This window comes from Amphiura filiformis, chromosome 20 (genome assembly GCF_039555335.1).
Source record: "Amphiura filiformis chromosome 20, Afil_fr2py, whole genome shotgun sequence".
Lineage (NCBI taxonomy): Eukaryota > Metazoa > Echinodermata > Ophiuroidea > Amphilepidida > Amphiuridae > Amphiura > Amphiura filiformis.
Genome location: NC_092647.1, coordinates 60,422,018 through 60,480,355, shown reverse-complemented (window position 1 = coordinate 60,480,355; position 58,338 = coordinate 60,422,018). Strand labels below are relative to the sequence as shown.

At 36.8% G+C, this 58,338-nt stretch overlaps 1 protein-coding gene across 1 annotated transcript; it reads right to left on the bottom strand.

Moving 5' to 3' along the window:
• Positions 1 to 7,380: 7,380 nt before the first annotated feature.
• Positions 7,381 to 56,036, bottom strand: LOC140142494 (protein TANC1-like). Its single transcript, XM_072164481.1, has 18 exons — positions 54,819 to 56,036; positions 50,912 to 51,073; positions 41,063 to 41,230; positions 35,663 to 36,910; positions 34,696 to 35,040; positions 32,550 to 32,666; positions 31,100 to 31,369; positions 26,636 to 27,755; positions 23,338 to 23,572; positions 21,866 to 22,102; positions 20,248 to 20,427; positions 19,406 to 19,517; positions 17,026 to 17,283; positions 14,338 to 14,513; positions 13,005 to 13,229; positions 11,720 to 11,866; positions 10,221 to 10,321; positions 7,381 to 9,295 (listed from the first exon to the last, which is right to left on the bottom strand). The coding sequence occupies exons 1-18, from the start codon at positions 54,865 to 54,867 to the stop codon at positions 7,996 to 7,998; spliced, it is 6,450 nt and encodes a 2,149-aa protein (XP_072020582.1). The 5' UTR covers positions 54,868 to 56,036; the 3' UTR covers positions 7,381 to 7,995.
• Positions 56,037 to 58,338: the final 2,302 nt, after the last annotated feature.

Genomic DNA, 58,338 nt, shown 5'->3' with positions numbered 1-58,338 from the left:
ATATTTGCTATTGAAAGTTTTACAAATTAATCTCAATATTAACAGAAAATGTTGAAGTAACATTCTTAGTCAGTGGGAGTGGTCTAGTTTGTAGACACATTTTTGATTGGACAATCGCAAGATTTCGGGTGCCGCTTATCAGGCCGTAGACGCACCCCACGCCATCATGCGCCTTGATAATGCCTTACACGCTTGTAGAGGTGCGCGTATGTATTGGCGCTGTAATGCGAGACTAGTGCGGAATACGCGACGCCGCTAGTAGTACGCGCAACAGAATACGTGAAGTTGTAAACAAGTTTCGCTCATTTTATAATGAGGGGAGTTTTATGACGGTAACTTAGTTTTTGCTTTAAAAAATTGTTTACAGTTATTAAAATAATATTTAACTGATTAAGAATGAGAATAACGATAGAATTTTTTGTTTTGCCTATCCTTCTATGATAGGCGACAGGCAGGTCCAATATTTTTATCGTAGTGGATACCGCCGCGCCGCATCCACTACTCAAAATATTGGACCTGCCTGTCGCCATCATACGGTAGAGGATAGGCAAAATAAAAATTCCTATCGCTTATTCTCTAATTCCCAGGATATAAAAAATTTAAGAAAAAAATGGGAAAAAAGAAAAGAGAAAAGAGGAATGACAGTAAAAGAAAGATTGAAAGTGAAAGTAGGAAAGAGTGAAAGAGTGAAAGAAAGAAAGTGTCAAAGAAAGAAAGGCTGAAAAAAAAGAAAGAAAGAAAGAAAGAAAGAAAGAAAGAAAAAAGAAAGAAAGAAAGAAAGAGTGAAAGAAAGAAAGAAAGAAAGAAAAAAAGAAAGAAAGAAAGAAAGAAAGAAAGAAAGAAAGAAAGAAAGAAAAAAAGAAAGAAAGAAAGAAAGAAAGAAAGAAAGAAAGAAGAAAAGAAAGAAAGAAAGAAAAGAACAAAATTATTTTTAATATTTCATTTGGGAACTTTATGTTAAGTTTTGGAATGATGAGCTTATTTACCTAAAACAAGAGAAATAATGTATAAATTTGAATCAATGGATTTGCTGATTGTTGTCACAAACATTTTCCTATACTATGATCTCCTCGTAATAGGCAATAATCACTTGGTTTTTGTTTGCATGCACCAATAAAGTCTTAACTTACACCCATATAAATTCATAATAGCGTGCATCAGTCAAGCTGTTTATAAGGTGCGGAGCCCAAAGTATGTACTCCATATTATCAATATGAGTCCCGTTATGAGCTATTACGAGCTGATTATAGTATTAGTATATATGTTGTTTTAAACTTGGTAGTCTACAAGATCATTCATGCTGAAATGCAAGATATTCCTGAAAACAATTTTAAGTATAGAAGATATCTGGCCCTTCCCAGAATCCTTTGCAACACCTTGTTTCATCAAATGACACACACTCTTATTACTTTGTACAGGGTCCCTTTGTATTCATTTTGAGAATAGACAGGCTAAACATGGATTGATAGTCAAGAAATAAACACATTTTGCAAGATCAGGATGTGTTCTGTTCATTGAGGTACATTTTGTCACTATCGACCCATGATGCACCACATAGCAGATCAGTACAGGAAATTAAAATGGGAGAAATGCATTATGGGAAGTGTGCAGATATCTTCTCTGTATTCTAAGTGAGAGTAAAACAAAGTAACAAAAGAACTGATGAGAAATTCACCAAGATTGAACAATTTTGATCTGAGGTAAGTTCTGAAAGCCCACCACACACAACTTGGAATTTGACACAAATGTAGTTATGAAGATGACTGTCACATGAATGAAGGATTGATTACTACTCCAACATGAATGTAATGACAATCATGTCTAATGTACGACAAATGTGGTTTGACTGGGCCTTTCTTCAATGGACAAACAAAGAAGCAAATTCAACATGACGAAGCACCCATTCCCTCTCATAAATTGTGCCATTTTGAATGGAAGTTGATAACTCTAACTTGGCCCTCCTAATAGAGTATATTTAGCCATTTACTTCCCCTTGCCATGGTTGCCTTTCTATTTCACTCAAGTGGACAAAGATGCAACATACTATAGTTTGTTCGAAATTATTCGGCTTTCGTTATTGTGCGGCATCAATAAAGTCCCAACTCACGCTCACGTGAATTAACATAAGCGTGCGCCTTCAGTCACGCATTACGCTTAATGCACAACTAGCATAAGCATTGCGCCCAACTGCGTGCATGCCATTCTATATCAATACACAGTGTTATGAGTCTTATTTTTTCAGCCTTATATAAACCGAACAAACTTTTCACTGCCTTTAGCGATAGGTTGGGTAACTGTATGACACATATTTTACCAAAAGAAAGTAGCTTCCTCTTATTGTCTCTACAAGTTGCATTCTTTTACCATTTGACCAAATGGCAAAGAGAAGTAACAGGATAAATAGTAAATATAAGAAGGATCCTTTTACCCCATTTAAAGCGATGAGAAAAAACAAACCATGTTCTACGAGAGGACAGACCTTTTAACTAGGGTCGGACAGTCAGACGCTTTTTTTGTTTTCCTGGAGGCTAAAATTACCCTAAAATTTCAACAAAATCTGAAGATTTATTACAAAAATTTTTTTCTAAAAATGTTCAGCCCAAATCAAGAAATGTTGGCCTCAAAGGGCTGATTTGTTCCAAAACCCAAAATCTGGGTCAGTCAGACCCAAAGAACAGGTTTTGCTTCTTTGCTTTAGGCCCAAACTCTTAGGCTTATAAAGTGATTACTGACAAATTTGCGTATATGGGTGGAAGAACATTTAGGGCATATACATGTACTGAACACACATTTTTGACATGGTATGAACCAAAATAAAAATTGGTTAACAACAAACAAACATTAAGATGCTGAAATAAACTGGGCACAGAAAGTATCACTAGGTCTACATATTTTTCAAAATGTTTTGAAAGAAATCCACATTTAATAATAAGATTATTTAAAAAGTTCTCTGATGGATAAATTAATTCTGCACATGTTGATGCCTGACTTAATATGACCAAATTCATAACCATTTGAAGTGATATTTTAAATTGTGAAAATATTTCCAGTGAATTTTCCTTTGAATATATTGATAATGATCACAGAGCAATGATCCTTACACAGTCACTCTGCAATGAGTCAGTTTCAAAGGGATCAGAGCAAAGTAGGTAAATCTGTATTTAGTCAGGATTATTCAATTCATTCAGTATTAAATACTGGTCTCCTTAGAAACAAAATAGGGCATTTGGATAGGGCAATAGTCACTTCTGAAATATTACATTTATCCATGAAAAGTATCAAAATTGTGTTCATATCAATTCAATTCATATCGAATTAAGAGAAATAGTAAATGCACAGTGTTGTTGGGCAGGAAATCCCTCCTATGTGTCATTGGCCCCTGAACATGTTTAAAGCAAAATCTCCTATGTAAACCTCTTGGTAGTTCTGCTTTAAAACATGTTTTTTGACTGTTTTTCTTGAATAAACTGTTTCTTTTTGAAATGTAACAATACTTTTTGTGTATAGTTTAGGTCAATTACATCTAATCTGAAATGTTGCCTCATTTTGCCTTGTACAAAGATTCCACATCACATGCAGAGGTTATCACTGGGCTCTTACAGTTCAAATCCATACACTCCCTATGGAAGACATGACCTTGGATCTCCCTAACAGGAGGTGTAGATTTTAAATGGAGATATCCAAGTAACCCCATTTGAAATCTACAGCTCCTGTGTGGGAGATTAGGGTCATGTCTTCCATATGGGCTGCCCAGAAAGTTTTGCACAGCTGAGAATCAAACCCAGGACCTCGCGCACCAGAAGCGAGAATTCTTATCACCAAGCCACGCCCTCCTATATAGGCCTATCTACTAATGGAATTGTTTCATTTTCATACATGTCAAGTTTACACACTTTCTGTATATTACATAATGCCATACCAATAAACCATCTGTTAAATAAAAAATACCCAGAATTCAGTTGCAAGCAAGGCAAGTAATAAATCTGCTTGTATTCGCTGTCGTAGTGCACGTTAGAATATGACTGATGCTAGGTCAACTGGATCACACTTTCTTTGTTACAAACCACTGATCGAAATGATCACAACACAAAGCCTATGGCATATCAAAATTTGGAACAGGTGTATGAGCCCAGGCTTGAACCAGTAACCAATGGTTACTAACGTGCACTACGACAGCGAATAGCTCCCAAGAATCAAATAATACTGAATTATCTCATAATATAGCTATTTATACCCATTCCATAATCACTACACAGACAATATTGTTATACTCACAACACTTCATGATTCATAGAGTTCTATAATACTCAAACAATTACACTGGGTTTTCTTACGGATCAAGCTAAGGTTTCGCTCCTGTTTTGAAAGTTTTGCTTCCATCAGAATGTCACAATTTTTGTGAAAAGTGGTACAGGTTTTTCACTTCTGTGCTGGAGATTGATAACAAATCTTCACATTTCAGTTAAGAACAGTAAACCTACACCAATTCTTGAAAAAGATTACACTTTGTGGTATTATGATATTTTTATAAACCAGTTTTTAAATTGGGCAATTTTGTCCTGAATTTCACACATCCCATGCACAACGAGCCTGTTTACCTCACCAGCATATGCCAGTACCATTTGCACACCTAAAGGGTCAATAATAATAACAAAAGTACAAGCCTCGGCACACTTTACAGGAATTTGCTGACCACTGTGGCCCAAGAAACAAATAGAGGTAAAAGACCTAATACCCATCATGCTAGGATTCGAACCAGCCACTTTGTATCAGGACTTAGCCCCTGCACCTGTGCCCCCTTCAGGTAAGAACTACACAAGGGATAAAAATACCACTTTTGACAAAAAATAACAATGATAATTCAATAAAAATGCACAAAACATTCAAAAGAAGAGCATTGCCTTAGCATCATCCCCAAACAACCCTCATATATGAAAGTACTGGTACATAGGTCACCATATAAACTGACATATCCATATTATCAATTTACAAGCAAAATTTCCAAATGTACAATTATACAAAATTCTCTTTTTCTTCTATACTATTTACAAAAACATTACAATTGCATAAAAGACAAGCAGCTTTGTAAAATAATAGCATGGAATAAAACTGCCACACCAAAATTTGTCAATAAATAATTCACCTGTAATACTATTTTGGGGGGAATAAAATCAAGGTTTACTACAAGGTGTGATTGTTTTAAAGGCTAAATGATGAATAGTAGTAGTGATATATATTTACTTTGCTATTATATTTTAAGGTTTTTGTTATCCCGGTGAGCGAGTTAAAGGTGAAATGACCAGTTACAGGTGAAACTGAAATGTCTAAAATTTATTGAAACAAAGAGTCTCATGAAAGAAACCAAATAGCTGGAATTTCTTAAGCGGAAAAAAAGAAGAAAAAAAAGAAGAAGAGAGCCTGAAATGCTGCAATTGCATTACAACTCACATTCTTGATAATAATGATAATGCCCAGTGCATTTCAGAATTTACCTTTTTATATTAAAGAAAGATTATGGCCCAGCCCTCCAAGTCCATATTCAAAGGCGTCATACTAACATATGATTGCAAACAAACATGCATACACATACTCAATGTTGACTTGGTGGGCTGGGAGTGTGCAGGAAGAAAGGACTTGAGCTCTGAGAAAATAAGTCTACACTTTGCATAATTTTAGTATAGTTAATGACCAAGCATACTACATGTATGCCTTGGAATACTAGGCCAATATAACATGGAGGCATTGAGATTCAAAGACTGCATGGGAGCCTCCCTGAGGATGTTTAACAGAGCTGTTAACGGAGTGATTATTAATGATTTACTAGATCAGAATACTTAATGAAAATTCAGCAACACATATTTTGCGTCAGTGTTTGGTCTCTTATTATACCAAATCTTACAGATAAGGCAACATTACATTTAAATTCAAACTTTTACATTTCAAATTTGTACCAAATTGTTTCCAGTTGTGTATCAGTATAATCTTGTTACAAGAACTTTTCACCTTTTCATTTCCGTTTGAACAACCAAGGAAAAAGGTCATGCAACATAGCCAGACATTTGGTAATGATGACTAATATCAGCCACGAATAATGAATATTCATGAACTGAATAAATTAAAGTAAAATGGGTGATGAAAATGTTGGTATATAGGGAAAGAATTTAGGGTACAAAATTGCAACACATATTTTGCGTCAGTGTTTGGTCTCTTATCATACATACCAAATCTTACAGATAAGGCAACATTGCATTTAAATTCAAACTTTTACATTTTAAGTTGATTTGTATTCTTATTTTCTTTTTATACTTAGTTATATTCTGTATTTGAATTATTTATTTATATATTTCTGTTCTACCCACTTGAATCCTCTGCAAAAGCATCGGTTATTTCTTCGTATTATGCACACCTCCTTAAAAAACATTTATCATCCAGTTTTGGCCTTTGTTAAAAAATGATGAAGGTACCAGGATTTGAATTTCTGCAAGAATTCAATAATTGATCCTCAAAAAGATTTATATGCATCCAACTTAAATGCAAGAATCCAGATTAATTCTCACACCATATGTGACACAATCCGATCCAATCAATCAGACCAAAGTTGGCAATATTTAATGATATTGAGATATAGGCAAAAAACATGAGCATAAAACAATAAAAACATACTAAATGGACATTAATTAAAAATTCATAACTTTGCAATTAACAATCCCAGTGGTGATTTTAACATTAGGCCAAAAAAAAAAGGTTTGTCTCAATGACAATGTGGTTTGAAAATAAATGCGAAATGCAATTTTTTTTTATTGGTATTTTTATGGTATTTTGAGAAAAAAAGTCTGATTTTCACTGAATTTTTCTGGGAAAAACTAACAAATTTTTTTTTTTTGAAATAAAAAAAATTTCTGCATTTCTTTTTTTCAAATTGCACGATTTTACAAATGCGCGCGCAAGCTTTGAGATAAACCATTTTTCTTTAGCCTTAGTAAGCATAGATATTGAACAGGTTTGATAGAAATGGTATAAACTCAATCTTCAAAATTGCTGCTGAATGCAGTCTGATTGGATCAGATCATGTCACTTAGGGAACAACCCAAAAGTTCGACGAAGCCCTATAAAAGAAAGTCCTTTCGTTAGAAGGCTAACCCCCTCCCCTCTAATATAAGTGTTAAATATAGAAAATTCCAACCTGTATTCATTGGGCACAGGGCCGTCGCTATGGTCTTTTTGACCCCCCTCCCGCCCTAACGAAAGGACTTTCATTTATAGGGCTTCATCGAACTTTTTGGTTGTTCCCTTACGACAAAATTCTAACCATAAGTGAATTTACAATAGCATTACACATGATGTTATAATTATCAAGTCCCTGTCCTGTCAGGAATAAGTACATATATTTTCATATAGATTATTGACAAACCTGCACTATACAAGTTATTTTAATATATCAATGATATCTTTCCTTTGTGACTCTATCAAACAAAATGAAGACTATGTCCCAATTAGAAAGAATGAACAGTTTACCAACCAAAGTGGAATTCTGAGTTGGTACTCTCCTTGGGTCTTATCTCTTTGGTTTCATAAGAAAAAAATTCAGGACGCTTAGTTCCCAGAAATTTCCCAACTTTGTCCTCATTTTGCCTGATCCAGTCAAGTTTTTTTTTGTTATTTCAAATTTACAATGAATTACATGATTTTTTCTATTTGATTTTATATCAAGAATTCTTGGTGTGTTATTATTTGATATATATTTTGTGCAATATAAATCCTGTATATGTGATTGTGCAAAATACCATTCCATATACCCTAATACACGTATAATATTCTTCTATCTTTGATAATATAAATAATTATCAAATGGAATGAAAGTTAAAAAGAAAATTAAAAAAAAAAGATAAATATCATTCACAGTAACTGTTGGCAAGAACTATAATAATAGCAATGATAAAAAATAGCTAGGAAATATTTGTTCCAGCCTCTTGCAAAAGAAAAAAAAAATTATCATCATAAAGCAGTTGGTCCGATGAAAACCGTCTGTGGTGCATTTGCGTTTCTTGGGAATTCCTGCTGTATATGATTGTTAGCCGGCTGACTTGGTGAATTCAGTCGCGGCATCGGGGTTGGTCTACCACCCAATTGCTGGTGTAGCTCCAATGCACGATTAGCCATGGCTGCATGTAGGTGCGCTTCTTGCGTCGGTGGCGTCACCGCTTTGTGCGCTGCAGGCTGCTGTACTGGGGAAGACAACACAACTGCACTTGGGATGTCTTCTTCCGATATTTCAACTTCTGGCAAAGGTGGTGGTTCTGTTGTAACTTTTGCCGGTGCAGGTACGGGTTGGGAAGATATTGGTAGTACTGATATTGGGGGCGCTGCTGCACCACTGTTTTTATCCTCAATGTTATCTTCTGCGATCTTCGTCGGGAAAACCTCATTTTCCTCAATGCTCCCATCAACGTTTTCATAACGTGTAGGTGAGCCACCATGGAGATTTTCGTAATGCGTAGGGGAACCGTTCACATTTTTATCAAGTTTTATTGGTGAGCCACCCTGAGGTTTTATTGGCGAGCCACCCTGAGGTTTACTTACTGGATGAGGAACAGTTGGACTGCGAATTGCAACTTCTTCAGACTTGGCTACTTGTGCAATAGGCCTAGTCATGACAGTCTGTTGCGGCGAAGGTGCACGATTTAGTGGTGATGCAGCGCGATTTAGAGGGGAAGAGGATCGATGCAATGGTGATCCCATACGCTGTAATCCATGAGGACTAGCTGCTCTAAATGCAGCAATTTCCGGTTTTTTAATCGGTGGTGGATCAATGGGATGTGACACTGCAATCTGCAAAGAGGCTGGACGTGGAATGTCGCCATTGCTTACTACATCAGCTGTTCTCTCTTCTGATCTTGTAGGTCTTTGGTTGTTTAGATTACTATTGTTATTAACTTGTTCTTCACCAGAGTTGAGAGATCTATTAGAATCATTCAAATCATTTTGTGATCCACCAGGTTTAGGACCAACAACAGGTGCACCAACTTTTGGTGCATCTGGAGGTGATGTTTCAGATAGTTCTGATTGTGAACTTCCTGGTTGAGATAACGGGACACCTGAATCTGCTCCCTGATCTTTTTCTTCTGTGCCTTCTTTGGTCCCTTCTTTGCCTAACGTCTGCTGCTGGATCTCCTTCTGTTTCCTGGTTTCCTCTTTACATTCTTCTTTCACTCTCACTAGAAGACGTCGTACCTCACGGTTGTTGGGGGCTAGTTTGATGGCCTCAAGAAGATCTTGTAGTGCTGGACCAAATTGTCTGTAAAGATAAATGAAACAGAATAAATTTATCACTGGTATAGATTTGAAATGAAGTCGATCATTCAGGTAATTCAGTGCTAGGACAGGGTGTTAAAAATAGGCCCAAAATTGTTAAGTGTAATAAATGAAATAAAAAGTAATCTCATTTGAAGCAGCCCAACATACACTTTGTTTTGTAGGTTAAGGCAACATTTCTTTGATTTTGTCAATGTGCATGCAAAAATAACTTCCAATTTAAGCTAATAAATTCACTAAAGCCCATGCTATTCCTACATAACCCAAAGCGCAGTTTACATTTGTACTGTGCATGACTATAACATGTATGTATCGACCCAATTCAAACATGCCAAGTAAACATACAACTTCCTATTCCTTGTAATACTAGGTCACTACACAGTCTACTCCGCAATATTTATCATAGTTTATGAGAAAGGAGGAGGTAATTAATTAGAGATTAACAACAGAGCATCAGTTGTTTCGAGGGTAACAAACCTAAACATTTTGCTTTTGAACCAAGGAATATCCTGAAGGGCACAGCAAAATGTCCAAATAAAATGTATCATATTTTTTCACAATATGTGAAAAAAATTTTGCTACAAAGTCAATAACCTCATTCATACCATAAAATATTTCTGATTTTTCCTCAAAATTGAATAGTCACTTGGTAGCAATCAATAAACTAGCACTGAATCATGTGATGTCCAAATATGGTAGTTGTGTGCGCGTCAATTGTTTATTCATGTAGGAATATGCATATTCTACACATACATAGAAGCCATTATAATGCATAGCTCCACACTAAGTTACACAGGGATGTCCGTTGTTAAACATTAGTAACTACGCATCACATTTGTGATTTGGCAAATAAATATGTTTGCTTGGGTCTCATGCATATTCATGAAGTTAAGAAGAAGAATACTTACTTAACAGCTCTCTTGGCTCTGGCTCGTGCATAGTATGCTTCAAAACACTTGGGTTTGATTTCAAGTGCCTTACTGGAAAATTCTATAGCCCCAGGAATGTCCTGAAAAACAAAAACAAACTAACTTTTAATTTTTGTAAATAAATTGGATGACAGCTGTTGCATATTTACAAGCGAAGTGGTCAAGTAACTCCTTTTGGAGTGATAGTACATATGGTAGACTTTGTGCAATGATCACTTTGATCATGGTTCAAGACTCAATAGCGTGACGTAATGATAGCCAGATTACATGTAACACTTTGAGGGCAAATAGCATATGGTAATAGCCTCAGAAAACATCTATTAATTGTCACTCACTATACACTATGTGTGGAGAAGGGTATGTTATCATCACAGGCTGAATGTGGATCAAAAAATCACACATTGGTAAAACTAGAAATCAGCAATATGCCCATGAAATCATTGATATCCCACATGCAATCTGGCAATTTACATAACATGTCTTCAATTAAAATCTGGTCTTAAACAATTTTAAGTAGCCACAAAGCAAAAGGTGGCAAATTTGAAATTGAGATAAAGGCAAAAATATGGAGTAAAAAAAGCAATAAAATACATAACAAAATACACATCACAAAGCTTCAGAACTTTAGAACCAAGTATGCTAGACCTTTGGTGTTTCAGTATATGATAGCGTATTGTTTGTATAAGGTAATAATTATTGTTTCCCGTCTTCGTTTGTTTTATTTTATGTTATATATTTCACGGGAGTGCATCTTTAGAGATCCAGTTAAAGTATGTGTGTTTCGCCAACTTTCTGTCTACAAAAAGGTAATAATTATAGTAACTCAATTGTCAAAAATGCCTCCTTTGGCCCCATGGAGCAGATCGTACCACAAATACTAAAACGATCATAGAAGAACATCATTTTTCTCTGTGCCTTATAATAATGTGATATAAAATAAAAGGCTGTGTAGAAGATTACAGTCATATCTTCAATAGGGAAGATACAGTCATATCATCAGTCTGTCAAACAGTTTTTATCTGATCATGGATCCATTTGATATTTAGAGTTTGAGCTGGTCTCACATAACTGCTTTTTGCATCCTTTGTGCACTGTTGTCTCTGTTCTTGTTTTTATATGGCATTTTGTTCTGATGTTTTTTCTTGCTTGAAAAGGACCCCAATGGAAATAAGCTTTTCCCAAGGCTTTTTGGGATATCCTAGGTACTGTTGGTTTGTAATTCCATTATACTTCATGTTCTGCAATCTTGATGTGCAATTTATTTTATTTTGTAAAAATAGTACTGTAACTGTATTTTAGTTTGTATTTGTATATGATTCTTAAAGTACCAAATCAAATCAAATCAAATCAAATCAAATCAACTGTATGGATTTCAATTGGAACAGCCCAATTTGGCGACACAAGTTAGAAAAGTTATTTTGAGATATGCCTGGATATGATAGAATTCAAAGCCTGAGGATAGTATACCAGGTTCTTACCTCCAGCTTGCGTTTACATCTGGACACATTGAGTAGAAGGTTGACTTTGAGCTCCTTGAAGGTACGGATGTCTTCACCAAATCCTTCACTGGGATATTTCTTGATTGCACACTGGTATTTATGACAGGCCTCACGCCACTTCTCTTTCTGCAAATCAAAAGGGAAATACTATAATTTAGAAGGTTGTGAGAGCCCAAGTAGATATCATTTGATGCAACATCTGTGTGTTGTATTCAGGGTCAAGTTTGACGAAAATAGCATGCAAATTGCATAGGGGGAGGGAGGAAACAGCAACAAATTATGACAAAATTGCAGAAATGGACAAAAATGGAAGAAAGAAAAACAGTTCTACCTAACATATAGGTAACAGCCTCAGAAAACATGTATTATATTGTCACTCACTATACACTATGTGTGGAGAAGGGTATGTTATCATCATGGGCTGAATTAAAAGAAAAGAGCTTTTTTGTGTGTGGAGATTCCATGGAGCTTCAAGCACATCAAAACCAAGACACTTAATCAGTTCCTGTGCAGAAACATATCCAGTATGGCTTACTTAAAAACTATTTGGGGCAACTGGCTCATGGTGCAAATACAAAAAGTACTATACAATATTGTCCTAGAGGCTTATTTGAAACAAGAATTCAAATTCGCTGGGATCAGTGATAACATGCTTTTTTGTACTTTATTTGGCTTTTTTCAAATCATGTAAAAAAAAATGTAGTTTGCTGAAAATGTGAACTGACCCAAAAGAAACATCAGGGGAACAAATTATGCAGCATAGTAGTAATATTGCTTCTCAACAGTAACCTCAATATAGACATGCAACATATTAAGAGCACCGTATTCATTCCATTAACCGCCCATGCTCCTATAGCGCCCACCCCAGTGACTAAATTTACAACAAGTAAACTGTGATATTAGTTTATTACCTGCCCATGCAAATCTAAATCATGGTTGAAACATATGACACATGATGATGGATGATTGTGTTGTCGGCTTAATGTAAAAAATAAGCGCCCATCCAAAAACGCGCCTTGGGGAGTTAATGGAACGAAATCGGTAATTGATTACAAGAGATGTAATAAGTTAATTTAAGCCCTAGGCTTAACTATAATGAAACAGAGAAAAAAAGAATAGTTCGCATCTGAAATTCTGACAACTAGACAGAAAATGCCGTACTGCACAGGTCGGCAACCAATCACGGCACGCCTTTGCCCTGACGTCAGATGCAAACTGGTCTTTTTATCTCTGTATTTCATTATATCAACTACCATTATCTTACCTTGTACAGAGCATTGCCATCATCCATTAGCTTCTTCAGTAGTAGAATGAGTATATCTGGTTTGGATGTAGCCATTGCCCATGCTGCTGGTCCTAGCTTGGCTCCCTTCTTGAGTAATACAGACACCACTGATGTATTACGACAACCAATAGCTCTGTCTAGTGGTCTCATACCACTGTTATCTACATGCTCTATGGTAGCTCCTTTCTCAATCAGTAGTTGCACCTAAATAGAAGAAGGTTCATGAAGTTAACCAACTGCATTGATGTACCTCACTGATATTACCAATCATCATACCATCAAGTAGTTTCCAGTGTTTTGATTGGATAAACAATTTACTAACTTGATACATCCCGTATCATACCCACTGATCGCAGCACTCAGGGACTGCCATTTAAAAATGAGAAAAGAGCTGTAGAATGCTCTTCTGGTCTCTTTAAGAAGAGCTTTAGAAGAGCTGTTTGCACCTGTGGCCATTAAAGCATAAAGAATTTAACGAGTCATCTAGAGGAGCTATAAATCGCTCTTGCAAATACATCATAAGAAGAGCTGTAGAGGAGTGATTGCTCTAGCTCCTCTCAAACGGCAGTCCCTGAGTACTGTGTATATCTTAGCAACTGGCCTAGCAACAATGGTTTAATCATGATCATGGCATTTCAATACCAGGCTAGTATCGCAGCAATGTCAATTGGAAGTGCACTGGCTTGCACAGACAGCATTGCACACACCACTGTCAACTGCAAACAGGTTAAGTTGCTATTCAATCTACAACAACATCAAGTAATATTTGTTTGCTTTAATTTGTTGTGGTTGGGTAATGTTTGTATGATATGATAAAATCCTTATTAGGTTTGGTGATATGGATTGCATCTAGTCTGAAAGTAAGTATCACCCCCAAACCTAACCAAATAAATATGTGATCATCCATCATGATAATACATACAATGTATGTATACATGAGCATGTAACAAGTGTCTATATAGTGGCTTACCAAGAATTTGAACAAGGCACTGATCAGTGAACCAAACTTTATTATTCAGTATTACTTTTTTAATTAAATTCTATGAATATTATGATGTAGTGATGAAAATATCAACATGAGATTTATTATATTTCTAAAACCCCATTACCACTAACGTTTCACCTTAAGTTTGGTAGTGACATCATTGATTTTGCGTAGTTGTGCCTCAAGTTTGCCAAAAAACTGCCCTTGTGTGCACAGGTATGCGGTATTACGTTCGTGTGCGATTTGATATTGCAACCAGTGAAAAATGCACCGATGTCACTACAAAACTTGTGGTGAAACAAATTATAGTCATCTCATTTATCTTACCACTTGTGGGTCACCATAGAAAGCTGCCAAATCCAGCGGTGTCCTGCCATTCTTGTCAGAGTGGTCAATATCTGATCCTCTTTCTAGTAGTGACCTGACAATGTGTATGTGTCCTTTAAGGCAAGCCCAGCAGAGCGCTGTTAATCCTTCCTTGTCACATGTCTTGACAGACGCACCTGAAAAATAATAACATGACAACTTAGTATCCATTTCAAGTATCTGGAATCAAGGAAAGTCTTGATAATAATGGATGCCACCCCATAAGATAAGCATTTGTGACGTGTCATGTCAAAAGTAGACACTTTTGGGCAGGATCGTAAATGGAGAAATAGCCAAAAATCTGCCCGGGTGATTTTTTCACAATTTGGGTTTGTTGCGAATTTGTGATGTTATTAATGTTAAAAATATTGTCTGATAGTTTCAGACCAAAATATAACTGGCATCTTGTATTTTTTGAGACATTTTTCAAGGTAATTCCTACTCTCAACATTGTCAATAATATTTTTAAAGGCCGATATCTCAATTTCCAATTTCATAATACCATAACTTACGAACTCATTATCTTCGCTTAGGAATGTCCGATTTCATTGGGGAAAATGGTGTTATGGAGCAAAATATCTCTATATTTAAGATATGTAAAAACCTCAAAATTTATAACCTGCCACGTCACACGTCACATTTGGTCTATGACTACCATATTGTTTCTAATGAGCGCCTATGACTTTTCATGAAGAGAGTGCGTTTATTAGGGACTAATGTATGTTTTTACCTTTATAAAAGCTGTTTCAAGCGACAATGGCACAGGGGAGGGGCATCGGTCCCCGACAGTACTGTCTTGGTGATAAACAATTACAATAGAATTGAATTTGTACGGGGTAGGGCACCAGTCGCCGGCAGTACTATCTTGGTGATATACACTAGCATTGAATTTGTATCCATATTGAAATCATTAATAGAGTATGACATGAACACACATTATCACTTTGCATATAAGAAATTTTTTGGAGTGGGCGTTTAATAGACTGGGTGCTTATTAGGAACAATACGGTATGATAGTAATGGGTGATATAATATTAGCAGCATAATTATAGGGTTGGAACAAGAAACTTTTATGCTGAGGTAAGGATTAGGATTGGGTATTCATCTATTGTTCTGACATTGTTCAATTCTAACAACATTAAACATTCTTGGAAAAAAAAACCCCAACAAAGAACTTAACTCCAACCCAGAAGCACTAGCCACATAAAATCCTAAGGGATGACTACAAAACACAATCACCTGTCCACTGCCAGCGCCCTGATAGAACCAGCAGTTTGGCCTCATGCTGCTTTCATACTTTCCTGCTGCTTTCCACTCAGAAGATGATTTTGCTTCACTGTGCAGTCACACCAGAAAATCTAGCGGTGACCAGCGGCAAGCTGATATATTGATCACTCCACCGCTTTGCCCAAGCGGCAGCACCACTGGGAGTTGAATTCAAGCCAACTCGGAACGGTGCCGCTCTGACGAATGAAAACATGATACGATTTTTGGGGATGCTGAGTGGCAACATTGGCTTTCATAGTCATGACGCTGCCGCTATGCTTGCAGAAAAGTAGCTCAGCGGCATAAAGTATGAAACCAGCATAAGGGCTTGTTGCTTTCAGCTGCTTCCATTTATTAAAGTACAACTCAAATTTATGAGTTTGTCACTACTGCGCATAAAAACAATGCTCATGTCCAATAAAAATATTGAAAATTCTCGCTATTCATGTCCACCAGCGGTTTGCGATGTAATCGTGATGTATCATGGGAAAAGGTCGACATCAAGTCCAGCATAATCGAATATTACCATGCTATTACATAGGAACACGTGACAATATTTTTTAGTTTGTCAATATAACGGTATTACACGCAAATCGATAGAGAAAAAATTAATTGTGCACATTTCAAATCACATTATTAAGTATTATTGAGTATCGATTCGCGGTAACACCTTTATTTTGACAAACTAAAAAAATATTGTCACGTGTTCCTATGTAATAGCATGGTAATATTCAGACATGCGGACTTGATGTCGACTTTTCCCATGATACATCATTTATTACATCGCAAAACCGCTGGTGGCGCTCTTTATTGTAATAGCTTAGAATTGATTTGAGTTTTGCAGTATACTAAGATTTCCTTCAAATCTTCGAAGAAAATTGACTACATGTATCATTATTAAAATCTTAGTTAACAAGATGTTTTGCTACCTACCTTTGCTAAGTAATACTTCCAGTACTGCCAAATGACCCTCACCAGCAGCCAGCATCAGAGGGGTCCTGCCATGACGATCACACTCTTAGTTAACAAGATGTTTTGCTACCTACCTTTGCTAAGTAATACTTCTAGTACTGCCAAGTGACCCTCACCAGCAGCCAGCATCAGAGGGGTCCTGCCATGACGATCACACTCTTAGTTAACAAGATGTTTTGCTACCTACCTTTGCTAAGTAATACTTCCAGTACTGCCAAGTGACCTCACCAGCAGCCAGCATCAGAGGGGTCCTGCCATGACGATCACACTCTTAGTTAACAAGATGTTTTGCTACCTACCTTTGCTAAGTAATACTTTAGTACTGCCAAGTGACCCTCACCAGCAGCCAGCATCAGAGGGGTCCTGCCATGACGATCACACTCTTAGTTAACAAGATGTTTTGCTACCTACCTTTGCTAAGTAATACTTCTAGTACTGCCAAATGACCCTCACCAGCAGCCAGCATCAGAGGGGTCCTGCCATGACGATCACACTCTTCCAACGAGGCATGATTGAACAAAAGGATATCCACAAGTTCCCAGTGTCCTCGTCTCACAGCACAGATCAGGGGCGTCATTTGAGCTTGGTTTGGTGTGTGTACAGAGACGCCACGCTTGAGTAGAAGCTTGACGATTTCTGCTTTGCCATGAGCACAAGCTGAGGTAAGAGCTGCATAAAACCATCAGGATAAACAAGAATGAGTTGACATATCTTTGCTATGTCTTTAAGAACAGCAGTATCGCACTTGTCTTTGTAAACTAATTTCAGACCTTCCAACCTTATCATAGCTCAATTGGTCACAAATGTGACTAAAGTGGAGGAGAGCCCTCTCGTTGCCAGGGGACATGTCATTCCATCAAACAAATGATCAACAGGCATTCACCATTGAGAAAGGCAACAGACAGGATTGCCAAACTCTTTGAAGTTTTTCTTGTAATTTTGCTATGAAAATTTATAAATCTGAATTCCTGATGAATCTCTTCAATAAAGTCTGCAATTACTTATAACAGAGAGGGATTATATTAATACAGCATTGATAAGATGTGTCCATATCGTTATGAATACGGCAGACGGCCGAATCCGGATTCGTCTTTTGGTAAATTTATTTTACGAATGCATTACATTTGAATTAGAGAACAAGGGATCAATGCTGTATATGATAGAGGGCAGCATATCATTTTTTTAACGGAGACCAGATGATAACAGCATAAATAAGTAATCAAAAGAGGGCGGCAAACAAGGTTAGTTGATGGTGCATCACAGTACGGTCACCGACGGCAACCGTTAAAAAATCAATATGCTGCCCTCTATAGATATAGCATTGATCCCTTGTTCTCGAATTCAAATGTAATGCATGTGTAAAATGAATTTACCAAAAGCCGAATCTGGATTCGGCCGTCTGCCGTATTCATAACGATATGTAGAATGACAAAATTACCACCCAAATATGAAAACAAAAATCAAATTCTTCAAATTGAGCTATTCTTATTTCCCAGCATAACATGTAGGCTGAGTGAACCCGATAGTGTCACATGTTATAGTGGCAATTCTGTCTGAAATTAAGATCTGAATCATGATTCCTATCAAAACTTGTTCATATATATAATTTCAGTCTCATAATTTGTGATCAAGTTTCTAATATTACAGCACTTATGATCATCATGGATCAGAATTTAACTCTCATTATGACATGACTCTAAATCTTCTACAGGGATTGGATCACAGATTGGAGTTAAGCTATTACATTCTATTTGATCTAGGGTACATACAGGGTTTACATTTACTAGGGGAATAACAAAGCTATTGCGTCATATTTTTCAAACTCTTTATGGGCATTCAAGCAGGCAAGGTCTTAGCCAGCGATATGTGTACATGTCTTCAAGACGGTAATAAAAAAAGTGGACGGATAGAAAAATTCTCAAGCTATCTAAGAGACGGGCAGTTTCACAACCAAAGAAAAATAAAATAAAAGCTTTCACAAATGATGCAACAAACTCTGTTGTTATGTCTGCGCTTCACAAAAAAACTCCTTGTCAACCAATATTAAGAAACCCCAAAAAACATCGTTATCAAATCAGTCCTGTTTATTTTTCTCGCGAACGTTGATGAAATAAACCAATGGCTGCAATGGCTACATCGCAGTTGTCCGCGGGAAATCAAATCAGACCTTGATCTATGGGGAAAAATGGACGGGTAACTTTGAAATCCTGGCTAAGACCTTGCAAGCAGGCATAGATCATATTCTAAAGGTATTACTCTACATTTATCACATGGGTAACAAAACTATCATATTCTATTTTACAAACTGTGATCTTTAAAAGTATTTGAAATCATAGTTTGATATCAAAATAGATCATACCCAGGTCAACTTGTTCATGCTATCTGTATTAGGAACCATGATCAAAATGATCGCAACACAAAGTCAATAAGTTGCAAACAGGTGGTCAAACCAAGCGTGAGCCAGTAACTAAGGTATGATGTATTCACTATGATGGCAAATTCAGGCAGGCATAAGATTTCACTATTTAAGGTAATGCTCTACGTTTATCACATGGGTAACAAATCTATTGTGTTCTATGTTACAAACTTTGATCTAAGGTATTCAGGCAGGCATAAGATTTCACTATTTAAGGTAACGCTCTACGTTTATCACATGGGTAACAAATCTATCATGTTCTATGTTACAAACTTTGATCTAAGATATTCAGGCAGGAAGATACATCTACGTCTATCACAAGGGTCACATAGCCATCTAGACATCCATCCTGCAATCACATGGAATTTTACAAACCTTCAATAGCGTCCTTCTCACCTGTTTCGGAACAAAGTGAGTCTGTATCTTCTGCACCGACTACGTGGCTACTCTGACTGGAATCTGCTAATTCCAGTAGGTATGTACACACCTGAAACAACAGAATCATACAATTACGGTGAGTATTCATTTCATACTTTTTCTTTGATAATGGTGAGGGTTAATCTGCTGCTTTACAATAACAAGATATCATCTCTATCATTTTAAAAGAGGTATTATAGACAGTTGAGGAGGCAAATGCCATGATAAATCTTTTGTAAATATACAAGCTGTATTATATTTAATCATACTAAAAATCTATTAAATGGGAACTGGCTTTATTCAATGCCAGGAAGATTAACCAGACTTGCTGTGGAGGGGGTGTAGCCATATCAAGCAGCAACATTATAGGAGTCTGGCTCAATCGCTTCAAAAGAGAGATGGTCACTTCGACCTGTGAACACAGGTTCATCACATTTACCTTAATATCTATTTGTTATATATTGCATTCAAAAACTCCTGTGCCCGTGAATGGAATGTAGCCAGTTCGATATTAGAGGTAAGCTTAAGCATGGCTGGAATTTCGCATGACTATTGTTTGGTATGCTTGGACAGATATGGCAGCTCACATCTCTAGTATGCCAATTAAATTCATGCTTCTATACAGAATTGTTATCTGAATTTCAATGAAAATTCGATTCATGGCTGTATTTCAATGTAATTTCCTATCTTTGTAGAAAAGTTACACCTTTTTCAACTCTATCAGTTGAAGGACTGCTGAGCAACCTGGTGGGTCAAAAGTGATATGCATCATTGGATATTGAATATCTGTTTAAACTTACATCTTTATGACCAGACCCTGCTGCAGCTATCAAAGCCTGCTGTGCAACAACCTTGCGAGTTAGATGCGTGCTCTCCCTGGTTGACCAATCACAGTTGAGAAGGAAGTTGATGACCGGTAGATGACCGTGCTCTGCAGCGTGGACCACAGCACACTTGTTGCTCTTGTCTACATGAGACATCTACAGATAAGTAGTAGTATATAATATTCAATTACTTGATACTTTGATCATACAATGTGTACATAGCACATTACTAAGTGCAAGAGAGTTCCAAAAAGTTCAAGAGTTGAAAAAAAAAAGCGCAATGATTTATAGTGCATAACGCACAGGCACAACGCCTAGACGTTGATCCACAAGCCTCAGCACACTTTACAGGTTGTCGCTGACCACTACGGCCCACATCATTCCATAAACAATTAAAGAGCGCACACCCTAGACATTCCACAAATAACCTTCGCAACCAGGATCAGCTCCCCGAGTTTAGACGGGTTACAACGAGACAATTAGCAGTGAGTTCCTTGTCCAGAGGAATTTCAAGCTAACTCAATTTTTCACGAGAGCATACTAGGCACCGCCAGGGTTCGAACCCGCAACCTCTCGCACCAGAGTCGAACGCCTTATCGATTGAGCTAACTTGACTGATCATACAATGTGTACATAGCACATTACTAAGTGCAAGAGAGTTCTAAAAAGAGTTGAAAAAGAAGTATTGTTGGATTCATTACACAGTTGCCGATTAGTTTGGTTATCTAATTGGGCAACTTTCAAAATGTTCTATTTCCTTTCCTCCTGGTTAATAGAAAACTTGGGTGACTATTGAGTGATTTTGGTAGCTCTGGCAAGCCCTTCGATGATACTGCAGTATTAAATAATGCCCTATTGAGGCAGTCCTCAGCTTTAGGAGGAAACAATTAACCTCAAACTAAATCCTTCATGCGTATTCTTTAGCTTGGAGAAATGTGTTCAACTGACTACACGATTATCAGAATAGTTTTGCCGATTTAGATATGTGTAATGCATACAAAACAAAACAGGTCCTGATCAGCTACTTGAATCATATCAGGAATATCAGCACATTATGGGACCCACCCCAGTGTTACCTAGTTCTTTTCACACTATAATCAGATGGATGCACATGTCAGCAAGTACATCAGAACTGTAACAAGGCTTGTAAACAAATGTGAGAAGCCTACAGGAATGTGTGCACACTTGAGAAAAGGCCATATATACACTATCTATCAGAGAAGTTCAGCACTTTTTTAGCCACTACACTGTATAAACACAGAACAGTGTCTCTGATTGGCTGATTGAATCATGTCATATCAAGCTATGAAACATTGACACCTTATTCATTAGATAACCAAGCAGCATACAGTTTGTCCACTCTGAAGTACAAAGTGACAACCTGCGCGTATACAGCGCGTTAACAGTGCATAGTGCTGCGTCTCTGCTGCAGGTATGCGTGCCTTCAAAGTCGGCACAATGCGTGTGACCACGTCGGTACTTCAGAGTAGACTCTCTGTAGTATCAATCATTTTACACAATAAACAGGGCGCATGCATAGGCAAGTGTCAAACTTTGTTGGTAGCAAGTGTAACATTGCACACCACATGCTTACCTTAGCCTTCTTGATGATGAGCATCCTGAGGATTTCTAGATGACCATTAGCAGCTGCATAACACAATGCCGTCATACCACGATCACACACAGCATCCACAGTGGCATCAAATTCCAGTAATAGAGATACCATTTCTGTATGACCTTCCCTGGCAGCTACACATAGCAAGGGGGCGTTGTTTATCACCTCGGTGCGGAAGTTGGGATCAGCTCCAGCCAGAAGCAACAGCCTGCTAACCTGTGGATACATAACACAAAATACATATTCTTCAAGTGTTTGATAGAAATTCATTTATCTAAGTATTACTCAGCTGCAGCCCGAATTTGAGATTTCTTGATATTTATCAACACTAAGATGTATCACTTGAAACTCTAAAAAGTCACATGGCCCAAGACAGCTTAAAAATTGGCGGAAATGATGAGTTAGAAATGCATAAATGCGAAATATTGTAATTACGCTGCGATTCGGCGTCATGGCGCTTAACTCTGCTTGCGTATGTCCAACACAGTCAAGACGCATTTGGTATGTTGCTAACGCCAGCAAATGTGTGTAAACAAAACAAAAATTTTTAGTCAAAATGCCGTTTAGATTTTTAATTATTTTGAATTTTGGTGCACTGAAAGCAGACATTATAGATTCATTGGTGCAAAAAGATGTATATTCAGACCATGCACGAGATACAGCTTTTACAAGCGTAAAAGTCTTACCGTTTTAGAATATAATGCTGCGTTGTGAAAAATTATAAGTTTCTTTTTGAGGCCAGTTTATTAACACCCCAATTGAGTACTGTAAAAGCAGAAATGTCCTGTGCTACATTTATTCCGGTCTTCACAGTATTAAACAATACAAAAATACGGAAAAAAGTTCAAATTGACAAAGCTAGAAATATTAATCGCACAACAATTTCCACAGTAGTATTAAAAAGATTTAGGAACAAACTTGCTTTTAACCCCAACCCCTTCTCTGCTTTTTGTTTAGTAGAAGGAAAGAAGGAAGGCAGAACGGTAAAAAATATAAAGAGAAAGGTCGTTTTCCCCGCCCAGGAATTGACCAACCAACCCCACGGGTACGAACCAGCAGAATGGTAATAGTAAGCCACGCTTGACTGTCGCCCTGCCAATGGTTTGGTGCCTATAATGTAGTTTGGTATGCTTATGTAATCTAATCATGGATGCATGGTCTTGCAGTCGCTTCGTACTGCATGGTTTTGTATGGTCTAGTAATAGCATTAGGGTTAATTGGACACCAGCAGTGGCGGTGCCAGGAATATTTTTCGGGGTGGGTGGAGGCAGGCATGGGCGGGGAAAAATGAAATTTAAGGGGGAAAATGGGCAAATTTTATAAAATTCCTGCAAAAAGCGGAAATTTATGTGATTTGGGAGGTTTTGCCTCAAAAGTGAGAGGCAAAACTGGGGGGAAAGAAAATGCCCCCTTGCCCCCCGTAGCGCCGCCACTGGACACCAGATACATACCTTGACATTTGGTGCAAAGAGATTGTGTCTAGTTGCTAGACTCATTGACAGACTCTCTGCATTCACATGCATCCATAATGCCTGTAACTCCCTGGCTGAGAACCCTCCAAGTTGTCTACCTAGGGTCTTATAGATATGAGCCTTCAAGATGTGATGGCCTAGCTCAAATGCTTCATCTCGCTTCAACTTCTGAGGCTGACGACTTAGCTTGAAAGCAAGAAGAGCATGCCCGTACCTGAAAATATGTTGTGAATGTAAGTGTTAAATATCAAGAAAAATGGTATACGCTATGTGATGTGTCATGTCAAAAGGAGACACTTTTGGGCAGGTTATTATTATTATTATTATTTATTCTTTCTTTATTGAGGGTTATACTGCTTCAGTGACAAGCACTGCTTTTCAAGCAGGCCCTCATTGATACATGTTATATAGCAACAAAATATATTACGATACACAATATTTACAAAGTATCATACAGTATTTACAACGTATTTACAATATATTACAAATAAGTATAATGGTACCATCAACTACAAGATAATTATAAATACCATGATTCAAAATACAGAAATACAATAATTATATTTATATACAAAATCAAGCAAGTAAATGAATAAAATATAGAAAAAGACAGGCCTAAATTTCTTTAATTTTTGATTGAAATTGGCCTAAAGTCATATTTTGCATCTGAGCTCTTACTGTCGGTGGCAAAGAATTCCATGCATAGGCTGCCCTGACATGAAAAGTACGTTGACCTGAATTTGATTTAAATTTTGGTACAATCAATGTATTAGAAGTATGATTTCTAGTTATATGATTGTGGTTATCATGAACAAAATCAAATTGAGAAGATAAGTACGATGGATATTCATTCTTTAAACATTTGAAAACAGTCATTAATAGAGTATTATGCCATCTTTGATCAAGTTTAACCCACTGCAATGTATTCATTAAATCATTAGTTGGTGTCCTTATATCTGCTGAGAGAATTATTCTAGCTAGATTATTATGAAGTACCTGAAGCCTATTATGGTACTCTACACTAAAATTTGACCAGACCATGCTTCCATAATCAAAGTGGGGAATAACAAGAGCATTGGATAACATTACAGTGGTTTTGTATGGAAGGAAATATTTTATACGTTTTATTATGCCAGTTCTTTTGGAAATAGTTTTACTAACATTATCGACATGAGCTGACCAAGACAGCTTGCTATCAAATTTCACACCTAGATATTTAAACTCATCTACTCTTTCAATATCATTGTTGTTATATATTAAATGTACATTGTTGAACTTTTCAAGCATTTTGTTTGTACCAAAGATCATAAACTTAGTCTTTTCAACATTTAAAGTGAGTTTGTTTACTTTGAACCATTCAGCTACCCTACTTAGACATGACTCCATTTGAATTTTAAGATCAGATTCATTTTTAGCTTTACACATTAAAGAGGTATCATCTGCATACATTACAGTTTTACATTCAGACACAGCATTAGGTAAACAGTTAACAAAAATTATAAACAGTAAAGGACCTAAAATTGAGCCCTGAGGAATACCAATATCAATTGGCCTAAAGTCAGAAAAAGTTGAGTTAACATTAACAGTTTGTTCTCTGTTGTTTAAGTATGATTTAAACCATAATAATTCATCCCCACATACCCCATATTGTTTAAGTTTCCTAATCAGAATATCATGATTTACAGTATCAAATGCTTTCTTTAAGTCTATAAATAAAACGCCTGTAGCATAACCTGTATCCATATTCTTTAAAATGTAATCTTGAACATCTAGAAGGGTTGTTGTTGTGGAATGATTTGGACGAAATCCTGATTGAGCATTTGATAATAGTCCTACATTACTCATATATTCATATAATTGATCATGAACAGCTCTTTCAATGATCTTTGATACAAGTGGTAATACAGAGATAGGTCTATAGTTACTAACATTCGTTTTATCACCCGATTTAAATATTGGAGTTACTTTAGCCTTCTTCCATGCATCAGGAAAAGTAGACCCATTCAAAGACAGGTTGCAAATATGAACAAGGCATTTTGAGATGAAAGGCGCAGCCAACTTTAATAACCTTACATTGAATGGATCTAATCCTGATGATTTGCAATTTTGCATTTTACTTATTTGTTTAAGAACAAATTCATTAGATATTGCTCTAAAACTAAATTTGTTTACACTATCATTTTGATGAGAACATACAGTATTACAAGTGCATACATAATTATCATTGTTATTATTAAATTTACTCCCAAGTTCATTACCTATAGAAGTGAAAAACTCATTGAACTCATTTGCCATATCCTTTTTATTACCTGAGTAATTACCATTCTTTTTAACAACTGCTGTAGGTTGTTATCAATTTTGAGGTTTTTACATATCTTAAATATAGAGATATTTTGCTCCACAATGCCGTTTACCCCAATGAAATCGGACATTCCTAAGCGAAGATATCGAGTTTGTAAGTTATGGTATTATAAAATTTGAAATAGAGATATCAGCCTTTAAAAATATTATTGACAATGTTGAGAATAGGAATTACCTAGAAAACTGTCTCAAAAAATACAAGATGCCAGTTATATTCCGGTCTGAAACTATCAGACAATATTTTAAACAGTAATAGCATCACAAATTCGCAACAAACCCAAATTGTGAAAAAATCTTGCCCAGGCAGATTTTTGGCTATTTCTCCATTTACGATCCTGTGTCTCCTTTTGACATGACACGTCACATATTTACTGGTACCTTGAAGGGAGGAAGTATCTATATATAAACACAGCCAAATTAAAAAGTCTCCACTAGTTCCATCCCCATTTAATCAGAGTCTAATGAGTTAATGGCAAAATAATTCATATAATAATTTTCAATACACTATCCTTCGAAGGTTGATACCAAATTTGATATCAAAAGTTTAATCATCGTGAGCATAGGAACCATTTTACTATATGTAAGATTTGTGAAAAATGGTAGAAATGCCCAAATATGCATGGTAAAAAGGAAAAGGGGATTATAAGAGGATGTATACTCTACACAAAAAGTATCTGAATACTAGTACTTAAAAACAAAAGCAATATCTATCGCAATGTTGACAAGGCGGAACTAACAACACATATACAGGACACTTGATAACAGCAGATTGCATCAGCAGCCAATCAGAGACAAGTGCTTGTAACACGGTGAATAAGTGGCGTAGACAGTGAAGTACGCTTTCATCAAAGGTTTTCAGAACTTTACTACATAAATGAATACACAATATCTTGTAACATCTGAACATGCAACTCACCTGTGATCACAGAGGAACTTTGGGCTCTCTCCATCCTCCCTCCTCACCAGCCATTCCCTGAAAGACGGATGATAAAACATCCTCATCTTATCCTTCCTCAGACATAAGAAACTCTTGACGATCTCCAACCTCTGCTGAAAATCTTCCCAAGTAATATATGTGTCTACACACCCAGCGTTGATTGCCTCATACACCTGTTTATCAGTTAGAGGGTACAATGAAGCCAGGGCGGTGTTTAATATCGGTGTCACACGCTCAAATGCCCTCGTTGTTGGGTATTTAAGATTGCATAACAGGAGATAGATTTCCGACAGGTTTATGGGTAAGACTTTGTAACTTGCACTCTTGAGGACGATGTGACCTTGTTCAATAAGGTCAAGGGTCAACTTGAGGTAGAGAATACACCCTCGTGATATATTCTGTAAATGTGAACGGAATTTGCTCTGAGCAGAATGCTCAAGTTTTCCGTTCAACAGAACATTGTCTCTTATGTCTGAGCTGGCCTGGATACGGTGATTGATGTATTGTTCAGAATCTTTCTGAATATGATCATTGTTGTTTGTTTTATCCAGGTAGGCGATATGAAGCGGTAACAACTTGATGATTTCTGCTAGAGAACTACGGACAGTTAGTATGACCTTGAGCCACGATGGAAATTTCAGAATATGCTTGGTAAGAAATGATGATATAGTGTCGCCATAATCCGACTTGTGGAATTCAGCCTCACTTAGTCCATCCACCAATATCAAACACGTTTCCATGGCAATTTTACCTTGAGTTTTCAGCAGATTTAGTGGCTCTAAAATGCCTCGAATTAGTGCTTCCGACGGGTTTTGCGTACACTCTCGCATACCCAGGTGCGCCTGTACTTGAGGTTCTGATATCAGCAAGTCTTTGTACTCCTGAATGCTGTAAGCCAATTGACCTGCAATGTTGTGTACAAAATCAGGTACCATGCATGTGGTGCTGTTGTCCGCTTGGCATATATGGAAAGCGCAAACTTGTGATGCCAGTGACATGAGCGCTTGCTCAGATTGCTGGCGTGCTCTTGATAGTGTGGTATTGCTGCTATAAATACTCATACCGTTGGGAACACCGCTATTTCTGTTGGTACCTGAAACTACATAATAGAAGAAAAAAAACGGCATTAGAATATTAATGTATATATGCAAAGTGGTCATGGGAGTCCAGGCAAGTTCAAGAAAGGAAAGTAGCACACCTCCTTTACTAAAGTGCACAAACTTTTGTGATGTTCATGCTCTAAGATAAACCCACAGAATTAGAGAAGGAGAACCGGGACTCCCTATACCGCCACGTACAATCGCGCCGTCAGCTATGGGGAGAAAATTGGTGGTATTCGGGTCCTTACCGACGATGCGCGGAGACGAACGAAAACAATTCTGCGCCTCATCTGAAGCGCCTTGGTACTCAAGTGCAGGTCGCATCAAGTGCGTCTCTCAAATGCGCCCATCATCCATATCGCGCTTGCTGAGACAACGAATGCCTCGAGCGCATTCCGAGGGAAATCGAATACCCCCAAATTTTGCTCCATGCCTGTATCAAGATGGCTGTCGAGTCCTGGTTCTCTGGTTTTAATTCTGTGGATATACTATAGGTACACTTGAAGAGTTCCGGTCTCCATGCATTACAATCCAATATGGCGATTCCCCTACAAGAGTTACACACATGGCTATAATGAGTTCATCCTCCCCATGTCTAATGTCTTTGAAAATGTCCTACATGGTTTAAACATACAGATACGATGTCTGGACAAGCACAATTTTATATTTTGACTTCAAAAACATTTTATTTTACTTTTCAAGAATTTTGTTCTTTATTGCCCTCATTTTCCAAAATTCCAGAAATTTCCAGAAAGATGACATCGCTGAACCAATACATTGCTTTATTGGCCATCCCAATCACTCCATTTCCACTTTAGTAGCCTTAATTTGACGATCTGATTTACTATTATTTGGCTGTAATCTGTTCATAATATTATGGCAGAAAAGAAATAGTATAATTTTCAAACTTTTGGTTATATTACATTTCAATTGTGCCCATCTATCTAAGATCATTTGCAATGAATCCCTATTGGTTAGATCAAGAGTTATCCCTCTTAGGCCAAAAAAAAAGAAGATATTTGCTTGCCCTCAACCGACTGACCTTAATTTTGGAAATCAGAAAAAAGGTGTGTTTTTTTTCTATTTACTATACAAAAAAATACCGACCCTATTTTTGGAAATTCCTGAAAAAGTTTTTTTTTTCTTTTCAAATTTTTGCATTATGAAGATGTACAAAAAATGTATTTTAGATGTGTTCAACATTTTAGTTGTTTTGTAATGTTAGTTGATTCATTTTGACACCAAAATTGTCTGATTTTTCATTTTTCATATTTTGAGCCTTAATTAATACAAACAATAGAGTTTGCTAGTAATTAAAAAAAAAAAAAAAAAAAAGAAAAAAAGAAATCCCGATTCGACCCAATTGTTAAAATTCAGTTGAGGGCAAGCAAAATTTTTTTTCTTGGCCTTAGCAATACGATAAATATAACAACTATTATCTCTTTGATGCCAGCATTGATTTTCATCCTCTCTTATTTCCTGTAACTATAATAAGCTATTCCTGTTGAAATCCACACCCCCATGGAGGACATCACCTTAAATCTCCCACACAGGGGGTGTAGATTTCAAATGGAGTCACACATTCATGTATCACCATTTGACATTCACACTCCCTGTGTGGAAGATTAAGGTCTCTCATACAGGGTGTATGGATTTCAACTGGAATAGCCCATTTTGGAGCAGACGACACTGAATGGGTGGCTCTATTTGAAATTCACACTCCCTGTGTGGAAGATTAAGGTCATGTCTCTCATACAGGGAGTATGGATTTCAACTAGAATGGCCAATGCCTGCTCAGACCTGTAATTCTGCTGAAGGCAATACCTGATTCAAACAATGAATGACTGCAAAATAACGCTCAACCGGATGTCAAAATAATTAGGAATTGCTTCTGAAAAGACGTATATCGGATAATCTTCTTGATGCTTACAGGTAGTGACAATTAAAACTTTACATGCAGTGTGTTTTCTTTTGAATTCTGTTCGTCATTCATTTGGAGGGAGTTTTGTGGCTTTTTTTCTTTCTCAAATTTATTCTACTCTACTTATTTGACCATACAATGTATTTTGACTATACTTTTTAGTGTATCTGCAATTGTTTCATTTAAAATGTTGAGTGCAATTTACTGGTGAAATATTTGGTAACCCTATATGCAAGCTTAAGCTGATTAACTTTTGTATAATGGGACGTTCAGTTTGCCAGGATTATTAAAAGCTAAAAATCATGTAAAACTACGATAACATCTTTTAAGCTAACAAAATGAATACATTAATGTCATCTGGGAAATGTTAGCAATATTGAGTCAAGATTAAACCTCTTTCAGACCCATCAAGACTAAATTTGCTTCTTATAATGTGACATGGTCAAGGGAAACAAGTCTAATGTTACTAATATTGATTTTCAAATATAGCCACTTTAAATATATCGCTTCCTTTCTATTGAATTGTTCTAAGCAACACAAAAATGACCGTATCTCTGGAACTATAAGTCCATTTGCGATGTAGTTTTTAGTGAAATAAAGCTCTGAAAATATCACATAAAATAAAATTCAAAAATAAATTTTGACTTTGCTCAACAAATGACTCATTTGAATGATTACATCACATATTCAGAAGAAATGTGCAAACATAATACTGTAAAAATGTTCTCTGTGACAATGATTAATTTATGCTATAAATTGGGCCAAGCTATCGACACGTGCACCAGCTCCTACGGAAATTAATGTATCATGTTACACTGCCAATTTGTCATATCGGGCTCTTCCAGTTGAAATCCATACACCCTCTATGGAAGAAGTAACCTTAATCTCCCACACAGGGGGTGCAGTTTTCAAATGGAGTCACCTATTCAGGTAACCTCAATTGAAATTCACACTCCCTGTGTGGAATTTTGAGGTCATGTCTTCCATAGGGGTATATAGATTTCAACTAGAATAGCCCATTTCCAATTGTGTGAAATGATGTCGGATACAAACATTGCATTCATATGACGTAATTTATAGACTGCACCTGCAAAGCATATTGAGAGAGTGGGTTTAATAAAACACTGCGAACTATCTTCTTCTTTGTCTTCTTAATTCCATTTTTGTCCTAAATATTCTTTTTAATAAAAGTGAGTGCAACTCATTTTCTGACGGTAACAACACCATGTGAAATAGAGTTCAATGGCTGCTTCATGCAAAAGCATTCTTCTTGGAAGAGAAAGTGGAATACAAAAAAACAATGGAATTTGTTCCATTTAGCAACACACATCTCAACATTTATGGAGAATATAGCCTCCATTGCTCTTAGAATTATTAGCAAAAATTACGAGTGTCCTCCTCAGCAAATTGTCATCTACTTACCTGTTTCTTCAGGGCTACTATTAGTCAAGTTCTGGCTCAGAGCACTCAACGACACCATCTTAGCAATAACGGCCGTCTTTCCAAATCCGACTTCTCCCAAGATGGCTGCTCCTTTGTTCTTAGAAGCATTGCTCTCTTTGGTCAACATCTTCTCTAGTTCAGGGAAGAGCCAATCACGGCCGATGAGCGTCATATCGTGTTGAAAGCCCGGGATTTCAAAGGTGAGAGGTTTGACTAGCAGCTGCATTGGTTTGTATTGGACGAGACGAGCTGTAAAACAAACAAACACAGTTTAAAGAACCTTTATCAATCTTTTAAACACAGTTTTGCTTGAAAAAAAAATAGTTTGGGTTTGAATTATCGTTGTTTGATATACTACCCAATTCCTATTACTGCAGATCCCAAGAATGCCACTGCAGTACAAATCCAGTACTAGTCTGTGTAATGTATGTGTGATTCTGATGTGTGTACTCTAGTGTAAACACACAGGTACTCTATGGTATCAATGAAGTAGCAGGGCAGCATTGTCCCTCTGTGAGCGACAGCAATAGGAATCTGGTCGTGTATTTGACGCAATCACACAAACAAGGTGAACAAATAAAGGGCAAATTGTTCAATATTGCAGCTGTAGTACAAGTTTCTTCAGCCTGGTTTTGAAGTGTTTCTTCAAATATTGGTGTCTATATTCTTAAAGCAGGTTTAACATCATTTCAGTCAAATATTCCTGTAGCACTGTAACCTATGACCTGCATAGCAAGGATAGCCATAAGATCTCACATCAAACAACAACATTTGGTCAAGTCCGCTCTATATTATAAAGTGTTTGTTTCACAGAGAAAAGGTAGGTCAGGTCAAGATTAAAATGAGAAGAAATTGGCATATGTTGGGCTAAAACTTGTGCTAGGCAACAATATCGTGAGAAAATACTTATTATTAACGCGATGCAGTCATTTTCACTGCTTCATCGATGACCCCTCGATAAACTATAGACTCAACAAGGCCCATGAATCCATTTAAGTATTTCAGCAGTTAGTTTTGTGGAAAATTACGCAAACTACAATTTGTCGGAGTCTTATATTTATTGCGATATGGTCGATATTGCGATGACTTTTGCAGCGATGTCACAACATGAAAAACCATGGCGATGCACACCCTTAACGTGTGTTCATCCTATTAGTCTACCACAGATGAGAGGAATTGGTGATTTGTAAGGATTTTAAGCACCCTTTTCTTTCATATACTGTATAATCTCATGTGCTGTGTATGTATTCCCAAACCAGCTTTTTCTCAGTCGGATGGATCAGGAAAGGGCTAATTTCAACCATCACATCTGTTGCTAAGAGCCAAGTCGCTTCTGTGAACAAAAAATGTTTTTTAACACTGGCATTTATTAGACTAAGACCGTCAAGATTCTTATCACATGGTCTTCAACTTCTGAACCTTTGCATACCTTTGAACTCTGCATTAGCTTTAGCCTGTGCATCTTTGTCACGTAGTGATCTGCGGACAATCGCTGCTCGGCCAGACTTGAAAACAGGCATATCGTCTTGTACTTCAGGGCTGGAAGCTGTGAGGAAAAGTGGCAGTAACAGGAAAAGGTTAGTTCCTGCTTTTATATCAACTTGCACAAGTTTCACAATTTTAAACTTCCTAGGATGCCTGCAGTTGGGGAAATACTCCTTACAAGTACAAATCTGCATCATGTCAACAGAATTCAATTTTGGCCACAGTTCAACATGCCCTTTCTGCTATTATATTACTGAATTCTAACAAAATGCACAACACTTTTAACACTATTACATGTCTTCACTATTGAGAATTATCGATAGGAAGCAAAGACTCATCATTTTAAAATTTGTTTCAAAAAGTTAGTGAAAACCAGAGTTAAACCATTCAACATGTAACTAAATTGAAAACCACCATTAAACCCTTTTTTTTGTTTTTCTCCTACATAAAATCTATTTGTATCATTGCAAATATTAATGTCTCTTGCATGTGGAGTAAAACCACTGATACTGTCAGTCTTAATATCAATCCAAATGCCAATAATGACAAGTCATATGGCTTCAATTAGTCTACTGATGCATGCCTTACTGTGCATCAGTTTGGCATTGATAAATGGTAGTCATCAATATAATATTTACTACTCAAAGAAAGAATTTACTTCTGAAGTACTTCAGAAATGCAGACAATCATAAGCATTGAAGGGGGCCAAGTGGGGGGATGGGGTGGGATCACCAAGTTTATGATTGCTGATTGTTCCCTCCTCTACCAATCTCTCTCCCTCATCACCCTCAAGGAAATGTTAAATATGCTATGTTACTTAGACCTACAAGTTGCAAGGTTCATACTCTATAAATGGCTACACACTTTGTGATTTGCCTGACTTAATTAGCCTCAATTCAGGTTTTAGCCACATCAGGGCCAAACATTTTTCAAACATACATGCTTGAGGGCCAAATAAACCCCAGTTTTGCATGTTTTCTGGCCAGATTTGGCCTGGGCCACTTGTATTGGCAGGACAGATTTGGCATGGGCCACTTGTATTGGCAGACAAATTTGGCCTAGGCCACTTGTATTGGCAGGACAGATTTGGCCTGCAGACTACTTGTTGAGAACCCTGCTTTAATCCAACGGCCAATCACTGATTGCTATTTGGTTTGGTGGGGTTGCTTTCCCCCACCTCATTGAAAGGAGGCACCCAGGCTGTTAGGTTATGTTGAACTGAGGAAGACTAAGGTGTTGAAAAGACATTAGAGCCATTGCAAAAAAGTACATCAAACACAATTTCATTCTCAGCGATTGACTTAGGTTTTTTGGTTGTTGTTTTTTTGGCACATTGAACTTTTCACCATTAATAGTCACAGACAAGCTTTGCTTTTCTTTTAGCAAACCAGGCTTACTCCTGTCAAGAGGAGTGACAATGACAATGAATTCCTGTCTAAATATACACACAGGAAATATCTGCATAGTTGTTTGACTTGTAACTAGGAATTGCTAGACGATCATATATTTTAAAATGTGAAGGACTATGTTATGTATTTCTAAAGGTGAAGGGCAGTTTTATAGCCAGAGACTTTAAATTTTGATAGGGCATGCTTTACTCATGAGTGTGAGGCCCAAGCTTTGCACTGTTTCCACATGAGTGTGAGGCCCAAGCTTTGCACCGTTTCCACATGAGTGTGAGGCCCAAGCTTTGCACCGTTTCCACATGAGTGTGAGGCCCAAGCTTTGCACCGTTTCCACATGAGTGTGAGGCCCAAGCACCGTTTCCACACGAGTGTGAGGCCCAAGCTTTGCACCGTTTCCACATGAGTGTGAGGCCCAAGTTTTGCACCGTTTCCACATGAGTGTGAGGCCCAAGCTTTGTACCGTTTCCACATGAGTGTGAGGCCCAAGCTTTGTACTGTTTACCCATTTCCAGGCTAGGGTACTTGACGTGAAATAGCTACCAATGTCTAAAGATTTTTCATAAAACATAGATCCATTTTCAAGGAATTAAAATCTTACCCCTGAAAGTTACCCCACTTCCCAGGCTAAGCAGCCATATAAGGTACATTTTCATCATAACTTTTTCTAAAACAAAGTTTCCTTACTTGACACAGATCTTCTCCTTCCTGTACCAGTCAAGCTGGCACCTGCTGATAGCTCCTTAGTGGGTGATGTTGTCGTGACGACCGTCTCCAGCTGGCTTACACTCCCAGATGATGCATTTTCTATCTTGCCAATATTCAAATGTGGTGGTGGCTTCTTCTTCTGCACCTGCGCATAGGCAGCTGTGTGCTCTGGACTGGAGTTAAGACTATCTGAATCTTGCCTCATGTCTGCTGATAACTTCTGCTGTTGGGATGTTCTTGTTGCTGGGGTAGGTCTGGTTTTTGGTGGACTGCTTGAGGGGGCTTTCGCTTGTACTTGCGATGAAGCTGATTCTATAATAACTTCTACAGAGATAATTTAAGAGCAGAGTATGTCAAGAAGTCTTATATACATGGTAAAGTTACTTTACATATAACATACAAGTGTACATAACAATATAGAGATTGTTTAGGTACCAACACCAGTTGCTGATGGTTTTACTCAATTTGAAATGATCTTTTAACTCCAACTGAATCCATAAATGGTACACCTAAGAGCCTCTGTGAGTCCTACAGCAATGCTTCCATTAAATCAATGCTTCCATTAAATCAATGAAATTCTCAAATGTAAAATAGCTATACCAAATTGTGCAAGTGGCAAACTAAACTGCCTGTCAAAATGTTTTCAAAAATTTGATGACGGAAATGAAACTAAAAGTACTTCATGGTAGTTTCCAAGCAACCTATAGATCAGGTGACAACTGACGTCATGACCAAGCAGTAGTTCAGCAATAATAGTTGTTTTTCCTTGCCCAGCGATTAATACACATTATGCTTTGTTGAGGACCCATGCTTTTAACACTCATGCAAAATCAGATTTAGGGCCACATATGGCTATTGATCAGTGGCTAATTGCTCTTACCCCAAGCACGTCAATAGACCAGTCCCTACACATTGTTTATAAAACAATGAAGACATTGCCCCTTACCTTCTATAGTTGGTGGTATTCCTCTTGGACTTGTTGGAGTCTGCGGAGGTTTCATTGAAATATCTAATGTATCCAACGAGGACACACTTGTTAAAGTTGGGTCTGTTGCAACACTATTAAATGTATATCCACTTTCATCAATGGTGGAGTCATTACTTATGTTCTTTTGATGCCATGGACTTGCAAGTCCTGGGGAGTTACTTCTTAGTCCTGGGGAGTTACTTCTTCGTGCTGGTGAGTCGCTTCTTCGTGCAGGCGACTCACTTCTTATCGGCTCACAACTTGGTGGGCGAGGTTCTTCAATAGATGGTTGTCTTTTATGTTTTGACATTGGAGTACTGTGAAGTGGTGCTCTCTTAGATGATAATTCTGGTTTGAGTTTACTTTTAGGCAATGGACTATTGGAATTTTCCAGCAGTTCCATCAATTTCTCCTCCAAATCTGGCTCTCCGTCCATTTCCTGTTTTTGGTAACTAGCAGGTCTGGGAGCAACCTTAGGTGCCTTCTTATTAGGCCTTGAGTCCAAGGTATGTGCTCGCACTCCAAGATCAACAGTTTTGACTCGGTCTTGACTGGCATAACTTGCCGGTCTATGACTATCATCCATACTAGTTCTTGTATGATGTGCAGACATCTGCACAGGACTAGTTCTTTGAGGTACGGCAGGTTTCTCCCGAACTTTTTGGTGGTCTTTGATAGACGTTCGTACTCGTGCTTCCTGCACATTTGGTCTTGTCACTCTTGGATCCACCATTGGCTTCATTCCTTTACCACTGCTTACAAAAGCTGATGGTTCAACCGGAGACTCCCCATCAGTGGCAGAGTTCTCCTCAACTTCTAAAATAGGACCATCTTGATTCAAAGTATTACGTAAATGTGCTTGAAATGCAGTTCTTGGTCCATGAGGAATTTTACTACCAAATGCCAACAGCTGTTGTTGCTGCTGCTGTTGTTGTTGTTGCTGATGATGCTGCTGAAGATGTTTCTGATGCTGCTGTTGCTTTGACATTTCATATGCCCTTTGTAATTCAGGCATTGAGGAACACTCTGGCATGGATTGTGACTTGGCGTGAAGAGCTTTGAGGTTTTCCTTACGCTGTGCTTGTGTCACAGATTTAAGCTTCTGTGAGCTTGTCCTCACTGGTATGGCAGGACCTTCCGGTGGGGGTGCTTGGCTAAACAAGAAACCAAGCCTATTCATGAGAGCTTCAGCTGCTTCAGAGGGTGCAGGTGGAGGCAACGTGTCATCTGAATATTGAGGGGAAAATAAAAATGAAATTGTTAAGTTGTTTTTTTCTAAATAAGCACATACAAAAATGACATCAATGTGGCTACCTCCTCTATCAAACCTTCAAATATTCTCCAGACAAGAGCTAACATTACTTTGCACTAAGCCAGGCCCGACGCAAAATGCGACGCCCCCCCCCCAAATTTGAAGTATATAAAAAGTCCAAAATGTCAGAATTGTTACGCTTTTTTGGACAAAAGAGGTCCAAATTTTGTCCACTTTTCACAAAATTGCCCCCCCCCCCCCTCCCCTTGGAAAAAAGTCCACTTTTTCAAAATCAGCACCCCCCAAATGAAATCCTGCGTACGGGCCTGCACCAAGCTGTTAGCTCTAGTCAGATTAAGTAAGACTTTTGAGGCATAATTGTGTAGGTAACACAATTGATGCCAGGGTTAGAATTCCAGTAATAATCAGCATACATTCAAGAAAATCTTTTGCGTCATTCACAGTTGATTCATATACATCGTCAAGTCTACCCACTAAATAATTTGTAAGAATCAACTGGTTTCAAGGAAATTCCTTCTCACACTGGGCTAATCCATTTGAAATCCACACCCCCACTTCAGAAGATCTTGGAATTCCAACCATGAACTCAACAGTTCAAATAATTCCAGATCCAACCATTTTCATCCACATAAAGTGGAAACTGTGATAACGATTTTGAAATTTCAAACAAAATGTTTTCACTTAAAATTTTTTCCCACTTGACCTTTTCTAGCCAAATTGTGTACAATCCAACTGGATTTGATAAATTTCAACATTTCTCATCCGGAATTTAAAAATATCGTAAGTATTACATATTTCAATCAAATTAAATCCTATATTTTGCAAGGCATACCTAGGGCTTAAAATTGATCAGTCCCGTTGTTGCTGTGCACTTCAATTGGTTCAAATAGCGAGTACGTGTATCGCGTCGATGCACATGTGCAGACCTGTGTGATATCGAGTCATATCACACGGATAAGAACAGATAAGATTGCAGGAACGTTCTCAAGTTTCAGAATTTACGATAAAATGACAGAAAATTCCAGTAATGATTGAACAAGATATAATCCTCATAATTTCATGAAATCGTAAAAATTATTAAAAAATAATAATTTAGAATAAACTAAAATGAAAATACAAAGCAGACTATTTTAAAGTCACCAAATCCTTTTTTTATCCACAGACACTTGAAAACAATCATGCAAACATCACCACTAGAAATCTTGAATTATTTATAATTATTCATAAAACAACAAAATGTGAATATTTATTTTTAAAATGTGATGATTGTATATCAAATGAGCTGATATCCTAGTACAATTCATGCAGAATTTTAAAAGAATTTGATAAGATTTTTAAAATATTGTCTGACAAAAAGTGTTACTTACATCACTTACACAAAAATTACATTTATTCAATCAAACCAATGACATGAAAAATGAAAGTAATAATACTGGTGACAGCCGTTTGTATGTATCATGAACAATGTGTGATGTGCTGAATTGCAGGTAATGCAGAAAAAAATGTGTTTACAAGTAACTTTTGACAAAATTTAATGTTTAACAAAGTTTACAAATCATTGAAAATGAATAATTTCCTACTCCTACTAAATTTCACTTAAATTTCACTTGCTGAATGTTTACTGCTAATTATGTATTCATTTAAAGATGACAGTGAGCATTGTGTAAATATACAATTTTAACTGCAGCCAAAAGCTGATCAATTTGTGATACATTCATGTGTGTTTAGAAAGCAAGCATTTAATAGCCCAACAATAACATTCAGAGATGTGTGCTGAATTGACAATAAACATGTAATCATTCAAAAACATATATTAAGGTCTGTTGCATACTTTTTATTAGACATAGAGCATTTTATGCAACAGGTCTTCATTTTTTTTAAACTATTCCCATTCTATTTCTAGTTATGTTTATAAACTTCTAACAAATGTTTTGATGACATAACATCGATAATTATATTTCCACCAGACATTATACATCTATTATTTAATTTTGTATTAACAAACATTTGTTAGAAGATAAGAATTAACTGAAATAGATCATGAATACTTGTTGAGCAAATAATCTATGTCAAATATTTGGCTTATAAATGGACCTTAAGTGCATGTATTGCACATGAATGACATGATGTGTGATATTGTTTTAGACCATCAATATTAAACAAAAAGAGATAAAAAAATCTGTCATTCTTATTTTTACATAAATTGCCAAGCATTAACTTGAGAACAACATTCAAAGCTGTGTACTAAATTGATAATAAACAAGTTATCATTCAAATAAATAAATAAATAAATAAATAAATAAATACAACAAGTGCATGTATAGCATTTGATGTGTGAAATATGCAATTGCAAAAGACATCAACAACAACAGAATGTAATATTTGATGTTGATTGAATTCTTACACCATTGCTGTGGACCCATAACGTGCCTCAGGCACACATATCCAAAGTCATCTGAGGGTAAGACAAATATACCAAGAAAATTGCAAATGTAAACTCTATTGGTGAATGAATTGGAAGGAGATGTAAAACAACATTTCAATCCTCAGATTCCAACATTCGCAATAAGCACAACCCAGAAGAGATATCTTACACTTCCCACAATGCATTTCTTCCCTGCAACACGAGTCAATAGTATGTTGCACTGAATAGCAAATTAGTACATTGTAGAAAAGTATTGTGGGAAGTGTACAATATCTTCTTTGAGCACAACCACCTGGTGATACAAGATGTTTCTCCAAAGGACAGAGATAAATAGTGGGAGTGACGAACACATCCAATGTGCTCTAAAATTTTCCATTTAATGAGAGTGAGTATTTTGTAAAATGGATCTGAGATGAACCTCAACTATACTTGTTTTTCACCTCAAGTTTTGTAGTGACGTAGGAGAGTATTTTGTTGGGTAGTTTCTCTGGCTAACGTAATTATACACAGCATATACACATAATGTTACTACCACATTCAGGGTGAAACAAAATTTAGTATAATAATATAGCTTTTGATTTTTTTAGTTGTATATAAAAGTATGACAGTAATGTAAGGTGCCAAAAAAACCCATTCACCCATTGTATATAACATGTTTTGTTGCATTTTATAAGTCATGACCAAAAATTTCTTGTCTGTATGTCATAAAACTCCACATGCATAATGTTTATTGGTAATCAAGGATGTGAGAGTTCCTCTTTTCAGTTGATTTCCTCTTTTTTTGTTGCCAAAATTTACGCATTTTTCTTTTATTTTCAGCCCATATTTGGTGTTTTTACCCTGATTTTACACTGTTTTTAGTGATTTTCCTCGTTTTTGGTCTGTGGCCTCTCACACCCCTGGGTAATGCATTCATCTGTCAACTAAAGATTCGACAACAACTATAGTTTTTTCACCCAGATGTGGTAGTGACATCAATGCATTGAGGTAGCTGTTTCGCATGGGCATCTATGCTGCATCTTTAAGTGTGTGCATGCATACGCCAGCATTCTGAGAGGCCACTAGCTACTTGACGCTGCGCCTAATGAAATGCGCACTAACGTCACTGCCACATCAGGGTGAAAATGGTACAAGCATATCTTATTCCATGTGTTTCACTACATGTGACCATGTTTTTGTTACAGGTCCGGGAAAACCTGAATGTGTGAACCTAGCATACATGTAGCAAAGGAGTTGATACATGATGGAACACGAAAATACTTCAATACTCCTTGTCATTTTGAAGAAGAAAACAAACCGTCGGCAGAGTGCAACACTATCGTAAGTGCAGTAGAATGCATTAGCTGCCATTTGCAACATTTCAATAAATGTACTCACTTTTAACCAATAACACTAGAAAAAACACCCAACTACATGTAAAGGTGATATCTTGGGGTTAGTTTAGTGGCCATCGGGAAAGTATACAGAACATCAACACTTTACATGAGCATGATGAGGGGATTTTGCTGCAAACAATAAGTGTTTTACAAAAGGCAGCTATAACATTCTACTGCACTTACGATAGTGTTGCACTCTGCCGAACATTCTTTTTCAATCCATGATCAAAAAGTTTGATTTTTTTTACCAAACTGCTACATATTAAAACATTAATATGGCTGGTAACCATAGTAACAACACCTACCTGCACAAGAATCGCAAGCGCTGTCCTCAATATCATCATACCCTGACCCGCTGTCCATTGCAGCAGGCGAGTCATCTCTGGGAGGAGGGGGCGGAGGGAAGAACATTTTCGGTGAGGGCGCTTCGTGAGTGTGAGGAAGTGATTGGTTGCCTGTAATAATTGGTACACCTGCAAACACAGAGGAAAGAAAGAAATGTTGGAATACCGTGAAGTTGTCAAAGGTCAATATGTCACTATGATACAGATCTATTTTGTCTCTAAACAAAACAAAACACTCGTTAATAAACTGCTTAAAGCTGAACAAAATGTAACTTTTATTGAAAAATTGCAATTTTTTACAAACATAAAGCCTCAGAGAGATCACTGCTTTGTATTCATGCTGATGAACGATGCAACTTTTCTTTTTTTGAGGAGCTCAAACGTGGGATGTGATCAATGCTCTATGTATACACCTAGCAATCATGACATGATTTTCTTCTGGGAATGAGCCTGGTAAACAAAGGTGTGAGTATGGGGGGGGGCTCTTTTGATAATGACTGAAAAAGACTTCCAACTAAATCCACAAGATGTAGTGAAATAGTCCTCTACATGGTTGCAAACTCAGAACATTCTTCTATAACATGCCAAGCGCAGAATTCTTAAAAACCCATTTAGTGATCCCAGCGCAAGTGTAAAAAAAATTAAATTGTTTATAAATTGCTTAAAAGTGAAGGATAAGTCATTCAAATTGTCATTTGGTATTTTTGAAATGACAAATTTGGCAAAAAACAAAGAAAACAGCAGTACTGACGAAGTTGAAGCCCCATTCAAATATAGCTAATTTAGATACTGTCGACTTGATGATTTTTACGATCGTCCGGATGAGCAAATCACTGAATAGGCCTTTAATTTGATGTGTATCCTGTTATGCACCATGCAGAATTCTCACTATGACTTGTATTTATTGTCTGTCTCACTACCAGCTGCCTCATCAGATGCCAATCTATGAATTATGACATCTGCTGTCTGCTCTTTTATTACTTATCTAAACATACTAAATGTCTTACCTAATGAAAAATGAATCATTTTCACACGATTAATTTGATGCACTACAGCAATTTCAAACATTATTGCTTACTTTTGATTTCCTTAATGTCGAATGTTTTACCTAGATATACAGATTAAAGAAACATTGTCATGTATTTCAAAATTTGCACAACCTAAGATTATAAAGTGGGAAATTCATATAGTTTGAACATCATTACATCATTACTCTTCAACTCTTTGATAAATAAAAGCACTGTTTGGTATCCAACAGATATACACCTGTCTGTGAACAACTCATGAGGATCACATTTCTTGATTTCAAAATGATAACAGAATTGAAATAATCTTCGGAAATGAAGCAAACACATTGTATTGTGTTTAAAATATCATTAAAATCAGGTTAAATGATTCAACAGTTCAACCTTCTTACAGCAAGGAAATTGAAGTGTGCTTTGGTTCTGCATATATTCCGATTTAAAACAGCCGGCATAAGGTTTCAGAAGATTATGCATGCGCAACTTCTTCAGAGGTCACTCGGTAGCTGGACGGACTGGCATACAAATTTTATGGAAGACAAGTGTGTGCCACATATCCATTACAATCAAGTTTCCTTTCACTATGGACCACAATGGCCTCATCCCAATGCCATAGTTCAATAACCTCAATTAAACAATCATAAAGCAAAATTTGACCTCAACTTGCAGGGTATGAGTTTCTGTACCCAAATTCTCAGAGGTCATGTATTGGTTATACAAATGTATTGGGGTTAAAGAAATGTGCCCTGATAGATGAGCATGTTTTGGATCCTAGTGTTTGTGCTTGCTTCATATTCCTTGCTTCACAACATAGCACAACTTTTTTTTGCATCACAATATCTTAACACTGTACACATCAGGTATTCAACACCCTGTTTATGATCCATAATTTTTCACTTCATTACTTGATCATCACAATAAAAGTTCATTATTGGAAAATATTAATGCACACCACTGGACTAGCAGTAGCATTTGATATCTACTGAAATTCAATTTAAAATTTACTTACTGATTTACCAACTGTGTCCTGATAATTTTTGTACCCTATGATGTTTTTTGATTATTTGTTTGTTCCAACACTTTTGGCCCATTTCCATATAAGGCCAGTGACACAGTGACTTCTTCATGAATTGACTGTTCATACAAATGTACAGCTCAAAATTATTTCATTTAAATATTGGAATAGCATAAAAATACAACTGTACAAAAATTATACAAATATTAACAGAAAATTTTTACAATCATGTAGCAACAGCTCGCAGTCGACACTAGAACAGGTGTACATGGCTTTAGTCATCACTTGCATCCCGTAGCATCATCAGCATTACATCCTCTTCTCCATTCTTCAGAGCAACAGCAATACTTAATAATTGAATTGAATGAATTCCCTTCAGCCTGTGCTTATATTTCTATCAAATATAATAAGAACCTGACCTACAAAGATATTGAATTTTTCTGACATGTTTCTTTTATATTTAAATATATAATATGGTATCATTATTGCTACTTTCTCACCCTGGTCTTCCACTGAGTGTGCGAAGGTGCAGGTGCAGCATGTGCAGATTTTGAATATTCTAATTTGTATATTTCCTATGTAAAATTCAGCATTTTAGTTCAAATGACCAGAAAAATAGGGGTTAAGTTAAAAAAAAAAAGGGAAAATATAATTACTAATATCACAACTCTTTTCTTGTTAATTTAACACTGTGTATCTTTCAAACTTTTATTTAAAAAAAACATAATTAATACTACTTTCCGGTAAATTTATTATGATTTGGTAATTTTGATGAAGTGGTTTACTTTCTATTTTCTTATTATTTTATAAGGTTGATATTCTTTAAACCAAAGAGAATCTTGTTTACTAGATAAGCGTGTGTGATGATGATGTGATTTCCAAGAATTTAATCATTTCAATTTTTCCCCAAACACAGAAGATAAAATTTTCTGTCAGGACCAATTGAGGATGCTAGTTTTAAAAGGGTCACATTGAGTGTATTTCAAGAAAAATGGCATCAAAGGTAAATGTTATGTCCATGTAGTTTCAATGCAAGGAGATGGCTCTATCACATTATTTCACTATGAAACTTGCACAGAGGGTGGGGATAGCCCTCTTGTAACAGGAACTTACACAAGATCTAATTTCATGACTTTGTGATCCTCAATTTGTGTAACTGTTAAACTTATTTTGCAGAAAATCTTTTCCTACATCTATTTATTAAATTAGGTATGAAAACCTAGACAAATAAAAGAAGAGTAAATCCAGTGCAATTCTCCATGCATACATGTACCCTTACACTGCACAATAATTTCAACCATATCGAAGAGGGTCGCCGTAAGAAAGAGAAGTTGGGTAATTCTCCATGTTTTACATTAGACACCTCTCATTCTTGCTTCCATGTGTGCTAATTGTGTAGAAATGTCCCTGGTTACTTCTGTAGTTACAGCATCTTTTTGTTTGATTTGAAAAAGTGTGCAAGTGATTCCTCCACAGGTGTCAGCAGAATGTGTGCATTCCAAGCAACACAACCATTGCACTTCCGATATCTTTGTGCGCCTTCAGGATGATCAGATGGAATCGAGAGGAAGAATTTGGTGGGTTTGTGTACAACACTCTAGAACATAACATTTCCCAGAGTGTTGCTCTGGCTTTAATTTTTGTCCACTCCTTTTTAATTTCTCCAGAATCTTAGGAGTAATTTAAAGGATTAAGTATTCCATCTTTTACCGATGTTTCTTCAGATAGAAACTCACCATTTCATTACTCTATATTTTCACCACCTCATTCCAAGAACACCCTAACTTAAAAGGGCATTTTGTGATCCACATCCTCATCCCCCCACTTTTCTCAAAAAAAGTTGAGATTTTAAACCACTGGAAACCTCTGGCTACATAAAATTTCTTGCAGATAAATTCGTTTAGCAAAAATATTGTCAAATTTGAATTTTGTTCTGGGTTGTTTTTTTAGGGTATCTACTGAAAAATGTCATAAAAAGAGGATGCTAGGATCACGAAATACTCCTTGTATATACTGGGACTTAAATACAATTTAATAAAACATCCATATGATGGGAGGTATTAATATAACATGAATGTGAAAGGTATGTGAGGTATTAATATAACATGAATGTGAAAGGCAAAAATGAAAAGGTTTGTTACTTATGCATTTATGATAACTCGCCATTTCACTACTCTCTATGTCATCCATTCTAGCTCATATATCCCCTGACCACCGGATTTAGCTGCGCAATTTAGTGAAATGTAGAGGGCCTGTGTGGCATTGATATTACAAAGGAAAACCTTGTACAAAGAGGATTGCTTGTCATTGTATTCTCATCTCTTGAATTACACAAAAATATGGAAGGACAAAAATGAAAGCGACAGACAAATTTGCTGCAGTCTATTCAGGCCATCAGATGGCATATGTCAGTTGGGCTACCATGTGTGTGTCTGCCTCAGTGCTTGTAGTTTAAAGGGACTTAATAAAGGAGGAGTAACATTATGATTGGAAGAAAATCAGGGATAAACTTGTTAATGGAATATTTATATAATATTGAATGGCTCTTCTGAGTTTCAGTTGTTCGCATATTCAAGGTACCCTCTTGTATCATTTATTGATACTTGATGCTTGTTACGTCCTCGTCCATTGGATCCATCATTACCTTATTATTATCTCAACCATGGTTTACATATTTGACAGCCTCAGTTGCATAAGAATAGAGATAAATGTACCTAACATAGACTTAGGAACCCAGGAGGGGCCTTGGGGGCTCAGACCCCTCAATAATTTTGGTGCGGGCTGGAATACCTTTCAGTCCCCCCCCCCCCAACAATAATCCTAGGTGAAGTTAAAAATTGTGATATAATAGAGGGAAAAACTTCCTAAGCAAATGCCTAATACTCTTATCCTACCGTCAGGTTAAATGTCAGATTGATCTTTAATTACATTGCTTTCATGTTTGACATTTGCACAGGTATTATTTTATTAAATTTTTGCTTCCAATGCCAAAATTTTGAATTTTTATGAATTTAGAGTGTTCTAGTTTAGCAAATCACCATGTCTATTTCATCTGATAGAAAGCATGTGAAGTAAAATGTAAGCTTTTATAATTACTGGCTTGAGCTTTCAATAACGCTAGCAAAACCTTAATCAAAGACAAAGTGCTAATTGTGCCTTTATTTGTAATGATGTCCAAGACTGAGCATGCCGGTCACTTTAATTTTCCCCCTGACAAAATGAAATTGACTACCATTCTCTCCTTCCTTCTTTTCCGCACTATCGGTAATTTGTCATTCCATTTCGGCTAGTGGCTTTTAAATCAATATTCTAATGAACAAAAAAGACCCTTTTCCCACATTTGTTACCAAAAGTGCAGCAGCAAGGTCACTTTTATTCATATTCATTGATTATTTTGTTTTATTCATTGCAATTAGTGGTAAATTGGACAGCACTTTCTTCCTTCCTCACTTCTTATTTTGTCTTAACCTAATCACTAGGATCCACAACATGCTCATCTATCAAGGCACAGTTCTTTAACCCCAATACATTTGCACATACATTGAATGACCTTTGAAAATTTGGGTACAAAAACTCATACGCTGAAACTTGAGGTCACATTTTGCACTATGATTGTTTAATTGAGGTTATTGAACTTTGCCATTGGGATGAGGCCATTGTGGTCCATAGTGAATGTTGTTGAAATAAGGTGAATGCTAACTAAATAGTTACCTCAAATTGCTGTTCTATTAGTCGGAAGTATCACAAACGTATGTCATTTATGTGCAAGATTGGAACAATTATGCACTTTCTTTGCGGTCAAATGTGAGATATTAATGACCTACACGCTTACAAATAATAAAATATGATTGGATCACATGCAATTCGCTGTAGTAATAAATTTGATTAACTACCATAGAAATAGATGAATACAATTTTGACTATATCGTGCTGCACTGCAAGCAGGTTGTACTCATCACCTGTGTATGTCTGCAATCATAGATTGAATACAATACAGCTCTTTTCAAAGATACTAATCTTACAGGTGTGAGTTAGCAGCATGATATGGTTCAATGCATAGGTACCACATGAACGTTGTAGTGCAGGGCGATATAGTCAAAAATTGTATTCATCTATTGTAGAGTAGTTATTCCGAATATTACGTCACTTCTACAGCGAATGAGCGAATATATGTATTCATGAGGTTATGAATAAACAGTGCTAATCATTTTGGGCCACCCTGTACACCTTTTGATAGCAGTAATTCTTGCCTTTAACAGTATAGAGATGACTTCATTGCCATGTTCACTACTTGAACACAGCTAGCCTTTTTAGCAAGCAATTGCCATAATCATGATAATGGATTTGAGTGTGATCCTCAGACAAATAATGTGTTGACAAATGCAGTCCGACAACTGCCTCTTTAGATATGTTCAATCCCATATCATTCACTACTTGCTTCTCTGCTCTGCCCATGCTACAAATATCAAGTCTTATCCCTAAGGCCCGGCAAAAACGAGATCTCGCTTTTCACACCGCGAATCTCGCTATTTACCAATTATCTCGCATTTTAAGAAAGTTCCCAAGCAGTATACTTACTATAAAAATGTAGCTTTATGCCATATACATTTTGTAAGTTCACGAATTCCACGAAATGAACTTCTCCATCGGAAAAGTGTGCAGAATTCAACAGCATTGCAACCACATTGCAAGTGCAAAAGCCAATGCTTTACTTAATAAAAAATGACATTTCATTGCAAATGAGTTCAAGTTTAGGCCAAATATCATTATATTTATTGAATTACTGGAATATTTCGACTATAAAACATAATTCAAGGTCAAATTTTTGTCACTTTTTCTTCGACTCACAGCCGGCATCGGCAGTTCTGTTTACATGTTCAATCTAAACTGACCTAATCTGAACAATAAAGGGCAGGCAACATTTTTTATTAATTAATTTATTTTTTTATTTTCGTATTTTCTGGCGTTTTTAAAGCTTCTTGTGCCATTTTTCGGGGGAAAATCTCGCTTTTCTCGCTTTTTAAAATTTTGGATCTCGTTTTTTGCTTCCAAAAATTGCGTTTTTTGCCGGGGCCTACTTATCCCTCACTCCATGTGGGTTTATGATTAAATGTGAACATATTGATGAAAATGATGCACTTTTTTAGTAGCTTACATGCAATACATTTTAAAGTGATTCAAGAAATTGAAGACATTGAAATCTGTAAAAGAAATTGAATAGTTTTGTAATTATTCTGTATATTGACATTAGCAAATCCACCACATAGCAGTAAGGCCTAAAAAAATTGTTTGATTGGCGTAACCCGACCTACCCTAAAATTAGGCCCGACCCTAACTTTTTTATTTATTTTTGCAAAAAAAATAATTTAATTTAAAAAAATAAATAAAAATAAATAAATTTTTTTTAAAAAAAAAGAAAAAAAGTTCCAAAGCCTTTATCAAACGAAATTTACAGCTTAAAAAGTAAAAAAAAAAAAAAAAGAATCCCGACCTACCTACCCTAAAAAATGTTACTCCAATCAAACAATTTTTTTTTTTTAGGCCTAAGGTTTGAAAAGCAAGACTTTGATTTGCATTTTAGACCAGTGATTCAAGAAACTGAAGAAATTGAAATCTGTAAAAGAAATTGAATAGTTTTGTAATTATTCTGCATATTGACATTAGCAAATCCACCACATTGCAGTAAGGTTCAATTAACCAAGAATTTGATTTACATTTTAAACCAGTGATTCAAGAAACTGAAGAAATTGAAATCTGTAAAAGAGATTGAATAGTTTTGTTAATTACTCTGCATATTGACATTAGCAAATCCACCACATAGCATTAAGATTCAATTAACCAAGACTTTGATTGTATTTTAGATCAGTGTATTTTTAAGCTATATATTGAATACTGTATAGAAGGTAAATTTTGCGAGGGGTTTATTTTCAAAATAGCGGTTGTATTACAAATTTAACAAAACACAAATAATAAATTTTGTCAGTATGATTAAACTGGTAATGTACAAATTTCGCGACATTATCGAGGCTATTAGATTTGCAAACCATGTTTAACATACACAACATTACATGAAATGAACTGGCTCATGTTGGGGTCAAATACAACTTTCACAACACAAGATGGCAATATAGGTGACAGGTACAAAAGATGCGAGGGATTGATCATACGCAGTGTATAGCAGTCAAGTTAGCTCAATCGTTAAGGCGTTCGACTGTAGTACGAGAGGTTGTGGGTTCGAACCCTGGCGGTGCCACATGAAAAAAAAATTGAGTTAGCTTGAAATTCCCCTGGACAAGGAACTCATTGCTAATTTGTCTCGATGTAACCCGTACAAAACTTGGGGAGCTGATCTTGGTTGCGATGGTTATTTGTGGAATGTCTAGGGTATGTGTGCGCTCTTGAAGCAGCAAAGTCCCTGATTTGTTGTTTAATGGTTTGTGGAATGATGTGGGGCCGTAGTGGTCAGCGACAACCTGTAAAGTGTGCTGAGGCTTGTGGATCAACATCTAGGCGTTGTGCCTGTGCATAGCGCACTATAAATCACTGCGCTTTTTTTTGTTTTTGTATGAACACTACATACATGACATAGTGACACTGGGAATAGCAAGGTACATTGGAAGAGTTCACATCTCAATTTGATATCAAGGCAAATATAACTCATCAGTTGGTGACCAAAAAAGTAAAAATGTCATTTATTGGGGTTTGCATCTGAATTGGTAGAGCAGTTCAGGGCAAAAAAATATCGTTCAGGAAAACTCAGAGAAGATATCTTACTCTTCCCAGAATCCATTGCAACATGATCCATCACCTCATTTCATCAAATGAAAATCCTATTACTTTGTATATGTTCCACTTATTTTCAAGTATAGAATAAACGGGCTAAACATGGGTCGATAGTCATGAAATAAACACAATTTGTAAGATCTGGATCCCGGGGGGTGGGGGTCACTCCCATTGTGGCCTGTACACCATCTGCGATAATCAACTTTTGAAAAGCACCCTAAACAAGGATTTAACCCTTGGCTAAAACAATACCCTAAACAGGTAACACGCACTTATTTTCACACCCTAATCAAATTTCATACCCTAAATTTCATTTCCGCGTATCAGCAATTGTAATTTTGCTACCCTTTATTCCAATTTTTCTTTTTTTTGACACCCTAAACGCGATACGCGCGTATCGTGTCTATCCACGAAAAACTACCCTTTTTCCGCGTTTTTATTATCGCGGATGGTATACAGGCCACAATGGGAGTGAACCCCCAAGGTCTGGATGTGCTCTGTTCAATGAGGTACCTTCTGTCACTATCAACCCATATTGCATGCACTGGATTGCAAATCAGTACAGAACATTGAAATGGAAGCAATGCATTGTGGGATTGCAAATCAGTACAGAACATTGAAATGGAAGCAATGCATTGTGGGATTGCAAATCAGTACAGAACATTGAAATGGAAGCAATGCATTGTGGGATTGCAAATCAGTACAGAACATTGAAATGGAAGCAATGCATTGTGGGATTGCAAATCAGTACAGAACATTGAAATGGAAGCAATGCATTGTGGGATTGCAAATCAGTACAGAACATTGAAATGGAAGCAATGCATTGTGGGATTGCAAATCAGTACAGAACATTGAAATGGAAGCAATGCATTGTGGGCCTTTCTCTTTTTGAGGAAAACCTTTCTGCGAACCTTTGAAATCTATTTTTGATGCTGTTCACAACCACTCATAAAACATTCATTGTGTATGAAAAGTTGTTCTAACACTAACCTGGTTTCATATGCATCTTCCTATGCTGGGACGACGACGGCTTCTGCGAGATGACAGGAGGCCCAACAGTTGCATACGAGGGCGCCGATGATGACAGAACATCCTGAGATGACAGTTTGGGTTCCGTTGGGTCAGCAAAGAATTTCCTCTTGGGAAAAGAATCTGTCAATGTAAGAAATTACAAGATGGATCATCAATAATGTTGTGAAAACTCTAGTTCCACTGAAATCTAAGACATTTAACATGTTAATTTGATGTTGAAATAACTCACACTATTTAAGAATTGTATGGATGGGCTTGATTGTCACAGCATATAAAAAAACCCATAAAAACACATGTTTTTGGCCCTTATTCCCAAACATTTAAAATGTAGCAAAGTTTCATTTGGCAAAACAGGATAATATTTTTTTAATCCACAAAATAATTAGTGGTGTATTTTTCTGGAGTAGAACGTGCCTTACACCTTGAACTGAACAAGTTAAATCACAGAAGCCAGCAGATGGGTTTCCATTCATTCACCTGTTTGGATAAGCTTATCTATTAATATTAAATGATCAAAAGATTGAACAATATCAGAGAAAGGAATCATGCCCATAATCTACTGAAAACTATAGAAGCTATGAATCTGTTTTTCTAATCAAGAATCCAAAATGTATGTCAAAGTTGCACTTCTTATACATTTTATTTGATGCACTGTACAGGTAACAATATGCATGTTTTTTGTATTTAGTTCCATATAATAAATAGAAAATTCCTGCTGGTTGTACTTTGAAAGGTTCACTTACTGTCTTCTTGTTATAATTCTTTTTATTTTTTTTTTTCATTTACCTTTGATGGCTCAAATAAACCAGCAGGTATCATAATAATGATGATGCCATCATAATGGGCTAAGGTACCAAATAATGAGAAGCAATCGCTACATGCTTAAAATTGGGAGAGGACAGAAACCATAAAGCTGGAAATGTAAAGCTATTGGAAAGAAACAGTTGGATTGTCAGGTATAGTGACCAGGGCCTAAATTTCGACGAGAATCACAGGATCGACTCTCGTAAGGATTCTCGTAAGATTTGGTAGCAAGAATCAACTTCTCTCATTGTATCATACAGTAAGTGCAGTGACTATGATGGATTTTGATTCTCGCAAACCAAGACCAAATCTAGGCCCTGGTGAATAAACCTTAACTACCTCTTCAAAGGAATGCAGATAAATGTCTAAGAACTTGATCAGCAAAATGGCAATACACACGGAATGTCAGAAATTAAGAATGCCAGAAACATGACAACTTATCACAACATAAACTATGCCAATAACAAAACATGGTGCAGTCTTCCATTCTAAAGCCTGATCCTGACTCCACATCGCAGCGCGATGCGATGCTTTAAAACATCCTAGCATCACGTGATGAAATTAAAATGTTCATTTCAATTTCATCGCGCGATGCTGCGATGTTTCAAAATCATGTGGGGTCTGCATCTCCTTTTATGGTCATCCTGTAGAACTTGATTTTCCAGCAGCCAATCAGAAGTGTGCACAGCTGCGATATCGAAGCGCGATGCGAAAAAGTTGAACATTTTCCAACTCCATCACGGACCGAAATTTCCACCACGCGATGAGAATTTTCACCGCAGAACTTGTAAAAACCTGACTCAGATTACAGTTTTTATAGCATCGCATCGCGCTGCGATGTGGAGTCAGGATCGGGCTTAATCCACTGGTTACAAATCATATTTCAATAACATGTTGATCTCAGCTCACTGTAAAAATGATTTTCATTATTTTTAACAGATGGATATATAAATTTTAATCTTCGAATGGATCCATAAAATCTATGTAATCCATGTGTATTACAACTGAAATATGTATTTACTGCATTCATCAATAAGCCAATTTAACAGTGATGGAATATGTTCAGTTCAGTCATCTTCATGATACAGGTGACCTATATCCTACTTGACATGTAACTTGCTGCAGGTTCGCCCCACAACAGCTAAAGGGAGTATCCCATTATGCTCCATAACAAATGTATACAAAATATAGACAAGAGCCGCTTAGATATTGAGAACTAGTATGGGTAGTTTCACAATACAAAATTAGAGATGTTTTTTCAAACAAAAGTCTAAGCTCCCCTGATATAAGCGAGTAATTGAAAGTTGAAGTGAGGGATTTTGTGTACACATTCTATGGCATGTTCAGTTCTACTATGGTACTGCAGAGCATGATGGGATACACCTATCAGCTGCTGCAGGTTCGCCCTGCTCAAAATAACTTTAATGAACCACACTGTAAATTAAGATATACAATTTTTGAGGGAATTACCCCATAGATAAATTTGATTTCATTCATCACCAAGCCTAATTAAGTTGTTGATCCATCTTGGATTCATCACCTGTCATCTATGCTTGTCCTATATTTCCTATAGATGATACCATGCATGACCTATATTTCATATCCTACAATTTTACACCTGGTTGTTTACCTAACAATGACAGATCTTGCGGATTTGAGTTGACCAAATTGAAAAGATATCATAGTTAAGGCCGAGTTCACAATCTTCCAATTCTAAGAGGTTGATTCAAGTTGACTGGGGTATGAGATTCGAAAGCATGAATATGAAAGAATTGGCACAACGATGCTTATAATATGAAAAATATTGTGGCTCCCACAAAAAGTTTTCATCATTCTTTAACCCTAACACCCAGTTGCTTTTTGGCGAGGGGGAAGGAAAGAAGGAAGAAAGAAAGAAGAAGAGAAAACATTTTTCTCAGGTGCGGTTTTGAACCCCCCGACCCCTCAGGTACCACGCCTGTGCACGGGCCTACCTTACCACAGGGGTGTAGCTTGCCCGGCCAAGCTTTCCGTCGCCATATGACTGTTCGCATGATGATACAATAGCATCACGTGGGATACCTGCTTGTGCCTACGCTTTCTGAATTGAGGTCTTTTGATGTTTGATAAGGTTAGGGTTAATGGTGTACAAAACCCGCATACCCAACAACATGAGGTCAATGTCTAAAGTATTGCAGTTGAACAGAAATCATTGAACTAGTTCATTGGATATGATGCCATTTTGACTCACAGTGCATCAAACAACAGCTATAGAAGAATGAATATTGAATGCAATATAGCAGAGTAATGAGGGAAAGGTCAATCTTACGCAACCAATTCTCTTATTCCCAAATCTAATTTATCTTTCATTTTTCATCACATAAAAGTCTCATCCTGAATTTCTTCTCTCTCCTTCCTGAAGCTTTTATCCTTTTCGTTATGTAAATAAGAGGTGTGCAGTCTCCGTATTTGAATAATAAATAAAATTTGCAAATGCTTTTTATTTATTTTTAGTTCCCATCTCTATGGTACTTTCATATTTTATTTGTTTACTTCAGTTCTTTCTACTAGTGTACCAATACCACACATGTTTTATAAAGCATTTATGCACTCTCTATCTCTCTCTTTCTCAATCATATAAACAAAACAGAAACACACATTCTCAGATATGCATCAAAATCTAAATTTTTTAAAAATTGCTTCTTCCTACAAAATCATATTTAAATGTCATTGCCACTAACTGGTAAAATATGAACAGTAAATACACGATGTCCCAAAATACTTACCCATTTAAGTGCACTATACAAAAATTCTTGTAAAAATCACCTGTGTTTCAAACTCGAATGCCCTATGTAAAAAACGCAGCCCAAAATTAACATGAATTAAGCCAGCATGTGTCTGTAATTACATCCTTAAGCTATGTGTCACATCGATTTGAACCGTTTTGACCGCTACAATGCAATTTGCAACGGTTTAAAAAACAAAACCACACATTAACAATATTTTGCTCAAATTAAGCCGACACATGCCAAGGTGTGTAAATATGTCCCTAAGCAATATATCTTTTGTGGTATTTTCTTACCATGCTTGCCATAGCATCTGCTGTATGTAGTGTATACTAGCCCTGACATCGTGGATTATGATGAGTGAGTTCAGATCACAAGGGAAAGCTCTATCTTCAGTTCATGAACTCTCCTTAGAGAATGCAAATAAATACACACTGTTGTATCATTAAAATGACATGATGCCACAATCCTGTATGTTACTGTTGTATGTTGATTGGCTCAATCAGTAAAACAATGATGGGTTCCAAGTTGTCAGCAAAATGATGATGGTGTTCAAGTTATCAGAAAGCTCCCCTAAGAGAATTTTGCATGTAGACAGTGGTATAATCAAATTAACCTGTAAAACATATTGCCGCAATCTTGAACTGTGTGATGATAACTCATCAGATGATGCCGATGATGAATGGTTTTCTAACTGAAAGTCCTATGAGAACCCACAAATACACATCACAATAATCAAATCAACATGACGCAAAAATGCTCTGAATGTTGATCAGCGTCAGCTCACTAAGTGAGCTTTGATAAGGATGAAGGTCTCCAAGTAACATGAAAGCTCTCTCTCACATATGACTCAGCAATACACATTGAATCAATCCAATTAAGCCTCACACATTCCAATCACAATGACAGTTGTATTCCTCTGTGTTGAGACACAATATGTTGAATACAGAATAACGATGACATCTGAGTCAGGTTGATCATTAACATGGGAATATTCCTCGCGAGATGAATGAATAACTGCTTCTAGTGGTAGCTTAATAGAAATCACTGTTTGGGTAAGATGCATGTATCATCCATACAACGCATCATTACTAAGTCACCTTGGTAGCAGAATAGTCATTGGTTACCAATACAACGATGATACCGATGAGTCAATTGTATACTTGAGATGCACGTATGACACCTATTTCGTGTTGTGTGACATGGACACAGATGCGACACCCAATGCGACGGTGTCAAGCCCCATCAGCTCAGTGCACAGAAGCTTCTATTAGAACTATCATTGGATCAAACTCAAAACGGCGGAATACATTGGACATGTATTATCCACATATGCCTGACATATAAACCGATCTGCACACGGTTGACTCGTCCTATCCTCAACATAAAAATCAATTCATGTATGCTTGGTTCATCTCAGCTACCCTCGATGTAATCAAGTATATTTTTTTCTTTATGCTATTCTTAAATCTTAACCAAGTGCACTGGGCATAATATTACATCCGGTTTGCAAAAGATGACTTAGTCCATATCGACATATATTTCCACATCAATCAATAAAACATAACCCGCTGCATGTGAATATCCACAGGTTGAATTTTGAACCAAAAATGACCAAAATAAGCAATTTTCATATCCAAATTTGTAATCACCATTCACTAAAGAGTAAAAACACACCCATCCTCTGCACAGCTGTTTTCAACTGCACTTGTTAAGTAACTATCATAAGATGACAACATGTACAGCGTCAAGACAAACGAGGCTAGAAACCTCGTAAGTCGTCCAGAAATGTGTAAGTCAATACTGTTATGCACACACAGACCAGACTCAATGACTGTTGTTGCAAAGTAGAGTCACACAGGAGTAATACACTACGTATACCCAGTTCAAAGTCAAATTCTCAAAACCAGTAGTATTTCACAGAGTTATCACGGGATATAGATTGTTGCAGTGTTCCAGTAATGTAGACTATAGACGGTGATCCATTATACGAGATGCGACGGGTTGTCAAATGCAGTCCAAAGTCTACCGCTCTAGAGTAAGTTAACATCAGTGCAAGAGGTACCTTGAAGATGTGATGCGATCGATGGCCCAATTTTCTGTGCTCAACTCTTTTCAAGATGAGTAAAGTCAATTTACAAACATCGACTGCCTGGTGTTAGTATCGATAAAACTGCAAGCCGTACACACATATCTTCTAGTCTGATTTAAATGTAATGTAACATCTAACACCAACTCACATACTGTGTTACATTTAGTACTATCTTTGAAGCTTGATTAGAACAGGCAAGTAGAAATCCATTTATATTTTTAACACACTTAATCCTCATCAAGTGCGCTATAAACTTGCAAACACACGCATGCACGTTCCAGATCTACGCTGTGTTTTGCTTCATAAAATCCCTTCAAAGATTTCGCTGGCTATATACTGTGGGAATCGTCTATATTTACATTTCCCATTAACTCTGCTTCCACATGAATTTCAAAATACCAAGCATATTTATCTCCTGCTACATTCCGCCGATTAATCTAGTTGCGATCCTGAAATTGCTTTGTCTTAATAATACTTGACAGAATTCAAAATTGTGCCAACAAATGTAAACTTGCTTAGCATCTTATTCGACTCCAAGCTCAAGTGTAAAATCTGTAGTAATACCAGACTGCAACCCTCCAGATCAATTAGTAAGCAAACACTCCACTATGGTCTTCACTCCTCCACTGTGGATGATTAAGAAAGTATGCGGAGAAGCCTTATGATGTGAGCTCATACACTCACGGTCACATCATTCCAGCCAAGTTGCGTTCTTTCTCTTCCTCCGATGTTGCTACGTCCATACACACCCGATGAGTGACTGATTGTACTGTCTTGGATAGCATAAATTGGAGGCCAATAATACATGCATTAGTCATCAGCTACAGCTATACACTTATACACTCACTCTAGCTAACCGACAGCCCGGATGGAACTCCAGCCAAGATAACATCATACCCTCAAGGCACAGTTCGCTACTAATCAATAGTCATCCATATGAATGCACACTAGCAATGGCACTTCGACCGTGCAGGGAGCGGATTCATCCTAATCCTGCCAGTCAGCACCACAGTTCATCATATCCCAATTAGTCAATCTATAATATGCTTAACTTTGCCTATGGGGAATGAGATGTCCCATTTGGAGGATGGTGACAAGGTTCTCAGGACCCCTCTGGAGTGCCATCGCTAATGGCATATACTAGCAATGCATTTTCGTATTTCTACGTTCATTGTCATCATCCTCATCTGTGGTCTACCTGGAAGTGGAATGCCTCATCACACCTTGGATTCCTTGGGAAAGTCAATTCCCTATTTGCATGCTGGGTCAAGTATGTAACCCCTCTCCGACTTAATTAACTTAACACACACACAGCCAGGCATTTATCGTATATGTATTTGAGATTACAACATTTACCGGTCGGCTATCTTAAGAACTTCCGATTCAATACTAGGCATGTTTGAACTCATATACATGCATATTTCATACTGAATTCAAATTTGATCATGACAACAAAATTTTGATATTTTTGTAATTTAGACAAAAAAAGTTAATTTTTTGACTAAATATTAGTTCAGATTTTCATGTGTGTGGCCAGAGAAGGTTAATCAACTTCGTGTTATTATATCATTGCTAGCTAAGATAAATTGAAGTGTTGCTTTCCTGGGAGGTATGTGTAAGGAAGTAAATAAATCAGATAGCAGGGATGCAAGAATGAGGAGATGTGTAACATTGGTATATTAATAGCATGCAATGTATCTAGTGACTTCAATCTACTCAGCCAA

Excerpts from the sequence above, each read along its gene's own strand:
- LOC140142494 (XM_072164481.1), bottom strand. The coding sequence starts at position 54,867 with ATGTCAGGGCTAGTATACACTACATACAGCAGATGCTATGGCAAGCAT. Across the intron at positions 51,074-54,818 it reads CAGATGCTATGGCAAGCATG|ATTCTTTTCCCAAGAGGAAA; the intron begins GTAAGAAAATAC and ends TTACATTGACAG. Across the intron at positions 32,667-34,695 it reads AAGGAGAAGATCTGTGTCAA|CTTCCAGCCCTGAAGTACAA; the intron begins GTAAGGAAACTT and ends TTTTCCTCACAG.